The sequence below is a fragment of the Motacilla alba genome, chromosome 3 (assembly GCF_015832195.1).
Source record: "Motacilla alba alba isolate MOTALB_02 chromosome 3, Motacilla_alba_V1.0_pri, whole genome shotgun sequence".
Lineage (NCBI taxonomy): Eukaryota > Metazoa > Chordata > Aves > Passeriformes > Motacillidae > Motacilla > Motacilla alba.
The window spans coordinates 35387813-35459901 of NC_052018.1; the positions used below are offsets into that span (position 1 = coordinate 35387813).

The following is a 72089-nucleotide window of genomic DNA, read 5'->3' on the forward strand; positions in this document are numbered from 1 at the left end:
TTGCCAATCTCCAGTTTATCCACAGGTTATAAGACAAAAATTGTTCTGACTTGTTCAGGTGTGCATTTGGTTTGTAGAACTGATTCAACCAGCAATGGTAGTTTTGGATTAGAGCAGTTTAATTCCCGGTTTTCATCAGAACTGATGTTCTGAAAACATAGTGTGTTGGCTAAAACAGGGTAAGAAATAGGACAGTGTTACATGTTCTTCAGTCACCCAGTATGAGTTTGTGCATTTGTAATGAAGCAGCATCTCATGCCTTGACTGGGCATGAGTTCTAGTGCTGTGTTTGTTGGGGTAAGATGCACTGAATAGTCTTTGCATTTCAGAAGGAACACATCTGTCTTACAAGGGAAAGATGTCATAGTGCTAATTAATCCTGAAAGGAGGTATCAGAATCAGAAAGTATTTTGTTAGAAAACAAGCCATGAGTAAGACTCTGGAAAAGCACTTAACTACACACAGCTGCTATAAACTATAATAATGCCTAGAAAGAATAGCTTTATCTTTCTAATGCTCTGTTCATTTGAGGACTAAAGAAATCAAGACATATTCCTTTTTCAGTTCAGAAAACCCCAAAGCCACTTTTGTGTGAGTAAATCCTGGAGAGTCCTCATTCTTAAATTCTTCCCCAAATAAACAAATAGTTAAGTGGCACTCCAAGGAACCAACTCTGTTGGCCTGGCTGAAAGTAGAAAATCTAGTTCTGTGGTGAGTTTGGTTCAGTTTGCAGTTTGTTGCAGCTCTTCTCCCTGGAGAAATAGGAAGGATTAGAGAGGAATATGAATTGTATTGGAGTTCTAGAAGGAATATTTATCATGCTGCTTATCCTAGGATTTAATATTAGGTAAACAACTGTAAATGGAAGGAAACGAGTTGTTCTGTGAGCAGTGGAAGTGAAGAGGCTGCCTTCCTCTGGATCCACGTCCTCTGCACCTGCTCCCCCTGCCCCTGCCTTGCCAGCAGCCCAGAGCTCACCAACACACGGATGGGAAATGCCACCGCCTTTGGGACAGGAGTAAGGAGCAGGCTCTGAGGGAGCTCTGTCACACAGCACATGACGGCTCTTGGAGCTACCCAGCCTTGGTCTGACAGTGGGGCAGAAATTATGGCAGGAATTACAGCAGGGAGAGATACTACTCAGATAATGTTGTCAATACTCAGATAATGTCAAGGAGACACGGAGAAGCCTGGTACCCTTGAGGCAAGAGCTGTGCTGTGTAGTTCCAGTTTCCTTTGCCACTTTCTGCCCTGTGTGGTTTCTAAATCCTGTGGCCAATTGAGCTATCTCTTTTTTTCTGCCAGTGCCTTACCTTAATCTGTTTCCATGTCCTACCTCTAGTCATCTTTCAGACTTTGCACATTGATAGGAGTTTTAAATCCATGACCACGCTAACTTTAATGCTAATGAAGGTTGTTTTTGCAGAGGTGTTACAGGCTGTCTGAAATTTTGGAGGCTGTTTGGTATAGTGAAAAAAATCAGCTGGCTCTATGTACAAATTCACAGAACTGTTTGTAGATATTCTATCGCTTATTAACATTAAAATGCATTAGACTTTTTCAGACCAAGAAGTCTGATGTATGTTTTACTACAATTCTTACTTTCTATGTGATGCAGAACAATGTAGTATGAAGGCTCAACAGTAAATTTTTCATCCAGTAGCTGGTATGTTTGCATTACTGAGGAGTTTAGATTGCAATAATTGGAATGAAAAGTTGCTTTGTTGCTGTTGTGATGTGATGTCATGGCAGAGTGTGCTGTCATAACTTCAAAAAACACTGTGGTAGTTATTTGAGTTTGTGTCCTGAAAACAACATTGTCTCTTATGAGATAACTGAACAATCAAATCAACAAGTCTGCTTGTTGTCCAATCAGCCATAGCTGTTTCTGTCCTAGCTGGGTTTGTTAAGGCTGAGAAACATTTGAAATGTCACTGTAGTAACTCCTTGAAGGTCACAGGAGCTGAAGACCCGCTTTTCATGCTTGTTCTGTGCAGGCACCCCACCCTCCACTGAACTGCCAGCTGGCCCGTATCCATTCATGGTTGACTCAGATGATGGGAGGAAGGTGCCAGTTGTACAAGCTTATGCTTATGGAAAATATCTTGGTTACTTAAATGTTACATTTGACAAGAAAGGAAATGTAGTTGAAGCAGTTGGAAACCCCATTCTGCTGGACAGCAGCTTACCTGAAGGTATGTGGACTAGGCATTTGAGTCTGCCTGCAGCACTCTGCTACAATTCGAGTCTTGTCATGTTAAATACAATGTCTGAATAAGACATTTAAGACATTTTTCTTTCTGAGCTTGCCCATTCTCTTCTGTGTGGGGTTCAGCCTTTGCAACAGTTGAATATGCATGCATTCAGAGTGTGTTTTTATCTATTTAAAATCCCTGAAAATCCTTTTGTAAGAGTTCAGGTGATACAATACCGTACCACTTAAGAGAACCTGTTTTAGCTAGTCCTGTAACTGTGATTCAAAAGATTATGAGGACTAATTTACAGTTTTGCCAGAGGCTGGGTTCTTCAGAGCACAGTTTAGAGCAATATAGGAAAGTGGAAATGTTCCAGGAATAACTTGAAGTACCCTGCCAACTACTCTGCCAAAGTGCAAATACAATATACAAATCCATGAGTTCTTGCATGCAGTGCTAGCTGTGTTCAACATTTTAACTCCGAAACATTTAAAGAAATGGGAGGAGGAGAATCTCTCTGTCACTTTTTGTTTGTAACTCTGTCTGAGCTCTGTTAACTGGTTTTTTGCCAGCTCTGCAATTATCCTGGTTTTCTAATCTGTTTCTTCTCCAGTGTTTGCTGTATGAAGTTCTGAGGTTTTATCAGACTTTCTAGGTTCTACCTGAGTATTTGTAAAACAAATAGTTTAAAAATTATTTGTTAATAGATATTGACTGTGTTATTCTCAGTGACCCATTAATGTAGTGAGATGATGTAATGGAACTTTACATTCTCCCTCTGAAGTCAGTAAAACTTAAAATTCAGATACACTTGTGGTATAATTTTATAAACATTTTTCTTGCTGACAGGTGTGAGCAAATGGAATAAAACTAGTGGCTGATATAAAATAGTTGTAACATCTGTCTGCATATACAAGTATCTTTGTTTTTTTTTTCTGAAATAATTAAATTTTCACCTGAGAGACAGATGTGCATAAAGAATTAATTTCTATGAAGTGTTTATTCCCTGATACTGATATTTGAGCTATTTTCCCTTTTAGCACAACATTAAAGGGAGGAAATTACAAACAGAAAAAAAAAAAATTGCATCAAGGACCAATCTCACTTGTATTTTTAAAATTCTCTCACCTGTCAAGGTAGGTACTAGAAACCCCATCAGTCAGAGGTTAGTACAGGACTGGGCAAAAGCACAGAGGAGGTTACCTTGTTGTGGCACAGGACTGGCTTATTCCTTTGATTGTCCTATCCTGCCTTCTCCCCTTACAGGCTTTTTTGGAAGTGAATATAGTTGCCATGTTGCTTGAGAAGTTTTTAGGGAAAGCGTAACCTTTTAGAATCTTGAACACCTTTTTCTTTTCCTAAGGCTTGTATTCACTGAAGTGTCATTAATGTGAGATATGTATGATGCTTATTTTACACTTTTATATTACTTTACAGATGAGCACATTAAGGAAGAAGTGGAAAAATGGAGAGAAAACCTGGGGAATTATTCTGAAGAGATTGGAAAAACTAGTGTTTACCTGAATGGTACAAGCCAAGCATGCCGTTTCCAAGAATGTAACATGGGCAATTTGCTTTGTGATGCTATGGTAAGATGTTTTCACCACTACATGTGGCAACTACATCTAAGGGTTACTCCAGAGCTATCCAGATCCAAACTATCAGCACATGGGCTCTGTGCCTGCTTTTCTACAGTGCAGTATCCAGGGTGTCCCTAGAAAGACCTGGCAGAAGCGAGGCTATAAGGAATGTTGCTGTAGAGAGTAAGCAGCAGTTTATTCTTTGTGCATAGCCTCATAGAGAGAACAGCTTTTTCACAGATGGCTTTGAGGCTGCACTTTTAAGGGACGTGGCAGTCTGATCTAAGAGCCCAGCAAGGAGGAGAGCTCAGCTCCCCTTCCCCTCTCCTGCTACTGGCCCCTGCTCACAGCACTCACCCTCTGTCCTCTCATTACTCACTGGGCTTGGCTGTCACTTCAGTGCACTGGCACAGAAAAAGCTACTGACAAGAATTGTCCCCCTGAAGAGCCCAAAAGGTGCCAGCTGAAGCAAGAAGTGGGTGGGAAAGGCCATGAACCCAGCTGGGCACAGAACACCCCAGCCCAGAAGGAGCCACTGTGTTCTCACAGGCACTACGGGGCTTTAACAGTCACATAACTCCAGAAAAGTCTTTTTGCAAGAGGTCACTTCCAGTTTTTAAACTTCCTGAGTTTGGCTGTTTTACTGCCCTGCAGCAACACCATTTGATTTAAGTGTTTCAGGGAAAAACATTCACTAATGTAACTGTTTCCAGAAAATTAGCTTTCCCATAAAGGGAAAATTAAGGGACAATTAATAATCATGACTTTTGACTTAGATATGTCCCCAAAGCTATTTATCTAGTCCACAGTATTGGTTCTATTGTAGTCCTCAAAATAATTCTCTAGTTCATGAGGTGATTTTCAAGTCAGACTAATGTTTGGGAATTCTGCATACAGTTCTTCTAGAATTGGAGCATCTTGCTTTTTTTCTTCTGCTAGACTTTTTAATATCTTTATTTGCAAAAATGTGAACAAATGCTTTGGCACTTTTCAAGCTCAAAGAAAGTAACCCTGTAATCTTTCAGAAGTCTGTAGATTTTCTTGGAATACATTTTTTCTAAGGGAGTCAAATTCTATTTTAGTTCAATCTATGTCCCTAGACAATCACCTGCAGTCCTCAGCAGATACATAGATTTCTCTTCATGTTGCCTTACCAGTTCTGTACTTGCTTTCCTGTCTGCTGACATGTGCTCAGAGGTATAAAGGTAAAAAATAGACCTGCCTGTTCCACAAGCTTTAATATTTAGAGTTGTCCTGAGAAATGGAGAGATTGAGAATTGCAGAAGACTGATTAAATGTTTGTGCTGGGTCAAAACATAGGTCCATTTAGTTCAGTGATGCATCTCAACCAGTAACCCAAAATCTCAGAATAGAAAGGTTGACAGGCCTAGATGGCATTTTACAAAGGACTTTAAAGGGACTCAGAGGTGAAAAGACTGTGAAATTGGTAACAGCACTGTGTGAGCTCCTCTTTTAAGCTGCCTCAGCTCAGGGCTGGGAAGTTGCAATCCTTTGATTTTGAGTTGCAAACCTAAGCATGGGTCTGGCCTCAGGGCATGACTTTGATGACTAAGCTGGAGGCACAAAGCATTTACACAGCTGCAAGTCAGAGGTCACAAACACTTCACATAGGGGTGCAGCAGAGAAGTGACCCACCTGGAACACATGATAGGATTATTCATCCCAAAGTTTTGTCTCCAAGAATGACAGAGTGGGGATGGTAGCGGACAAGCATACTCCTGGACAAGCCTATGGAGCTGCTGTGCTCAGATCTGCCCGTGTCTCCTGCCAGCTTGTAGCTCAGGCATTCCCAAAGCAGAAGTGGTCTCTTGACATTTGCTGTCTCAACTGGAACATGTGAGGAGAGCAAGAAACAACAGGGAGAGAGAGAGAGAGGGAGAAGGGGAGGGAGACAGTGGAGATTAGCTCCTGCAGAGTGGCTCCACCGCCCTTTGCCTGCCTCCAGCCTTCCCAGCAGCTGGTGGCAGGGCATTCCACCAGCGACCTGCACATCCTGCAGAGACCTTGCTCTTGTCAGTGCCTAGCTTGCTGCTGCCCACGGCCTGCATAACTGCTGGGAGTCAAGTAGTCCTTGCTCTGGAACACTTGCTTCCCGTCCACCATCACACCACTCATGATTTTATAGCCTTCTTGAATATTTTCTTCCATGATCTCTTTACCAGGTCAGACAGTCCAAGTCTACATCATCATTCTACATTCAGAAGTTTTCTGTGTCTTTGGCCATCCTCATCACCCCTCTCTGAATCTTTTAGGGGTTTTATCATTCTTGAAATGAGAAAAGACACAAATTCCTACCCAGCCTCCACATGCCCTTCTTCATTTCATAGGCTTCTGTCATGCGCTTCCTGTACTTCTCTCTGTAAGACTGGAGTTATGACCACAATCACTCCTGTATGGAAACCAGTCCATCCTTTCTAGGTCATTTCAGCCTTTCCCCATTCTACTCAGTTATTTCTGAGGATTAACACTGGAGACTTATTATCCTGATGCAACTGAGCAAGTATCTGGTCTCCATTTTCTTCACCGTTAAGGATGTCACAAGCAGATATTATCCTGTCCTCTCATTTTGTCAGAGCCTTGCCACCGAACTGCTGAGGACACATTGCTGTGCAGACTAGACTTTCTGATTTAGTATGCCTGTTTCCTGTTCTTCCATTAGAATAAAAGGTTCTGCATCTTTCTAGTTACCCAATACCATTCCAAATATTAAAAACAAACCATACAGAGGCTGAAAAAACTTAATTCCCTGCAAAATTATTAATTTAGGCTTTCCCTAAGAGATTTTAATGAACAACAGTATTTAAGGTCCTCTTCACTTCTCAGTTCCCCAAATATGCTTGAATCATTTGTCTTTATCACAGTCACTGAAATAAAAAAGTCACTTTTCCTTTGTTCAGCTGGCCTGCCTTGGCCGTGCCATGAACACACAGACTAGGGCAGAGCCTGAGAGTTCATTACAGTAAAGGGCAAATATATTTCATGTTAAGAATTTTAAAAAGCAAAATACTTCTTTGGGTTTTTTTAGCAACTATTTTACAACAGGGCTGAAGATAATGAGAAAAAAATCAAAACCTTTCTGTCTTTTTTCAGTCTCAGATTGTACATGGTGTAAATTTCAAGAGCCTATAGTAAGTGAAGATAAAATCTGTTTAAACATTTCAACATAATCTGTTTTAAACATCCTTTGGTAGCTTTATGAGAATGTCGGGCGTCCAGATAAGAAGACATGGAACCACGTTTCAATGTGCATCCTGAACGGAGGCGGGATACGGTCACCCATCGATGAGCAGAGCTCTAATGGTAGGTAAAATTAGCAGCTGAATGATAACTTCATCAGAAAGAAGGAATCAAGTTATGTCAGCCTGAACACAGTGATGGGTATGGGCTTCTTCTGATGGGGCTTGCACAGTATTTAGATGTGATTTCAAATGGTTGTCCACCATTTGAGCACAAGTGCACTCAGGCTGACATTGACAGCCTGAGTCTAGCATTGTTTGTACGCAATGCTCTTTACAATTTCCCTCTCTCCTTGCTGTCTTGGAACAAAGGAAGGTCTCCTGCTGTACAGGGTCATCTGGTATGGTGCTGTGAGCCTTCTGTAGTCTGCTCTAGAGTAAGTAAATTCTGGGGTTTCTGAATGCTAAAGTTTTAGTTTTTATTTTCCTGATACCACATAAATGCAACGTGAAAACAAACAGCTTTATCAGTTTAGCTAAGTCTTTCTGTAGGACTATGTGAATAAATCTTAACTGGAAAAAGTGCCTGACCTAGTATGAATAGCTGTGTTTCATCTTAGATTGATGTTTTGTCATGTGTTTTAGTAGCTCTGTTCTAATAGCAATGCATGCAGTCACACCAAACTCTGATTTATTGGTCTTGGTACTTGCTGGACAATAAAAGATTGCAGGTTCTTTGGGAACTTGCAAAAAATATGTGAATCTCACCCCTACAAGTCCTCATTTTCTTAAACTGTATTTGCCATGTTTCTTGTATATAACTTGATGTTAAACAATCCTAAAATAATTCTATAAACAACAGGAAAAAGAAACACCCTCCCCCCCACACCCAACAATAACAAAAAAAAACCCAAACAAAGAAGTGAACAAAGTCTCTTTCTCCCAGGTAGCATTACCGTGGAAGATTTGCTGTCTGTTCTGCCATTTGGAGGTCGTTTTGATATGGTGACATTAAAAGGCTCCACACTAAAAGAAGCTTTTGAGCACAGTGTGAGGAGATATGGAAAAGGAAGTGGAGAGCTGCTGCAGGTTGGAGGTATATTTTCTTCTTTACTCTTCTCAGTTTTCCAAAACAGCCATCCCTCCTGTTGGCCTTTTTACATCTGGAAGCCTTTTTTTAAGAATGGAATGTCAAGCTGGCCACACATCCTCACCCTGTGCCTCTCACATGCCAGCCAGCAGCCGCTGTTTATCCCATGTGTGTTTAATTGAGCCACTGCAGCACACAGCCCATCGCTGCTCCTTCAGCAGAGACAGCGCTCCCCAGCTTCCCAAACCCATAGCAGCATCAGTTTAACACTGCAATTAACTAGGGGAAAACAGAATTTAGTATAGCTGTAACACAGAAATGGCTACAACAAACTCCAGTTTTTAGTTCCTAACTGGCAGCCTACCTGAAACACCAAACTGGATAGCTGTGCTGAATTTCAGTTTATTAAAATAATTTTGTGCAATTCTCTAATGATTGATGAGTTTTAGAGTTCGTCCAACTGGGCTATGGAATTGCTCCAGTGAATTTCTAAATATTTTATGGATGAACACTTAAAATAAAAAATCACTCATATCTTTAATTCCAGCTGTCTATATGTTTATCCAGATGTGTATTGGGCTACAGTTATATTTATTCCTGGTCTCTCTGTGATTTAGTGCAGATTTTATTGTTTAGTTAGCAGAAGAGCTAAACATCAAGGGCAGGGGTTGATGCATTCCCTCCCTCCAAGCCTCTCATCCCATATAACCCTGACAATGGGATCCCTCACATGCCACAGACACAACCCGTGTCTCACAATTTCACCAGTAAGTTCCCATGTTCTTAGGTACCTCTAAGGTAAAACAGGAACAAGCTCTGCTTGCTGCCTCTTCACAGGAAAAGAAGAAAACCAGTAGCTCTGGAAAGCATTCAGGATGGAAGATGCAGAGCAGGAAGAGTGCCAGGGCTGGAAGAACTTCAGTGTTTTGAAGGACCTTTAGTGGCTTCCTCATCTGCAGATTCTTGGCAGGGCTGCTCTGGGGCTGGCTCTCCCATGGCCTTGATCAAGGAAGGCTCACAATGAGAAATGTTGCTTCTCCTACAATGAGGAGACGCTGCAGTGTACAGCCCTGGTCTGGCTTTCCTTTTTCAGGACAGTGCCTATTATCCAGAATAGCTACCAAGTTAGGCTGGCTGGCCTTAAAAAAAGTCATTTCAGCCAACAGGCCAGGGAAATGAGAAAGCATGTGACTACAGAAATAAGGGAAGGTATTTTTATCCTGCAGTATTCCAATCCCATGACCAGTAATTTCCTTTTGTGGAGTAGTGATGAGAACAGACATCAGATAAGTAAATGAGGTGGGACAGTGCTTCAGCAATTCTTATTTCTCTTGAATGTTCTTGCACAGAAGTCGAGTAAGTGTGCGAAGAACACAGGGCATTAACTGGTGTAATTCAGAACGATACAACTCTTGGTCACAGAAAGTAATGCAAAGAACCAGCTGAAGATGAGGGAGAATTCTGCTTCTGGCCCTGTGTGTTCAACATGCCCTGCACTAAGTGGCATTCCAATGTGTATTTTTGTAGGCATCCACGTGGTCTATGATCTCTCCAGAGCCCCAGGAAGCAGAGTTGTTAGCTTAGAAGTGCTTTGCACAGCGTGCCGAGTCCCAGCCTATGTCCCACTCCAGATGGATGAAATATACAACGTGACTCTGCCTTCCTATATGTTATTTGGAGGAGATGGTTACAGTATGCTGAAAGACAAAAATCTGGGATACAGTAAAGGTAAGGGGGATACAGTCCAGGTAAGTATGGGCACTAACAGGGTAGCAGACAAACAACTCCCAAAAAATTGTAAAGATCTTTCTGCAGTACAAACCTCAGACTTTTTGCCTATACTCAGTGATTAAATTTGCTTCTACTCTGACACCTCTGGCTTGCTAGATTTGATTGTAGGCAGCAATTCCATTCTTTTTCAGTTAAAACCACAGAAGTTTCAAGGAGAAACATCTTTATCAATTCAGCAGTGCTCAGAGAGCAGTCCTGAGGTTGGGGTAAACCAGAAAAGCAGTAAAGAACACGGAGAGTACATCTTACACTGCCTTGCACGTGTGCTCATTACTGAACAATGCATCAAAAAGAAAGGTGCTATTTTCTGTAGACCTTTAATTTCCACTGTACAGAGTATTTAGAAAGACAGAATCATCACCTCCACTGTTAAACACAACATGCAGCTCAGGTGAACATAGGGTGAGGGGAAAGATGCCAACCTGCTCGAAAGGAATTAGCCTGCCCAGCCAAAACCAGGGACCCCCAGGAGCTCTGCAGACAGGAGAAGGCAGGGTGCCACAGCCACCACACCACAGAGGTGGAAGAGAGGTGTTTTATAACGCTGCCTTAAGGTCCTCTAAAGCTGCATGCAAAGTGTTAGAAAGTCTGTGTTTGTACAATTGGTATCGTCCACCCTTTAGGATGAAAGGAAACTTGAAAAAAATTTTAGATTAAAATCCATTATTTCTGAAAACACAAAAGGGGTGTAGTGCTGTATTTAAAACAAATGTCTCATAGGAGCCAATCTACATTTTTGCAAAGCTTTAATTTTTTATGTTCTGCTTGTTCATGGCAAAAGCATGCTTTCACCTCAAAACTTTTCCTTTGTTACAAGCTAATTTTTGTTTCTACGGGTGTTTGAATTTAAAGTTGATTCTCACAGGTACAACCGGTGTTTTAAATCAAGTTGAGCAAAATTTTATTTAAAACATCAGCCCTACTCGTGAGACTGAGAAAGATCCATTAGGAATAGTGAAAGGGAACAACCTGTAAGGTTCTGGAAAAGTCTTTCAGTACAACAGAAGGGTAAAACTGTAATTATTCTTAAGATGGAGGGTTACCCTCTAGTATTTTAAGAGCTTGGATCAGAAGGGGCTCATTGCATGGTTGGCAGCAGTGACTGAAAAGGGTCTCCCACTATAGAAAACCCATGTAATACCTTGTGCTTGTGTGCATACAAGCAGTGCCAAGACTAGAAACTTCTCCTAAAAAAAGTAAATTTGAAAAAGTATAAGCAACAGCTTTGCCAGCCCTATACCCCAAACAGGTGGGAGACTATCTCAATCTACCTGAACTGGAAAATAACATTGTAACAAATTCAAAACAAAACAAGCCAGATAAAACAAAAGTAATTTGTGTGTTTGTTTGTTTGTAAAATACAAGTTGCTACCAAAAATTCTGGCTACAAACCACACAGGTGATGTGTGATGATTCAGAAAATGGCAAACCATAGAAAACAATTTGATTCTTGAGCTAAAACTGGAATGCAGGCAAGTTCTTACATTTTGGTTAAGAGCTTGGCAGATGCAGAGAAGTTTTTTGTTTGTTTCTTCAGGTGAACCTGATGTTGAGGTTGTTTCCCGCTACCTCCAGAGAATGAAGAGAGTTTACCCAGCAGTTGAAGGTCGAATAAAATTTTCTTCTGGAAGTCTTATTGAAGCAAGTCTCACCCTGATCTCTGTATTGTTCACTGTAACATTCCTGCACACTTGATTTTTCGTTTGGAGGAATAAAGGAGGAGAGATGATACTGAGGAAGCTGTAAGAGACCTGTTCTCTTCTGTTACACCTTACAATGAATGAGCAGTGAGGTTGCTGCATGTCAGCAGTGAGCAGCCCCCTGCCTTGTCTGTAACCTGGTGGTGCCACTGGAGCACTGTGTGCGGAGCAAGGGGGCAGAATCCACAACTTCTCTTGGTCAGAATCAACAGGTACCTGAAGCTGAGGTCTCAAAATCAAACTTCCAGTGAATACTTACTGCTCAATGATAAAACAGTGACAGACTGAAATGGGGTATTATAAATTGTCAAATTCTTTTAGCTGCTTTAGACAGTGAGTTAAGAACCTGATTCCAGACATAAACAAGCTTCTAGAAATGGATTTATTACAGCTGTATATTCCTTTCTTTGATCTCCACTCAGGGTTAAGGTATTCAATCTAAAATCTCTACTTTGCTTCCAGTCATATTTATCATACTTACATGAAGGCCTGAAAGAGCTGGATTAAACTTTGCGCCATTAAAATCACGAGGTCTATTTAATATGCAATTTTAAAAAGTTTTTCATTTACTACCGAAAAAGAAACATCACACTTTTATTTTCCACTAATAAAGGATGCAATGAAAGCTTGACATGATTTTGACCAATTTTAACAAACTGAGTATTCTTCACTCTTAAATATGACCAGTTTAAGGACTGTATCTAGAGTGAGAACACAATCCGTGCCTGTATTTCCTATAAATATGCTCAATTTTACACCTCTTCCAAAGAACAAGGCATAGGACTGCTGCCTGTTACTCTGTATTAGCAACATTCCAAGAAAATGTCAGATACAAGCATTGACTCCTGCAGCACTTTTGGCATCCTTTGGAAATAGTCAGGTAATGGGGCTTTTTACAGCATAACCTGGCTTTATGATAACTGTGATTATACCTCTTCTATGGGAAGGCCATGTTTAAAAAAACAGTTTTAAGAGACAGGTTAATAAGTATGAAATCAGATTAAATGCTAAATTTATATTGCTGATGCTTTATCAAGAAATGATTGCTTATAAAAAGGGGTGAAAATATCATTATTTTTCTAAGATTACTGGGAATTTTGACATCAACATATTTGGGTTGTTTTATGCTGTTTTAAACTGATTTTTTGGAATAAACCTGCTATGTTTTCCTGGAAAGCTCACTATGCTCTTTTTCAACACTGAAGCTACTTGCCTCTTCCATCCATTGCACCTGTAGATTTCAATGAGAAGGTGCATTAAGATAAACATTCAGGATGCTGAAATTTAAAGATCCCATTCATTTCCACATCCATTCAAGGGCTATGCCTGAAAGGCTCTGGACCACACAGCTGTATTAGGTAAGGGGGGTAGAACAGGGAGACAAAGGACAACTGACCTTGTCACACTGCAAGTTAACGCCCTGGCATCGATGGTTTGTCACTTCTACTCCCTGAGTCGTTAATTCACAGAATGGTCTTCCCCCCATCAAACCAGTAACAGAGAGGGCACTGACAGACAGAGCTGTGCCTGCACACCGATTTTGAGAGTTGCAACAACTGCTTTGGCAGAGCCAGAAAGGAGAGAAATAACACCATTACCTTCCTTTGACAAACAGAAGGGAAAAGGTTTGCAACAGTAAAATGGATGATATATTGACAAAGAACAGCAATGCTGCAGTAAATTGGTTTGTTTGTAAAAAAAGGAGAAAATGGGTGCTTGAAAAGAAAAATTAAGGAATGCCTATTAAAACATCTCTATTGTTCTGAGTAAAATTTGTTATAAACCCACACATAAAAGTCCTTTTCAAAACATCTTTTATAAAGGCTGGGCCAACAAATAAAGACTTAAAGAGAAAAATCTTCCACATATTTTTATATGAATGAATTTTTATAAAATGCTGTGAACACACTCACATCCTCTTTTTTAAGCCTGTAAAGAGGATGTCAGAAAAAACCCACAGAGCCAGATAAGAAACTGCAGAAAAATTTCTTTTCACATCCGTTATTATTTTAAGAGTGCTTTAGATTTGAAGGTCAGGTGTTAAAAAGACTGAATTACAAATGTGATTTTCCATGCTCACAGAAAGATGAAGGCTAAAGACAGTTCTGAGATTAGCTATTTATATCCAATAGATTCAATCATACACACCTTTGTTTGAAAAAAAAAAAAGATTTGTTAAGACACTTTAAAATAACTTAATGGGAGCATTCTACAACTTTTCCCAAACAATTTTTCTACATATACTTTCAGGAAGACATCCAGTAATTGCTCTTTTAGCAAAGCATAAGTTGGCTGATTGCCCAGCTGTCTTTTTTGATGTCATCCTGTAATTTCGTTCACTGAGAGATTTTGGTGAAATTAATTAGACTTTTACTGGTAATAGCTAAAACAAATTTTAAATTAAAAGTACAAATATTTTATTTACTTGCAATTGGTATTAAATTTTAATATCTTTATTGCATAAAGGTATTTTTTGAACTTAAAATTTAAGTTATTTACAACAAAATATACAAGGCAATGTTAAAATGTCACATGTCCATTACAACAGTGCACAGCAGATCCTGCTGGGTGTCCACTCACATCCAACTTGACACAGAGCTTGCTTCCTTTGGACCCTGTTAAACAGGAAAGGGGAAAATTTACTTATTAAGTTTGAAAATGTGTATTTACATAGAAATGACTGAACTGAGCTGCAATGATTAATGGTATCTGAAAACATCCACTCGACACCAGAGTTAAGAGAATGGAAGGGTACTGGGTTTTAATATGATTTCTCAAAATAGAAGAAAACACCTTTCTCTAGAAGTTCCCATCTCCTCCATTACTAACTGCTAAATACAGTTTTCCTAACACAGCAATTTTCTGCTCTGGAAATAGTACTGGAGAGAGATTTTTTTCAACTGGATTTCTTTCCTTACTCTGCCCAGAATGCTTTTTCCCTTTCAGCTGTCCCTTTTCCTTGTATCCTGTCTGACAGACTCCCAAGGGACTGGCTGTACACTGTCTCAGAGATTTTCAGCTCTTGGGGCTGGCTGACTTACACATGCTGCCATCAAACACAGCACACAGTGAGCGATCCAGTGTATATCCGCACTGGTACGTGCAGCAGGAAATGCCTTCAAGATACCAATCTCAAGAGTGGGAAGCAGGCTGACATCCCCACTAAGGAAAATCTTCCCATTTCTCCCATCACTGTTTTCCCTGCCAAAGGAGCAATGCTCAAAACAAAACCTCTGGGACAAGCTTTACAAGCTGACCGGCCGGAAACATTTTTCCATTCTTCACTGTAACTACAAAAACGTTTTAGTGCCAAGAACTCAAAAAGGACCAGTTGATGCTGAACAGAGAGAACAGGCATTGGATTGATTCCCCCCCAGTACATACATGCATGCATAGCTAAGAAAGAACCAGTCATTACTTTTAAACTTCCCCACTGCAGTTGTTAGGAAGAAACAATTCCCTTTCCAAGTGGCTTCACAGTGCAGTGATTTTGGGAAAATGTTTTTAGGGCTCTGGATGAAAACCATCGCCATCTCTCCACCCATACCCTCTCCACCTTGCATTTCCCCTCTCAGTCCTGGTACACTGACACACTGACAACCAGGTCCCACTGCCAAACATCACAGATGCAGCACTTTGTTCTGTATTGCTCTCAGTAAATAGCTCATGTTCCCAGCTGAAGTATTTTTCTTCCCTTCCCCTACTGAAATCAGGGCCAGAGATTCCCTTGCTCTGTCCCCATCAGCTTCAGTCACAGGGGACAGGGGGAGCCCACCCCTCACCCATGCCATTTCACCAGGAGCAAAGGTGGCACTAGAGGTCCCTCCTCAGCAGGTGGTTATGAAACACTGCAGAGCAGCTGGGCAGTGTCATGGTTAAACAGGAAAAAAGGATAGATTAGGAAATAGAAAACATGATCTTGATTTACCTTGAATAGTGTTTCTCTTGGTTTGTTTTGAAGAAAAAATATTTTTCCCCCATTAAATAGAGTCAGCTATGAAAACACAGCATGGCTGGGGTTGGAAGGTGCCTCTGGAGGTCACCTGGTCTAGCCTTCAAGCAGGGCCTCCTAGAGATGCTCAGGACCATGTCCAGACAGCTTCTTAATATCTCCAAGGATGAGCATCCCACAGCACCCCTGGGCACCCTGCAACAGTGCTTGGTCACCCTCACAGTGAAGAAGTGTTTCTTGATGTTCAGAGGGAACCTCTGAACAGTTTGTGCCTGTTGCCACTGGTCTTGTTAGTGGGCACCACTGGTTCTGTCTTCTTTGTACCATCCCCTCAGTATTTACAGACATCCATATGACCCTCTGAGCTTTCTTCTCTAGGCTGAACAGTCCCTGCTCTCTAGCCTCTTGTCATAGGAAATATGCTCCAGTTCCTTCATCATCCTCATGGCTCTCCACCAGATTCATTCCAGTATGTCCATGCCTATCCTGTACTGGGAAGCCCAAACCTAGACACAGCACGCCAGGTGGGGCCTCACCACTACTGAGCAGAGGGGCAGCATCACCTCCCTTGACCTGCTGGCAACACTGCTCCTCTTGCAGCCCAGGACACCATCAGCCCTTTGTTCAACTTTGTGACTTTCCAGCTGGCTGGCCCCATCCTAGCACCTGGGGCTGTTCTTCCCCAGGAACAGGACTTTGCACTTCCCTTTCTTGAAGCTCATGAGGTTCCTGCCAGTCTATTTCTCCAGCCTGTTTAGGTCCTTTTGGAAGGCAGCATGGCCCTCTGGTGTATCAGTCACTCCTCCAGTTCTGTCATCATCAGGCTTTGCACTGTCCCATCATCCAGATCATTAATGAAGATGTTAAACAGGACTGGAGCCACAACTGACCCCTTGGATAACTCTGTCGTAAGTGGCCTGCCTCCAACTAGACTTCATTCCATTGATCACCACCCTCCGGGCCTGACCGGTGCTTTAAAAACTACTTAAATGCCACTCATTTTTTCCACAATCAACTGAAGAAAGACCAGTGTTCCAATAAATATATATATAATTAGCTGCTGAGATACAAAACCAGTTCAGCTGAGTAAAGTAGCAGGGCTAAGTCAGGTCTTTTTTTTCTGCACTCAAGTTCCCTGCCTACTTCCTTGTTTGCTTGGTCAGCTGTCTGAGCATAGGCTTGAGGAGGGCAGCTACAAGCAGCTGAAGCACAAAGTAGGTCAGACTTGCTGAGCCAGCCTCATTTCACTGAAAACAATGCAAGTGTCCTGGCTTGTTCCAATATGTTGTATTTGTTTCCGTTTGTCATGCAAAACAAATCGCTGCTGGCACTCTGCAGTTGTCAGGCACAGGGTTCATGCAATGAACATTTATTGTTAGGGGGTTTTTAAAATTTGTTTGGGGTTTTGTTTTTTACTAGCTAACTGGCAGGTATTTCCTGCTTGCCATGAAAACCAAACTAAAATTGCTACGTAAAAGTCTGTCACGGTTTGATATACACAAGAACAAATATCAGAAAGATCCCAAACCTAATGATACACATTTAAACAGCCATTTCTCTTGTGCAAATTCTTTCTCCTTTATCTGGGTAGCTGAAGATAACATTGCAGTGACCAAACTAGAGGTAAGAAATCCTCCTGTCAGATATTCTCAAGAAAAATACTGCAGCTTTGCATGCAGCACTCCCTTCCTAAATTGAAAATGCATAAAATAGAGTGGAGACAAATCAATCAAAGAGAAAGGCACAGAGATCCCAACTGCTGGTTGATCTGTCCAAGTCTCCTGAAAGGCAACTTGCTGCATGCTAAACAATCAGGGCTTGAGGTGATTTGGAAAGAGCTAATTAGCCAAAATGTAAGTAATCCAGATTTCAATTATTTCAACATACTGGAAAACACATAATTTCCCTCAAAATTAAGAATCAGTATTAATAATAACAACAGCAAAAATGCACCAGTGAGCAGACTCAGTAGCAGCTTGAAGAATTCTGCAGTACTCGACTGGAGTTAGCACATACCTTACTCAGCTCTGGAAAGAGCTCTTGAATCCCAATATCCAGCAGAACATAAGTTAACTAAAAGAAAATACAGAAAATTAAGGACACTCCAAGGCAAAACTACTGCTTTTTATTCTTAATTCTGAGTAAGAGCCCACTCCTCTGCTATATCAAACATTCATTTTAGGAAATCCTGTGCCAGAAGGCAAGTTTGTCACACGTTATGGGTTACCTGTTTGTTGAGCACTGGCTGCTGCAGTCCATCAAACAGAAGCCTGATGCCTTCGTATTTAGCCTCTTCTCCAATGCACTTGCCTATTAAATCTAGACCAAATTCCAGAAAGAAATACACAAATCATGAGGAAGTACTGCAAAGCAGCTTTATGATGCAGTTATAGAACTTGATTAATTAACAAGAAAAAAAAAAAGTTTAAATTACAGTTCAATTTTTTTTTTTTTGTCTCAAATGGTAAATGGAAAAAACCTCCACACTTTTGGGTTCATCCTTTTCTCCTCCCTTTCCTTCAGGGCTCCACACCTAAATAATTTGTACACTTTTTGTAATATTTGTAATATTGTTTTCTTCAAATGCACTGTTTAATAAACCACAAGTGGATTTTTAAATATTACTTTCAATTAAATGGGCCCCTCTTTCCTAGTTTATACAGTGCAAAGAGAACTCAGATGTACCTTCTAGCTTAATGATGTGCCTTTTTTAACACAGTTTTTATCTGGATAAAATACAAACCACAGGAGCATTCAAAAGATGAAAAATCAGGGTATTAAGTACATGTGTAAAGCTCTTTATTTCCATCACCATGTCTTTATTAATCACTATGCTACAACCTTAGTTAGCAACCCTTAAATGACAAAACTGAACTGTTGGGTTTTGACACCTGGTATTCCAGTCAACTCAAATCTCAGCAGCCCAAGTATTATTTGATTTGGAAAGACAGTGTGACTGTATTTGGGTAAAATATGTGCTTGATCAATTAAACACACTCATACAGGCAGTCATGGAATACAGAACCTGGAATGTATCTCATCATTTCTTCAAAAGTCTGCTTTGCTCGTTTCTGTTTATCCTGGAGAGAGCGAGGTTCAGTGTTCTCACAGAACACAGCATCTGCAGAGAAGACAGGTTGAAAAAAATGTATCTTTAGGCAGCTACACATCACTGACATAGAAATGTGTTCAGGATTGTGGCTTCAAAACGGAACTTCTTCTCTGTATTGTGTTGTTTAGAAGGGAATTCTAGTCTTGTCACATCATACTTTTTGCTTACATTAGCCCGATCAAATCCAGAATATCCCTCCTGTTTGAAGGACAATCACCTTTTCACAATTGTCTCCATTAATTTCAAAGTTTAAGGAATTCTCTTTAAAGATTGGATCAATTCCATTTTAGGTTAGTTAAGATCTCCTTAATCACAATCTCCCTTATGCTTTCAAAACTATAAGCAGTATTTACAGCTTGTGCTAAAACATTGTCTGGAGCAGTTAAAAACTTCACATTTACCTATGAATGAGAAAGCAAGTATTGCTATTCATCTGAAATAACAGGTGCTCAGTTTTGGTTTTAGGCTCTGAAAGTCTTACTGCACTCATTTTTTGCCTTTCACAAGCTTCATTTTTGGTTTGATAAGGACAGAGCTGTCCTGACTCCAGAGTTTTGGCCAGATGCATTGTTTGGATCAGACTCCAGTCATGTAATACTCTACAGTTGTGAGGTAACTTAAAATTTTTTTTAAGTCACTCTCCTCTTCCCTTATTTAAAGGTCAGGAACACTCAAGCCCTCCCAAGAGCCGGCCACAACAAAGGCAACCAAAAAATTAAGAATAAAAGACTGATGTAGTACACAAGTGAAGTAACTCGACAACTTCATGAAACATTTGCATTGATACTCTAAACCAATTTATTCTGTTTTTCTTGTTCTTTGCACGCCCAAGCAAATTACTATTCATAATACTTTCTGTAATCATCACTGACAGACAACATAGGTGGCTCAACATCTTTCCAAAACAAGCTTTGAAGTTAGTCCAGGGCCACTTGATTTTTAATACTCTGCTGGTGTTAGTCAGCATTTCAAAGTTTAGCACTCAGAAACTTCACTGAAGGGATTTCAAACACCAGACTAAAGCAGTATTTTTTCATCAAAGATGTAACTATTACTGACCTCTCAGCAGTGTTATCAGAGAAACCAACCGGTGCTCCTCAAATAGCTGTTCTAACTTGTTATGCAAGTAATAGTCTGTGTACAGTTCCAATGTGTTTTTGAAGAGAATTCTTCCTCCCATCAAGAGATGATGCAGCCAGTCAGGAATGCGGAAAACTACCCTACCTGCAAAGTCACAGCAACATCTATGGGTAGTAACATATATGAGGGTCTCCTACTATTCATGATAAAAGAATCATTTATTCAAAAGAAAAAAATAAAAAGATTGCAATCAAGAAAAGAATATTTCAGTTTTGTTAGTGCAGCACTGAAAATATCAGTATTCTCCACAGTGCTTATCAAATACTTCCTTTAGCTATTTCTATTAATTTAACAATTCCAATTCCCAGAGTCTACCAGCAGCCTAGGCAGACCTGAGAAAAGGGATAGGCCCTACTCTCATAAACTCATACTACTGAGATGCAGAAAGATGGAGACATAACAAAGAAACTAAGCAATGATGAATGATAAATGACATTTTAGCACCACAATAAAGTCTTCTAAGGAATGACCATGTCACTAAGTTGTATACTAGCTTCAAAGTTTTGAGTTATATATGACTGCTACAATAGGATTTCATTTCTTACCAAAGACTGTGAACTTCATATTTTTCATGAAGTATATGAATAATTAAGATGAATCACTTCTTACCAACATACATTAAGTAGTCATAGACTCCTTCAACAGTCATCATTTCCAGGAAGTAGTTCTGATTTTGTCGTCTTTCTGTATTCTCAGACCGGTTTGCATTATTCTTGAATAAATCATTAAAAAGCTAAAAACAGAAACATAAGACTGAAACCACGGCATCCAAAGGCAAAAGGATAGCCACCAGTTCTTTGGATTGGTTTCTTTTTATAGATGCAGCTTTTTTCTAGAGCTTTAAAACAACTGACCACGGGCGTTGATTTGTTTCATTGTTTCTAGTTTTGCTTTTTCAAATCCTTCACTTTCCAATAAAGAGCACATCACATGCTGCCCAGAACATACACAACAACCAAAATACCTGGGTTCACAACAAATCAGCACTGGGACATTAATTTATGAGCTTTTCTGCTCCCACTACCTTCTTCCAATCTAAACAATTGTATGATTGTATGCATCTAGATTTTTGTCATAGGCTCCGATTTCCCTGATGCATCCTGCTCTGGAAATGAGGGGCTGAAACAATACAGTTTGTCTGCCTTAAATCACAAGGGAAGCCTACAACATCAAAAGTATTCCTAAAAGTTCCTATCGGCTTACAGTTTGAAATAAATACAATGGTTTCCAGACAAAATATACAAGTTTTTTAGATAGAGAAATATCTTCTTCCCCTGACAGTTTAACTATTTATAGTAAAATCTTCATGAACTAACATTTAGGTTTCTTTCCATTTATCTCATTTCTAAATTATATTCCTTTAGCCTTCTATTCTCTTATGTCATCATCTTCCTCCCTGATCCCTTTATTTCCTTGCCTTTGGTTCTTTCTGAAAAGATACTCTAATTCTTGCAAAACTCCAAGAGGCTCTTCCCTGCACAGCAAAAAGGGTCCCAAACCACCTAGGTAGCAGTCCTTGCCTCCCCTGCCCCCAAGTCTGTGAATCCTAAGAGAGGGAAAGGAAAAATCAGGATCTAAATCCTGATGCTTTCCATGTTTAATATCTAGCAATCCCTACTAACAGTTTTAAATTAACTTACCCTCAAAACAGTTAATCTAGATATAAAATAGGATTTATACAAGATACTCTGCATTATGAAAAGAAAGTTCATGCCAGAGTTCTAAAAAAAATCCTAGAACTAGAAGCAAATGTAACATAATCATAGAATTGCCTAGGCTGAGGTGATTGCCACTCAGAGAGGTTTTTTTACCACTCCCAAAATAACGTTAGCTCCAAGGAACAGGAAGTAATTTGCTTATATATGGTTCACTTTCTGTACTGCAATTCTCCCCAAAATAAATAAAAGCCAAAACTATGCAAATCACAACATCACACAAGTCTCTAAACAGAATGCTTTGCACTCTTAGAAAAAATTACATCAGGACATCTGGCAAGAGTCAGGTTTTTGACCTGCAATCCTTCAGGCCCTCTTTTGTTAAGTGCTGAGCTGCTGGTATTACCTTCACAAGGTTCACTCAAACTAAACAACACCAACTTATTACATAAATTACATAGAAGGGCAAATATGGCCAATGCACTGGTGGATGACTGGCGTCCAGGAATGTAACAACCTAAAAATAACACATAACTATTCACACCAACTTTATGGAAGCATCCCTGGTAGGTTGCTTAAACAACTCCATATAAACTGAAGTCTACATCCTCTATAATACTGAAACCAGAACAGCAGAAAAACCCTAGCTGTAGTATTGTAACTTAAACAAGAGCCTCCTGTATTTTTTAGAGACACCTCACGACCTGACCAAGGTGATACATACTGAGCCAACTCAAATCAGCCCATTGTGCAATGCAGACATAGGTTCAGTGTCTGGAGGCCAAACTAAATCATTAACAGCAATCTGGTAGGTAACCTGTAAAAAAACCAAACATGAAGGCCAGCTTAGGCCAAAGCTTCTTGACTTTCAAGTGCTATTTCCTCTTTCACCCCAAACCAGAAGCAGCATCTTCTGAATGCTGACTGTACCTACATACACAGATGATCTGTGTTGCACCTTAAACAGTAATGGTTCCTTGATCAGAGGCACACTTTGAAAGCATTTCAGAACGCAATCTACAATGCACTGCAGCAGCCATAATACAAAGTGGCATTAGACCTCTACTTCCATGTTTTACACTCTCCAGTATCTTGGCTGGGAAGAAATTCAAGTGAAAAACACACAACTGGTTATCTAGCACAGAAGTTGAGATGATACTCACAATTCAGACAAGCACAGGATTTTGCTTTAGATGTTTCTGTGCATACTAATATTTGAGACTAACACCACAAACCTCAATGCTATCATTATTTGTATCTTTAAGATTAAACAGTAATTATGATTATAACCATGAAATATTCTTAAAAGGCTTACAACGAGGAAATTCCATGAATTAGTATTGATTAATAATGGCAGTCAAGCTCTTGAAGTAAGTGAAAGATAAAAGGCCTGTACTATGAAAAAAGACCAAAGTAAACTCTTGTACAAGAGGCTACCATGCCTTATTGGGAAAAGCAAGCAAAGGAAGCATGAATGCTCATATAAAGTGCCTCACAGAAAAAAAAAAAAAAAGTTACCCAATGGTGAGTGCATATGCAAACATACACCCATACATTCCAGCACAGGTGTCAACTGTACAAAAACAATGCCATGACTATGAGCAATATCTACAGCCAGAGGCATAAACCTCTCTCCTGTTCTTCCTGCTCATTTAAAAAAGTACAGAGGATACCAAAAGAATAAGAAGAAAGATTTTATGTAGTCTCTGAATCATATCAGTCAGTGTAACTAACCACGTCTTCCTCCAAGTAACTACTCAAAACATTTGTTATACTGCTGGTGTTCCAAAAACAGCTTTTATTGCTGTTGGCAGGCCATCACAAGCCAGCAGAAGAACGCCTTTACTGGCATATTTTGCAAAGTCTGCATCAGCTGAGAAGTCCTGACCTATTATAGCAAGTCTGACAAAAGTATGTTCAGAAGATGATCAAGCTGTTTACAGACCTTCAGAACCAAAACATGGCCAGAAATCCTGCTAGTGCCCCTAGGAGGGGGAAGCAGAGGTTTTTTTGTTCATTTGTTTTTTTTTTAACTAGGCAGGTTGGTAACTCTTATTTCTAGTGGATCTGATACAGAATGAAATGTAATTGCTCCTGGTTATATTGGAGTTGACTACCCATTTTCATAGTGCATTTTTAAATAAAAGTCTTTCCACCAATATTTAGACCACACAAACATACACACACCCCAGGAACATTCAAAAGGAAGGAGCATGCAGAAGAACTGTCAGAGCATTAGGAACATTTCCAACTGGGCCTGCCCAGACAGACCTTCAGGCATTTCTTATTCAGCCTCCTGAGGAAGAGGAAGCCTGCAGGAACCCCACTCATGGCAGCACAAGCACTGGGGAACATGCATTGTAATCTCAGCACGGTCATGCTGTGAACATGCTGAAACTAAAATAAACAGACCTGTGTCCGAAAAGACGCATGAGAGCACGGTGGCAATACAAGCAAAAGCAGGAAACTGAGCACCATTTACCAAAAAACTTAGGAACTCTTGCTCTGAGATAACATGCTCTTCTCCCAAATGGGCACTCGGGAAGCGCTAACTTTTCATCTCTTTGGCTGCCTACCAGATCCTCACAGGGACTCCATGCAGGCAGCTCACACTTTCCTGGAACAGACGTTTGGCACACACCTCCTTCACCAGAAGTGAGGTGCCTTGCTGCTGCACAGCAGTTACTGCACAGAATTACAGAATGGACTGGCTTGGAAAGGACCTCAAATATCATCTAGTCCCAACCCTCTGCCAGGGGCAGGGACACCTTCCACTAGACCACGCTGCCCAGAGCTCCATCCAGTCTGGCACTAAATACTTCCTACTTCCTACACTACTCTCAGTTCCATTTCCCCTTGTCCTGTCACTAAATGCTCTTAAATCTTTCTTACAGGCTTCCCTCGGGAACTGGAAGGCTACACATCTGCACAAAGATGCCATATCTCACAACAGAAGCGAAAATGCTGAACTGAACGGCTCAAGTCTATGCCACACATATCTGGGGAGTAGGAAAGTGTGTAACTCCAGTCTACCTGTGGTCTGGCCTTTGGACTGAACACCCTCACTGTCTGCATTCCTAGACAGCATTTTCCAGCTTGGCATCATCAGAAATAATTTTAGTTAATGAGCTCTAAGACAGCTCCCTAGTATGAAAGAAAATATATGGTCAGTTTTCCCCACTTCTGTAAAATGGGAAAGGAACAAGACTTATTGTACCTTCTTGTTATTTTCAGAAGTGGGACTCAGAATGGTAAGTTCAGGTCTGCTCGGTTTAGGCTTGGGAGATTCACAGGAGTTGATAAAATTCATGATGAATGGCTCCAAATGTTGACCTTTCTGAAAAAATATATGAGTGACTTGTGACTTGCATAATTATAGGAAAGTGAAAAGAACAAAAAAACCAGAATTTTCAAACAAAGTTTTGATTAGCCTGTAACTCACTAATCTCATAAAATTAGCTAATGAAGTTAAGATATTGGCAACCTGAAAGACTTACTCACCTCTTTCATCAGCTTTCCTGGAACAGATTTTATGATTTTACCTACAATTAGAAAGAAAGAAAGAAAGAAACATTTTCTGTTATCACTGTCTGATTTGAAAGACATTTCACTCTGCTAGATTTTATGTAGTCATTGTCTAGTAGTCATTTAAAAATACATTCATTTTTAAAAACCTGCTTGGTTTTGTTTTTTTTTTTTTTTGATTGGCACAAAACCCTATGAAAACAGTCTTGCACATAACCAGCTTGTAACCTAGTGATTACTGCTCTTCAAGAAAATATACTTAGAAATATACAGATTATTAATCTGAATACTTTTTAAAAACCCCTCAATAAAGTACTGTAGTTCTACCTCTTAACTCTTCTAGAGTTTAACCATAAATTGCTCTAACACTGTGACAATAGTACTGCTTCAACACCAGTACAGGCAAAATTCCTTGTACTTAGTTTACTCATAGAATCATAATCACTTATCACAAAAGAAATCAAGATAACTCAGATTCTCCTCTTCCTGTGGAAAAATCAGAAAGTCTGGAGAGATTCTGTGGTGAACCAGCCTCAAAAACCCCGGTGAGTAGAATTTTCTAAACTAGACAGGTTACAGCTGTGGCCTTAAAGATCAGCTCTTGAGTCCTGATAAGGCTATCAGGATATGCACAGTAACTTTGAATGCCAAAAAATGAAAGTGTCAAGGACTAGTTTTATTTTAAGCACTACAGTCACAGTCATATTTTTCTTATCTACATGTCATTAAATTTGGAATTTACACTGGAAAGTATGTACAATGATCAAATGATAATAATAAAAACTCTCATCCTCACAAAAAGCCCTACCAAAATGCCAAGACTTATTATGATGCTATTAATTCTACAATGCTATAATGTTATAATTTATGGAAGTGAAGCAGGGTCTCAGATAGGAAATGCATTACAGTAAACACCACAATTATAAGCTTTTGTAAGGATGTACAGTTGGATCTAGAAGGGAGACCTGCAACAGAACCAAAAACCTTTTTACTGGAGGCTGAGAACAGAAATCTCCCTCAACAACTCATGAAGCAGACCAGGAGAAGGGCTGCCCCAGCAGGACCACACCGTGACCGCGAGCCGCAGAAATGCGGCGGCGCAGCTTGGACACGGCTCTCTGGGACCACAGCTACAAGTGGCACAAGACATGGAGACAGAATGGCCATGAGGTTGACCTGACCAGCCCAGGCTCGCTATTCTGAGACAGCTACACTGCAGCCAAGTCACACTACAGTCGACTTTTTTGATTTATTATGAACTACTGTCATTAGACATTAGAACCTCTCAATTTCCACTTGACCTGCCTGTATCACACACAGAGATTCTATTAAGTAGCTCATGTTAGAAAAGATCTTAACACCAGCTAATACCAGAAATATCAAATACTGGAGTTTTCAGAATAAAATATAAGAGGAGTTTAATCAATTAAAATCCAATGGTAGTTTTGTAAGTGTTCACACCATCTCATCTGCAAACAATGACAGACACATGCAGATTTGACTTGTGACAATACTGTAAATTTTCTTGAACTATGCAATTTATTAAGAGAAACCTTATCTGGCTTGCTGACACAAAAATTCAAAAGCCACTTGAACAATTTTCCAAAGCTTCAAAATGTCTTTTTTCTTCAAGGAAGAAGTATCAGCATATCTTTCTTGCTGAGCTATAATTTTAGGGGCTGTGAAGGAGCAGAGCTCTTATTTTGTACATCCACAAGAGTTATCTATTCATTACTGCAGTCAATCACAGCATCAACAGAATCATACATCATACACATCATACAGAATTCAATCACAGCATCCACAGCATTCCTATTTGTCAGCATAAACAAGTAGCATATTACATACCAAGATTCACATCAGGCAACATTTTATCAAGAAACTGAGTCTCTCCTCCGTTAGGGGATAGGAAGTCAGCTAAAAGCTGGCTGTTACTTAGTTCTGGATGTTGCAGAAGTTTCTTTGAAACAAAAGAAACAAAGGAGGTATAAGTACTTTAAATCTAACCTTTAAAAATCCATTTCTGTATAGCAAAAAGATATTCAAAGAGTATTATACTGTCACAGATATGGTCATTTGCAGGAGATTTCTGTTTTCAGTCATGTGAAACTTAAACATTGCCCACTTGAATCCTTTCTGTAAAGTTATTTGGAAACAAACAAAAAAACGCCCATATATTCTTTTACTAGTTTTATACCATTAGTTTTAGAATATCCTTTGCTCCAAATGTTGGTGTGATACCTGCAGATATTCCTGAAACTCCTCTCTCTTGGATTTTAAGAACTCATAGTTCTTGGGGCCAATGATTCTCTTTGAGGGAAGCTGAGCATCAGGAAATGTACCTAGTAAAGATATCAAGGTGTTTAAATTATTCTTGTAGTGCAGTAAACACTGATTTTATTATCTTAAATTTAATCTTAGTAAAGAATGATCAGCAGGGGGAAAATGGCTTTCCAAATGACGGAGAACATACCATGAAATTCTGTAAGTTTTGATTCAAGCACATAGAATTCAAGATACCTCCGGTAGACAGACCAGTGTTCAGGTTCATGTCCAACTGGAGAAAAAAAAAAGTTAAAAGTAAACCAGGTTTTATGGCACCTGGAAGACAAATTAGCAACAGCAACCATATGCTGATTATCACAAGAAAAGCCTCAATGACAGTAGCCCCCTGTTGTAGCAACATAAACCTCAAGGTACTTTTAATGTTACAGTAAAATGCATAACTGGTAGACAGATACAGTACTAGCAAGGAAATAATCATTTATGGGATCACTACAATCTAAACAATGGAGTTCTGCATAACTTTAACATTTATGGTGGCTGACTACATCAGATCTATTTTCCAACCTTGAACCAAACAATTTACAGAACTAGTACTTGTTGAATACAGTCCTCTGCGCCACCAACTTGAATGCTGATGATTCTTAATCCTATCACTAAAGATATCACTTTATAAAGATATCACTTAAATACTTTCTGCTTATTGTGGAAGCGTTAGTCTCACTAAGACAGACAAATCCCAGCAGCCTTAAGGTGATGCTATTTCCACCCACTCCATATGGATGTACTGCTATCCAGATACTGGTAAACTAACTGCACACCACAATGGTTCCTAATAAGCAAAACATTTGCATTTCCTAAGAACTAATTTTAAGGTTATATAAAAAAATACTTGTTCATTATTCCAAAGTTCAGAGTGGGTGAAAAAAAAAAGAGAGGTGTTTATTAATATGAATTTTAAGGTAAGTATTTTTGGAAAGAGAACATTCCAATCTTTGGCATGAAGTCTAAATAGAACTGATTCATGCTGAGGAGTCAGTTCTCAACTTGCAAATGCTAATGTGATCATTTATCTCTCAAACTCATTTCCTCAGAACTTTCAAGCCATTATTTTGAAATCAAAAGAACACATACACAAAACACACTTGCAAGAGCCAATAGAATACAGCACACTAGAATATTCTGTTCACTTTCAAATGACACTTTATGGATCTGCAACATTGCATACCTGCCCTTCTATCATTTCTCTCTACATCAATGCAGAATACAGGAATTCTCTCCTTTCTATCTTTTCTTTCCAAGGAGGGATCATCAAAAAAATCAACGTATGGGATGCTGATTTTCCACGCAGCAAGGTTGCGGGGTGTATTTGGGGTGGTAACAGCCTCCTCAGGAGAATCATCTTCCATCACCATAACACCTTCTTCAATCTGTAAGGATTCAAATAGAGATCTCCAGTTCTATTTTAATTGGTACAGTTTACCTCTGCTTCAAACCAATTCCCTCCTCTTCCCCTTTTCAAATTTCCCATTTGTCCCCCAGCTGTGGTTCAGGTAGCAACATCCCATGCAGTAAATTCTACCATTGGCTCTATTCATGACTGTTTAGCATGGAAGAAAAACATTAACTCAGGGAGACATCCAAGACAAATGAGAAAGGGCTACTGGCTCCTGATCTACAGAGAGAATGCTGCATCACAGACCAACCTGACAGCAATTTCTACACTATGTTATTAATGGTTTTAAGGTCTTGTGGCAGGATGCAGACAAAGAGCCATGCACACAGTCTTGTGCATGCCTTACTACCCAGAATTCGAGAAAAAGCCATTGCTCATAAAAATACCTGACACTGCTACTTTTGGTATTTCTCTGTATGAAAACAAAAAGCTCAAAAGCACAGAAACTGGGGATGTGACCTTGGCTTGTGAATGAATACAGGGATGATAAGGCAACTTAATCAGAAGGCAGCACATGAAAACTGTGCAGTGAAGAAAGCAGAAATTTAATGAAAATGAACTATTGATTAAATGAATTATTTAATGAATAATGAAATTTCTTTGCTCAGAAATGAGCAAAGGAGAAAAAAAAATCAAAGACTTCAAGTAAAATTTAATGGCTTTACTCACAAAATCATCTTCTCCTTCATTTAAGTTATAGTTAGGCAACATAGCTCCTTCCATTGCAGAACTCTTGAAAACACCTTTTATTTTGTTCCCTATTTTGCTGATTCCAAATGATTCTCCTCTCTTTTGCGTGGTCCTAGGATTACAGAAGCCACAGTTCACAACACAAGACATATTATTGCACAGCTGCTCATTAGGCCATTGCACACCATTTGCAGATAAGAGAAACAACTCTATAAACAGGTATCCAACATGTTTACAGTTCCACTTATTTAAAATTCATTTATGGTATATCTGGTCTCTGACCAACCAGCAAATTTTCTTGATTACACTTTTTAAGAGACACAAGATTCCCATATGCTTAACCATGAGTAAACTCTTAAAATAGTATCTTAGTAATTCATGACACAGAATAAACAATTAGCTAGGTAAAACAACTTTGTTTTGACAGCAGAAATTGGGGTATTGCTACAGGCATGCACATCAAGTAGGTCGTTAACTTTGTCCTTTTCCTTGTACTTGTATTTAAATATTTATCCTTCTACCAAGTGTAGATGTTTTTTTAAAATGGAATTTTACAAGCACATATCACTCAAGATAGATCTCAGTTTTTAAGCAGTAGAGACAGATAAAAGGAACGTGCAAGAAGCAAGACTAAGCATGAGAGAAAACAGATGCAACTGAGGAATCCTGGCTTGAAGAGCCAGTCTGACAGAAAGATGAAGAGTTTTTAAAGTCTTGCCACTTATGACAAAGCGTCCAAAAGCCAACAAACCAGGTAGGGGACTAAAAAATACACAAATACTTGGGCAGCAAGCACACTCCTCACTGAGAGAACAGATTTTTTAATTATTCTTATGCCCTTACACAAGTCCTGACACTGAAGATTATTTCTTGCATAGAAATGCTGGCAATTTTGGAAAGAAAAATGTTTCAGTTGAATATAGAATCAGGCTGAGGTTCCTTATGGTGATTTAATATATACAGTTGAAAGACAAGTTAAAAATCAATACAGTGAACTTCAGAATCAAACATTCAAAACAAATTTATAGACTGTTATTAGATGTACAACTAGTACTTTGGAGGACAAAAAATCCTGTTTCTTTTTCCTTCAAAATAAGAAACTATTTACTTCTGGAAGGGATTACAAAGAGAACTGCAGCAATCAGCAGGTAAAGCGTTTTCATCATCCATGAAACCATGCAGACAACACCAGCTGCTGCCTCCAAGCATGCACATGCATGTTACTAATAACCTTCCTGTTTATAATCATACACAGACTGTGTACACGACTAAAGTTGCGTAAATAACCCACTGTTTTTTCCAATTTTTTTGCTTTTTCTATCTCATCTAATCATCAGCTCCAAAGCATACTGGCACCATCTATCTTAATTATCTTGTCTATGCAATGACAAGGTTGCTTGGCTGCTGGTAGTCTAAATCCCTATTTGAACAATTTTACTCCATTCTTGAACAACTTCTACTACATGTTACTGTGCTGAACTGAGCTGTTTCTCATAGGGGACCTCACCTGAATCTTGTTCAAGTGCTTCAACACTGGGCTAGAAAACACAGACCTCCATCAGACAAAACTAGCTTTTCTGGAAGGCTGGTATTTCAGACCTCTGGCTTAACCTTGAAGGGAATTTCATCATTCCTCTGGAAACTAGTGCAATTCTCAAGAGTTTGAGCAAAAACCTTGATTTGCACAAGGTCAGTGATTTGATAGGAGAACTCCAGTCTCAAAGCAGTTCTTCTCCACACTGAGCATGCTGCAGGTGAAAGCAGCATTCACCTGTGCCTGTAGTGAGTGGTAGGCAGCCAGAACTCAACCTGGCAGCAAGGAACCAACCCTTCCAGCCCCAACACAGAGCCCAAAGATTACACCACGTGAATAAAAAGCAATCACTGAACTAGACAAGTATAAAGTAACAAACAAGGATGGGAATCTCTTCACAGGAAGTGACAAATTCAGAACAAACACAGGTGAATGAGAGGGTACACAGACACTGTCCACAATATATGGAGAGAACACGGGACTTGTTTGGCAAAAATCCTTGATCACAAATCACATCAGATGAGCATGGAAAAGAAATGTGTTGATGTTATCAAGGATGGATGGACCGACAACAGGATAACTTGACATTTCAAAGAAATGGAGCAATAAAAAATATATACAAAAGGGATCACGATGAAAATCTAATAGATTCACTGGCTAAGCAGAAATAGAAGAAAGACCTTGAGACCAGGTAGAAGGAAGGATGGGACTAGGATAGGGGCAGGTTCAAGACACGAAGAACCAAAGATGACAGGAGGTAGCCAGTTTAGAACAGAGACAAGATTTTTTTTAAGACCTGTCAACAAACAAATACACATCCGAAACTTGATGGAAAAATAACCCACTCCCTCTAGTGCTAATCCATATAATAGCATTATTAGACCATTCCTCTATAGTTGCTTTCTCAGGAAGGCCCTCTGTGCAGAGTTTACAGGCTCCAACATTCCTGAAGAATGATGTGACAACAAGAGCTTGGAACACTTTTTTTTCCCCAAACATTCCAAAAGTAACACATACCTAAGAGTAAAAAAAAATTACAATTATTGTTTACTCTATAACAGGGAACTGCAGACTGAAGAAGTCCACTGTACACTGTGGCATTCTTCAATCATGGATGGTTGCAAAATCATTTTTCCACAGAATGCCTGCCTCATTCAGTGCACTGAACAGATCTTGGCAGGTGATGAGCCAGGGCTGTGCAGCAGAAGAATGATGCTCTGAGCCTCTCTGGGTCAAGAAGGACCAGACCAGTTGTATATATCAGACAAGGCAGATATTAACATGCATGTGAAGTCATAGTACCATTTCCTTTGGCTGACTAAATTCCGTACACACAGTAAGGAGAAATGCTGCACTTGAAAACCAATGAGCTGCATTTATAACTCAAGAACTCCTTATTGCTCAACAATCAAGCAAGTTATAGCTCAACATGCTGAACTGGCACATAAATATAAAAGCATCTAATTACCTTGATTCTTAATCTGAAAAATTAAGTTGAAAAATTTCCCCACAAGACTAATATGAGCATACTTATCCTCTGTTAAATTCTAAGGAAAAGTCCATGAGGAAAAGATTGTTTCCTGAGTTTGGATACCATGTATTTAAAGAAGCATGAATAATGAAAAAACAAATCACTGGACAGCTACTAAGGCATTAATGAGTGGTCACATACTACCTACAGCAAATTATAAAAAATAGCATATGTTGTCATCAAACCTGTAACAGTCACAAGAGAAGCTGCAGAGAGAACTAATTTGGGCAACTGTTGGGTTTGAGTGCTTAAAAATCATAAAATGGTTATATTTGCAAGTGATGTTAGACAATGATCACTCCAGATACAGCTTGCAAGATAAAACAAGCACCTAAGTGGATAACAATATGACATGGAATAAAGGAAATTTTGGAGCAGCTACCAGTCACAAGTGAAAAAAAAAAGTTTCAAGCTCTGGAAATATATTTCAAAACAAATGACAACAGACAGACTGTTAACAGCAAAGTGTTAATGTACAGCAAACAATATTAATGTGAAAACATGTGAAATTAGTAATTAAGCAATTTCTAAACATTTGTGAAAAGGACATGGGGAGCAAAACTTTTTGTGAAGAGAAATGCACCTCAGACCAGGGAAGACATTCATGTCTTTTACAAATAAATGAACAGCTAATTACTGTTATAAAGGCTGTATGATGAAGTCATGAGAGATGCAGCATAGCTAACATACGACATTTATTAAGTTTTAGATCGACTTACCGTAAGTCATCCAAACTCAGGCTACTTCTGCAACAACAGGCAAATAAATTACCTCAGAGCCCAGCAGGAAATCAAAATAAAACAAAACCAAAACAACAAAAGAACCCAAACCAAACCAAATCTGACTGACCTATCCCAACAAAATTGAATAGGCTTTACCATCACCATGGGTTAAGGAAAGAGGTAGTACAATTAGGAGTTCCTGACCTAGAATCCCAAGAAAGTGAAATGTGAACAGTATCTACTCATCTCATCATCACAAGCCTGGCCTTTGAATTTGAAACACCAGTTATTGAAACTTTCACGAGATTCAGCACAAGCAACCACAAATTAATAGAGAACCACTTTCATTCTTAGAGTTATCTGTAGTGCCATGTAGCCAGCTAACTTTTCCTATTACCTGTATTCAGAAGTCATGTAGGAATCAAGTTAATGTGACCAATACAATGAAAAGGCTGCAGCCTCACTTTATGTAATAATACATGCTCTCTTCCCTTCTGTATTAGTATAGTATATACATACATAATAAGTATAATAATTGTATTAGGCACAGTAAGAGCCACTATTAAAATTAAAATTTTTAATATTTGTGTTTCACAGATTTTAAGAACTGTCATGCATTTTTGACATTCTACATACCCTGGTACAAAGAAGCAATGCCTCAGACATCAACCCAGTAATTCCAATCGAGATGTTTAAATGAATTAACTAAAAACACTGTCACCATACAGAGGATTTTAATTCATCTGAGGTACTGAATTCTGGACCAACTAACATGAGATAAAAACATTAAAATTTTAGATTTTGTTTTACAGAAGGTCTGATTGTAAGACATCTTACACTGCCTTCGGCTGTGTAACCTGTGAAACTGGAAATATAACCTAGCAGATTAGAAATGATGATGACTATTACACTGCATAGAACTTTTCACAGACTTAATTCCATGGGTTTTTCTCCTAACCACTCTCTGAAATTGCCAGTATCTTTTCTACATGGTCCTTTAACTTAAAAAAATGATTTAATTTCACTGCTATCTAATATGAGACACTAGGATCTGTCTATGTCTATAAGTGGTTCTTGTATGTAGAAAATCAAGACAGATATACAGAAATCCAGAAATCTGGGAATTCATACTACATAACAGCTTTTCTTTCTTTGTTAGACTTTCAACACAGACTACATTTAAGTAATGCAGTAATGTATTATAAATACATAAACATGAGAGAGAGGAAATTCTTGTTGTCTCTTCCATGCCACCCAAATTAAGCTGACAGAAGTAGAATTCAAAACATCAGTCATCATAGGCCACACACAATAAATATTAGGTTAAAAACATCAGTTACAGAGGCAAAACTCATGACAACCACAGTTAGTTATCAAGTTGTCAGAATACCCTCAATGTGACTTCTTTACACTCCAGAAACCCTTGGCACTGCCCATCTATTGCCTTTGCAGTTTTCATAGCACATTATTTGTGCTGTCTGCAAAAAGCTCTGATTGTTCTGTACAGTTCAAAGAAGTGATTCTAACCAAAAATGACACAGATGTCACTTCTTCCTACCTTTCCACCCATATTTTCTAGAAACTGTAATTTTCTTGTCTTGCAATAAGGGAAATGTTTCAACACATTACCCTCATGCACATTCCACTGGGATTTCATACCTACTTCTTGATGTGATTTTTTTTAACCAGCAGTACCTAAGCAATACACACACAGTACCCATAGCAAAGCACATCAAAAATATGGGAAACAAAACTCATCTCTTTGCATGTAATTACTTTCAAGAGGAACTAATGCTAGAATAAGAAAGAGAAGGCAGGACAAAATACATGGAATAACATCTGGATTAATTCTGTGAGAAACCTTGATTTTTCCCCACCCTCTTTGAAGTGACTGTACATAATTCTGCAGAGGGAAATTCCAAAGCAACAGGCAAACTACCTGCAAGATAGGACCTCTGTTTCATGGAAATAATCACTGAGGCACCACTTCTGGAACACACAGTATCTTGTATTGTAAATCAGCATATATACTGAGAGCATTCGAATTGCTCTGAAATGTAAATCAGATACATTTTCAGTAAAGCTATGGATGCTGTTTGAGAATATGCTGCAACAGCCACCAAACAAAATCTGTTTATTTTAGAGCCAGAAACACATTTCAAAAACTCCAGGCAGCAATGGCCTGTAACTTCCTCCTTTCTGTTTGTAAAAGCCAAGCACCAAAGAGGTGACCTACATGTTTTCATATTTTAACTAGATTTAAGAAGAGTATGACAGAATACTAATAATCCCTGACATGAATAATTGGGGTAAGAAACCAGAAGGCAGATTTAAAGGTCTAGGTGAAACCCCAGAGCCATCCTCAACAGAAGCTGAAGTGTCTTTAAGGTCACCCTACATGGAGTACTATGTAGGAAAGGAATGCAGTTTGGGCTAGCTGCCTTCATCCCATGTCTCTTTGTTGAGACACAGAAGTTTGCCAGCACCATTATGAGACAGCACTACACCAAAGCTCCAGTCCTGGACCTACAAAAACCATAAAGACTACATAAAATATGTCACCCATGGAGACATAATAAAGACAACAATCATCAATTTTTGAAGAACAGGAGCAGGGAAGAAAGGTATGTGCAGGTAATACGAATCTCACAGTAGGCTGTGAAACAGGAGTTTACTGTCAGGTGTAACTCTAATGAAAGCAGAAAAGGTAAAATGAATGAGTGTTATTCCTCTAGAAGAGGACAAACATTAGCATCTTCCAGAGTAGCATGAATCTTCCTTCATATCAAGAAAGAAAGCCTATCCAAATTAAAGATTGTCTCACTGATGTTTTCCTTCTTTTGGCCAGGCCATAAGAGAAATTCAGTTTGGCTAGTCCTCGACTGTCGGAGACATCCAACATGAAGTGAAACACAAGAAATTTTGAGACCTAAACGTTTATCAACCCAGCCCAAGCCCACAGAAGCAGATCACCCATGCCCACCACAGGAGAGGCTCTTCTCCTCCATAGGCTGTAAGGAGCCTGACGGAGGTCTGGACCATAAGTAAGGAGCATGAAGGAGGTCTGGACTATAAGAATATGGCCCAAGCCCAGAAACAAGGCTTCTGATGCTGCACTTCTGCAATGGAGTTGGGGGACAGAAGGAGAAGTGGCAAACCCTCCTTGTCACAGTAAGAGGAGATTCCCACCAAATAAGCAGGTTGGTTTGGCATAGGGTACACTGTACCTATCCCTATAACACGTGAAACCCAAGAAGATACAGCTTGGCACCACTAAAATGGTATTACATGTACACAGTCAATTAAATCACCACTTTATTTTCACATAATCTTATTCTCACTGGTCTGCTTATTTTTTTTCCCTTCCCTCTTCTCAAATGTTGAGGTCTAAATCACATTCTAAATTCTTGAATGTAAAATACTTCAAGAGAAGAAGCGTCTTGTATAATACTGCTTGCGTCTTTAGTATATAATTTCTTCATTTACAAACAAAAAAGTAGAGCTAAAAATTTAGTCAAATTAATATCAGGCAACAAAAAAATTCTTAGAGCTTAATATTTTGATGTTTTAAATTAAAAATCAAAGAAAACCACTTAAAAGTTCTACCATACCTACCTGTTAAACTTCGAATTGCGGGTTGGTGACTCTGCTCCTCTTAAAAGATGTCTGAAGTACTGCAGCAGACAAATAAGGTATCAAAGGAAACACTGGATTAACTGAGGCAAAGGCTACTGTGCAACAACATTGCAAAAGTCAGGAAATGAGAACTGAAGGAAAAGCCAAACTGACCATAATCTAGCAGTTAGAATTTTAATCTGGAAAAGGACAGACCATACAATAATCAATACATGCGACTAGGACTACTTACTTAAACTTACATAATCATGAGATTAAAACCACAAAGCAGAAATAAAAATTAAATTAAGCACCAAAATCCATGTCTCCTTATTGTTAAAAAATCAAGCATTTGAAGCATTATAGCTATCATGGGAGAGATGACCATCACAACCATTTTTGAGAAATGTTATTTTTATTAATGCCAAGTAAGGCAAGTACCCACTCCTAGGACAAATCAATATATTCTGCCTCAAATGAATGCAAGAAGCTTAACAAACCACCTGACTTATACACAAAAACTTCTGAAAGGAACATGAATTCAGACTCACTCCTGTGATTTAAGTGTGTCCTACTAGAAGGCCTTAGGCAGATAAAGTCAACCCAGGGCAGGGAATTCTTAAGGTGGCATTTAGAACCCAATCACACAACAATCTTAAATACCTTGTAAATTGCATTGAGAGATCTTCTTGAAAACAAACACCAGACTTTTAGCTGCAGGAATGCATAATGCTGAAAAAACCTAAATACAACTTTTGTACTTTTAAATACCATTATATCTTTTAAAGTAAATAGAGACTGTGTTCTACATCTATCAGGCAGGTTATTTTTGCACCAAATTTGCAACCATAAAGACAGGGGGTGAAGAGGATTTTGTAATAGCTGTAATATACACAAATTGTTACATCAAAACCATGAAGTTTTCCTTTAATTCTGTGATTATATGTTGGACTAGAATGAATTTTATTCTCCTACTGACAATGGTCCAGCTCTAGAATGTCAACCAAAGTGGAAAATGAAGCCATATTTTTCACTTCCACATACATGTGACTGTTGTAAATAGCGTATCCTAAAAAAATACAATCTCACTTTTAAGACTACTCTTCCAATCTTTCATGCTTACCTCATCACTGTGACAGAACATGGGAGTAAAAACATTCTCAAGCAGAGAAAGGACGTGCTCATAAGCTTCAAAAAGACACCGCATAGTTTGAAGTTTCACAACATCCTTATATGGACCTTCAGCAACTATTAAAAATATTTTAAGTATGAATAGAGAGAGATATACATACAGACATATAAAGTTCGTGTTTTCTCCTGGTCAGAGTTTGTGATTACTTTGCAAGCTACTCTAAATGTTATAAATAAAAAATAGAAATAAATTGACAAAAAAAGGATTAAGCACAATATAGCAAGGGAATAATTTTTTAAATTGGCAAAAAAAGTTTGATGATATTCAGGAAAATTTCTTTTACTTTATTATAAAATATTGTTTAAATTCCAATGTACATTATTAATTCTGAATTCCAACTTACTTCTTTGAATTTCTTCCACAATGAAAGGGTCAAATCTAATCTTGTCGATGCTTTCATCCAAACAGTAGGTTTTATAAATTTTCTGTACTTCGTCATGAAGAGACATCTTTTCAGTATCTGATAGTTCTGGTCTCAAAATTCGGTCATTAAATTCCTCTGAGAAAAGAAAAAAGCATTTCTTGATCAACTTAGCAAACAAGTAACATCCTGAAACACTCTATAACATCAACACATTTTCCAGTAGGTAAGTAATTTGCAAAACTGCAAAATTAAAAGAAACATAAGACATCTCAAAATCCAAGGTAATAAGGCAGCTGCCTTCTTATTAACTATAATTCAGATCTGCTCATTAAGTTATTACTAAAAATACCCTGCAATTAGAAGAAATTATTCCTTATCACAGAACGGATAAATTCATGAGGTTGTTCCTGGCATATGAATGATTCTTTCTTCCTAAATCACCCAAATGCAAATTGCAGTGTTCCATTAGAATGATTTCCATATCATCAAGTAACATCAGCACACATCTGTAATCTTACCCACAGCCAGGCAGAACTGCAGCACATGGACAGCCCCTTCCTGCTTCAGGAAGTTCATAAACCGAAATAAAAGGTCCTGCTGATCTCTGATCTCCTTTAGCTCCAGTTTCAGTACCTGAGTAGGTTAAAAATGCAGTCAGCCAACTTTCAAACTTTCAGTCAGTACATAAATAATGCGAAGAGCTGTAGAACAAAATCAGCAGGTAAAGTAAAACACTTATTCAAAACAGGAAAGGAAGTAAATATTGCCTTTGCTTACAGATGGTTTTTTATTTCTTGGCTCGGCAAATTTCTGGAGGAATGGAACCAATGAAGAAGTAGGCTCAGTTGCTATCTCAGGCTGCAGAAAAAAATGACAACTGGGTAAGAAAGCTTCTTTAATGGGTGATCAAAATGCCACTGTTTTAACTTTGTCAGTACTCACTGGACTATCATCGATGAAGATCAGCAGTAAATGGTTGACAGTATCCTGCAAGAAACACAACACAACAAACAAAATTATTATTAAAGAAACTCAACAAAATAGATTAAAATAATTACAATACCATATTATACCCAAGTTTAAACATGAGTACATTAATACTTTTAAAAAAGCAAAGCCTGGCAATACACCTTTGAGAACTGACCTTCAATGGACTCAAGTTTTCACAAGTCAGGGAGTTTCGGAAGAGACCCGCACAGAAATATTCTTTACCCAGAGGAAGAAAGGCCTCCAAAGTATTTTTACTCTAAGTGCAGATCTAATGAACAAGCAAAACTTCCACCCTACAGTACCTTCTGTTTGCAGCCAGGTGATGCCTGCATAAGCACTGCCATTTTGCCTATCAAAATACATGCACATATGAGAACAAGGATGGCAGTGTTGCAGCTTGAGAAATAAATGCCCCCTGATTTGCAGAATTGAGGGAAAAAAGTTAATTTCAATACAGCTGCAAAAAAAGCTGGTTACTTAAGACTGCTGTAAAGATCCATAGTTAGAGTTCAAGTAATAGAGCCCTTTTTAAATACAGCAACAGTAACTTGTAGATGTTTACATAACACAGCATCCTCCCATTTGACAGGAGCTGCAATCCTTCACTGAAAAATACATTCTTAAGGGACCACACCAATACTGTTATTTCAGTCAGTTCAGTGAGTCAATTCATATGAACAAACAAAATGACTGGCCACAAGATTTCTTCTCCTTTTATCTAGTCAAAATGCACAGCAAGTAAGTAACTGAGCATCATTTGCTTTACCACAACATGCTTAGTAGGTAAATAGTAATTTTGAATAAATTAAGATTATTCTGGCGCTCCAAAGTCTTACAGGGTCAGCTAAGAAATCCATTGAGGGAAGGAACACTGAACCAGGAAGAATCTCTCTAATGAGAAGGGCCAGCGATCTGAAAAGAAAATAAAAGAAAGAAAATAAAAATCCAAAGCAATATTAGAATACAGAAATTTCTAAGTGAAGTTTCCAATTCTGCCATATACTAATGGAAAATATTTTAGGATTTAATAATACCACAAGCATGTTATTTTAAAGACAAGTCAAAAAAAATCATAAAAAAGGGGTAAGAAGGAAGATGACCACGAAGTTCACTCTTTCACTTTCCAAAATTATTGTACTACATACTATAGAAACACTTTAAAAAACATATTTTTACATAATTTAAATACCTGCACTCTGTTGACTTTGGGGGCAAAATATAAGGAAAAAGAAGTTCAGTAAGTTTTCTTAAGTAGTGAAGTTCATCTCTTCGGCTTCTCAAAGCAACATGCAGTTCTGGTCCGTATTCTTCTAAAGCAGCTTGCTGCAAAAATTCCGCACTTTTTACTGAAAGTAAAAAAGAGTATTACAGAGTTGCTTCAGATTTTTCTTACCGGTAAACAAAAGGCAATTGGTTTTTGTTGGAGCTAAAAAGTTAGTATTTTTAGTACACATACAACTGCCAAAGGGATAAAATGTTGAAACTTTACAAAAGAACCTTGGCTTAGACTTTGAAGCCATGCTAAGTAAAAATAAAACCTCACACTGAAATAAGAATTCCTTCACCAAACAATTGCAGTTTGCATGGTATCCAGAATGCTTTCTCATTTATCATTATACATAAATATATAAAAATAATATAAACTTTTATTTATATATTCAATTTTTATATATATATACAAACTAAATATAAAAACTCAGCATCTGGATTCTCAAAAAAAAAATGCATCGTGCAAAATCTGCCTCTGATTGCCTTTTTCCTGACCTTCCTCATGATCTCCCATTTTTTTGGCCTATGACACAATTTGAAATCAACGTAAACTTTTACTCAATCCTGTAGTATCTGTTTCCTGCTTAGAACACTTAAAAACAAATGTGAAGGAATATACATTTTAAACACAGGGTGAATCAAGCCAAAACCTGCAGGAGGATCAGCTAGAGTACTGCCTCTTAAATTACGGTGGAATTGAAAGAATACTTCTTTATCAGATTAAAACCCATAGATATTAATTAGAAGCAACAATGTTACATTTCTGCAGATCACTTCAAAGGCAAGAACTGAGCTGCTATAAATCACACCTAGCTGAACTAGCAATGTGGCACAGCCTCATGCCAACACCACCACCAGGCATAGCAAGGTACGTAATATATTCTTCAGCTACCCTCAAAGTTAAAGCTTATTGCCAGCATATGAGAGAAGCCTGCTGGCTTGGCCTTCACAGCCAAAACCCATGGTAGTATCAGCTGACAGAGGGGCTGCAAGAATATACATCACCTGGTAAATCTGCCTAGCTGGTGCCACTAAAAGCAGAGAGAAGGCATGCACCCACTAGCAAGGACAAGTGATGAATTGTGGAGGTGTCTGTGCAAATAGGAATTACTAAGAGAGGTAAGGGTAACAAGAGTAGGAGAAAAGGAAATGCCCCCTAAAAGCAATCCACTTGAAAAGGATTTAGAAAATAAGGAGAAAAGGCTAGGCTCAACTAGCAACCAAATCAGGGTCTGAAAGCTGCCTCTGAACATATATTGTGGTGGCTGCTTTAGCAATGTTTAACAGAAAGTGCTATTAAAAGTCATTTTCAGCTGCTACTTCACATATCTGCCCCTAGGAAACAAGTCTTTTTCTTTAAAACACTGAGAAAAAAAAAGGCTATATTTTCAATGCTGTACATTTAAAATACAGTTCTTTACCACTAAAGAGAAGTGTTTCCAACTCCTTGGTAGAAATCAAAGGAAACACAAAATTTGGAGTAAACAGCACTGCAAGATTATCTACTATCCTGAAACTGCTGTTGTGCCATGAAAGACATCCAATGTGATTACACCATGTCTCATTACTCATCCTAATCATTAACACTACTCACAGGGCCAATGGCATGTATTTATGGATATCAAGCAGACGTTTGGAGGGAAAGAAGAAAAGTTCACGACTCCAGTTAAAGTAAACATCAACACTTAAAAACTGAATGAAACCACATTTAGTAGATACAGCACTGTGGAACACAGCCAGTGAAAAAATAATAACAACAGCAAGTGTTTCCAAATATTTCTTTTATGTGCAGTTTAAATATAATTTTTACATTAGGCACGTGAAGATACTCTTATCTTGGATAACAAATATGCTTTTGCTCAAAGTCTCTCCATGGCTTTTCAACATATTACAACTTCACTAATGCAGATTTGAAATCATTCTATCTATAAGAGCTATGAAGTACAGTGCACAGATGTACAAATCCTTTCATCTATAACTGCTCATCTGGAACATAAAGGAAAAACTTCAAGAAGCATTTTTAAATTATCTTGATTGCTCTAAATAGATAAAACCCATATTCCTGTTCACCCCTGTACAGACAGAGAAATTTAGTACTTTTATTGTGGGGCAATAAAAATCGAAACAGAGAATACAAATATGTACCGTAACTTTTTCCCTATTTTCCTTCGCAACCACCAGAAGAAAAATGCAAAAGGATCTCATTTTTTGAAAAAGAGGCCATAAGTAATATAATCTCAAACATGCATAAAAGAATTTTCATACTTGGCCTTTGAAACTGACAAAATACTAAGTCTTGACATTACCTTTTTGCCTGGCCTTGGCTATTACTTCGATGTGTTTCATTGCTGCCTTGAGCATCTTCTTCGTTACAACCGTTGGAACATCCACCTAAAGAATAATTTCAAAATAAAACCAAAACTGTTGTATTTTTCCCGCCCCAAAATTTATTACAGACTACCATCAAACATAGTCATTTGCTTGTATGTTCGGGCATGAACCATAAAATGAACCATTAAGAAGTAGTACAAAATCTTCTAGGTGAGCTGACAGTGTCCTCATTCTTCTGCCATGGTATATAAAAACACACAGAACTAAATGCCATAAACAACACGGTTAACACATTTATTGCCAACTCATTCCCATTACGATTCTTTCATTGCAATAAATATAGCAAGGCAGTGTGACTTTCGAGTCACAGTATATGAAGCCCAGTTCTGTGGGATGATTTGACCACCAACAAAAGGATCAAGTTAATTACGCTCTGCTTTCTAACACCTGTGTGCCTTAACACTCTGCAGTCATGTCCACAAGGACTAAAACCAAAGAGAAACCTTCCTACACACAGGCAGAAAAAATGTCACCCCCCAGGTGATGGCAGAATCCAAAGATAATTTGAGTCACAGAGTCAAAAGACCATTAGTGCCGAAACCAAAACCATGTGATCATAAGCCAAACAAAAAGCACGTATGATTTAATCAAGGACTGTATTAGGGTTCTGAATTTCTATTTTCTTTGGTGGCTACAAAAATGGAAGGAGAACAACTCAGGCACAAACGACCTTGGGATGTCTTAGCCCTGCTCCAAACAGGCTCTGCTCACAGTGCTCAGGGCTGTATCCAAGCTGGTGCTGAAAACCTCCCGTGTTGAACACGGTCACCTCCTCCAGCCCCAATCATCCTGGCGGCCCTTTGGTTGAACCTGATCCACTTTCTTGTAAAGAGCCCAAAACTGGATTAGTATCCTAGATGCCATCCAATGAGCATCCAGTGAAGGCAGATCATCACTTTCCTTGATTTTCTCTGCTCCTGTCACTACAGCCCAGGATGGTGTTGGTGTTTTAAGCTGCCATTGACGGCTCATATTCTGCTCACAGCCTACTATGGGCCCAGGTCCTTTGCAGCAAATAGAGCTTCTCCCTGAAACCAGTCAGTCCCCAGTCTGTACAGTTTCAAGGAATTCTTTATCACCTGCAGCAGTTTTCACAGAAACTCATCTAGAAAGTGATTTACACTTTGCTAACTCTTTATTTTAAACAAAAGACACTTCAGAGAAGCAAAAATATACACCTGTAAATGTTCAAAATCTAAGAATTCCAAACAAGTTTCTTTCCTAGTGGAGGAATCCCTCCTTGATACATCATCTTGCCAGATAAGTAAATAAAGAATGCAATTGCAAAGAGCAATTCTCTCAGAGCTGAGATAAAAGTTGGTGGTACTTATTCAATTGTACAAGGAGAATATGACATACTCCTGCACACTCCTTTATAATATTTGAGGTGCACAGCTATAACCTGACCTGGCCAGCCCCGACAAGCCAGTACAATTGACTGGTGCTGCCTAAAAGTAAGGTCAGCTCCCGTTTACAAGCACAAAAGGACAAGCTTCTGCTTATCAATGGAAAATCCTGTCTTTTGTGACTCACATTCCAACAGTAATTTCTAGAAATTAAGAGTTTCCGATGGCATATAAGGATAGGGCAGTGTTTCTTCCTGCAGAGGTAACTCAAAGAGCACAGCCAAGGAAATGGTTATCAATGTTGCGGCAGACACTGTGAACTTTTGTCAAAAACTTCAATCAGAGGCAGGGTTATCTATACCACACTGTACAAAGGCGTGGTATAACCCTTGCCTTTCCCTTCAAAATCCGTAACAAATCCAGAAATGGCCACAGCAAGGAAAATTCAGATTTGAAGGATTTCAGCATACATATTAGAGTTGACTGGCCTGAAGTGCTTTCAGAAGTAGAATATTCTTTGACAAAAAAAATTATAAAGATATAATCTAAAAAAATGAAAAAAAGCCTGTGTTTTCTTACACAATTCTTCCTCAATTTAAACATTTTATCTCTATTAGCTAGAACTATTGCTTTCAAGCATTTAATAATAAACCCAAAACAGAGTACAGCTGCTTGGCAAAGGTATACAACTATTTTGTTTTTCAGCTGATGATGATGAATTTCTCCTTAACATATGCATTTCTGTGATGAACTTTATTTTGTAGGTCCCCTGACAGCACTTAATACTGGCACATGTCTTGAGTGTTTGTTGCACATACTGCCTACCCAAAGAACTGAAGATACTACATTTAAATCCTCGCTGTCAAAGGCAGAGATGGTAAATTAACACTCTACTTCAAGATGCTGTAACTCACTTGAAATATTCCAATCAATGCCTTATTACATGATCAATACAGGAGACATGGTCACTTTCTGAGTCAACAATGGATCCATGTACACTGCAACTAACACCAGCAAGTATTACCTCTCCAAATTAAATTTTAATTTAAATTAAATTTAAATTAAATTAAATTTAACTTAAATTTTTGGTCTAGATTTTCACTTTGAAGCTTTACTCCACTTTCACATCTCCACACAATGTCTGTGCTACATGGATTTCCTAATCTTCTCCCATGTCCATTTCAAAAAGCAACATGCCTGATTTAGAGTAAACAGAAAGTCATCTGGATTTGATATGTAAGAAGGAGAGAACCACACTGTTAATAAGTCATGACAAGGCACAACTCGTAGCTCAGAAAATACTGCTGTTAGTAAGGAGAGGGGAAACAGACACATATTTATGGTTGTGGCTCCAACAGAGAGGCCAGCACTGACTAATTCTGGAAATTGAGTTAGCAACCCTTTCTGCTTAGAACAGCCAAAAAGTTAGAAGCAGTTCCTGTAAAACAGGCTTGAAGCACTTTACCAGGAAATAGTTGTGCTGTTGAAAAGAGAACACATACAAAAAAAGCATACGCTAATAGATTAAACATATCAAATAAAAAGTATGTGCTAATAGATTAAATACAGCAAACAAAAGCTTCTAATCTTTGGCACTCAAAATGCTCCTGAAGAACTGCATTAATGTAAGAACCACATCTGTTTTAATTCTTACAGTAACCTGGTCACCCAATGACAGCCTACTCTTTATGGACAATGTAAGGGCGTTGTTTGCATTTTAAGAAGACAAGCAAGCAGAAGCTATAACACATCTCACCATTTCCTAGTAGGTCTTTTTCAGTAATTCTCAAAATGGTTTCCACTTGGATTAAGTCACCAAAAGACAGCTAAAAGATCACAAGGTTTTAATAATCCCTTGCACTGGTGTAATAAATACATCCATTTGCAAGAACTGGGGAAAGGTTTGAGTCACAAGGGACCTCCACAGATCACTTGTTCCAATCCCCTGCCATGGCAGGGATGTCTTTCACTACAACAGGTTGCTCAAACCCATATCCAACACAATGCTGAACACTTCCAGTGATGAATCTTCAGATATGGTTTACAACTAGGAAGGGGATAAGCTTCAGAAAGATGGGGTAGAGACTACAAAGAAGTAACTCTGATGGTTAGAAACAACCTACATTGTAAAGATGACTTTGGAATCACAATTTAAAAAAAAAATTAACAACTCACAAGAGATGGATATCAATTAATTCTGATGGAAAAGCAAGACTAATACCTTTAAGTGACCTTACCTTGTGAATTCTCCGAACTAAGACAGATGCAAAAAAACGTAGTGTCCCTCTCAGTTCATCCACTGAGGACTCATCATCAGTAATATTTCTGCAGTGTTTCAAAGCATGGCACATAAGAAAACAGAATAAAATAAATTTCTATTAATCCAACCACAATACATTTGGCACTATTAAAAGCATAAGAATAAGAACGTTCAACAGTGATACTTCAGCTGGAATGAACTGAAATGAAAGCTACCAGGGAGTCAGCAGTCTTCTGTCTGAGGAAAATACACAGCATTCCCACAATGTCTGTGCACACAACAGCTTAAGAAAAACATCAGGATATTGCAATGGTATACCAATTCCTGCTCTCATATACTATCTGCACGATTTTCACTAAGTAAAATCTAACCCAGTTTCTATATATGGAAACACAACCTAACTCAATGGTATAATGGAAGTTGAAATTATTTAAAGTGGCTTCTGCTTGGAAGCAAAGGAGAATTGAAATAATTTCCAAATTGCTGCATCAAAATATCATCCAAACTTTTAATCTGGCTTGCCAGTTTCCATCCACTGCAGTAAAATACGTTTCGTAAAAATAATTAAATGTGATTCAGGAAGAAAAATACCTAACTCCATGACTTTTTTGGAAAACTGAATGAAAACAGGAAATACAAAGTCTTAGATGAAGAAACTGCATCTAAACTGAGTAGAAAAAGGTCATGATACCAGCATTCCACAAAATGTAAGCAAAAACCAAAAATCTATCAGTTTTTAATATGAACTTTAGAGCATGACTAATATATTGGTAAAACTGAAGTATAACAGCTGAATAATGACAAAACAAAGGAAGTTGCATCCAGTTTTAACTAATGATTATAGGCAAGAGCCATTACAGTTTTTGGTGATAAATTAGCGTAGTAAGTAGAAATACTACTTGTGTTATAAAAGAACACTACAAGCAAGAACAGGACATTTAAAAATAAATTTTTTTAATTATGCATAAAACATTTCATATTATTCAGCATCCAACTTTTAAAGCACTTTTAGCTTGGGTTATAGAACATTCAAAGGCATGTTGATGATGAACAATCAAGCACATATATTAGAGATACCAGTGACCTGAGAATCAAAGTATGTAACTAATTGCATGAGAAAAGAGAACACCTCAAAGAAAGCAGCCTGGCACAAAAAACACAATTATCCTCCAACAGCTAATGACATGCAGATAAGAACCCTGTAGGGGAAAGTTTGGTTTAAGATCAGCAGCTGACATTTTATAAGCAATATGGTTAGAAAATACCCACATTGTCAAAGGGATTAGCATTGCCAAAGGGTTAGCAAACAGACTGTATTATGGTATTACTAGCATTTGACAGACAGAAGATACATGAACTAACTTGGACCAAGAAGTTGTTATTTTATTGACAGCTGGATAACCAGTATCTTGGCTAGCTCAACTTGGACACGACTTTATGCCACATATTCTCACAACAGATTTGCAAAGACATTCTTTTAATCACCAGCAGACGGAAGACTGGCAAAAAAACCATCATGAACCTGTAAAATGTCAAATCTCCAGTGACTCAGGGGAAAGTCCAAATAACCCTCTTGGAAGCATTTTAAAAGCTGGCTGTGTTTTCCCAGAACTTTAGGAATATTAATTGTAAACAGTTACAGAGTCTAATGTCTCAAGAGAGACACACCCAACTGCTATCACACGCAAAGCCTTACAGGATCCACTGACAAATGAAAATCATATACAAATAACAAAGTGATATTTTTCCTCTGTGTGTCAATTATTCTTACAAAACTTGGCTAACTCCTTTCAAAAACATGTAGAAAATAAGTCACAAGCTAATAAAAATGTAAAGCTATGGTCTGTAACTCAACAAAAATTCTGAATTTTTCTTGCATTACTTGCAGTTAAAAAGAACTTTCATTGAAAATAGAAGCAGCTCCACATGTGAAAACACTGTGTTTGGTCACCATCAAAGAAAAATGTTTTCACAGTAATGTACCACAAAAAATGTGGTTGGTAATTACTGAATTCTGTCCTAATCTGAGAGAACTGGAGTTGCAGTACCATCAACGACCAAAAATATTTAGTTAGCAGGAGTGACTCATTCAAACGTTAAACTCTATTTAAAATAAGGTCAGTACAAGCAACATATATCGTTTTGCTGTATGGCATAAGCAACAGACTTAGATCCATATTCTGTAGCTCTATAAACTTGGGATTACCTACAACTATGTTCTATTCTTCTCATACAGTTGAAAAAAAGGATCTTAATATAACCAGCATAAATACTTTGAAAAATAAAAAACAAAAATGCACACGGGTATAATGACTTATTTCAGTAGAGTTCACTGGATTTTATGCACTAATCCTCATTCCCCTAAAGTGGTCCAAATTTAGGACCTGCTTAAATTTTACCCTGCTAATAAAAAACCAGAAATTCTTACACAGTTTATTAATGAAACAAACATAAACCAGCTTTTATATGCTTATAGCACATTTATTCCTAAGCAAAAAATCCATGATTTTATCTTGCAACACACCCTGTAAACATTACACTCCCCTGGCTTCTGACTGAGATACATCCTGGTAACACTAATGTCCAAGACAGCATCAGTTGGCACAGCACATAAAAGAAAAAACAAGTTTTTAAAAAAATAAATAAATAACAATAAAAAAAGAAGTACCTTCTGCACAAAATCCATTCACATGAAAGGCAGAGCAGCTAGCCCAAGGAATTATGCCCAAACTTTTCTGTGCAAAGGAATGTAGCCAACTGTTTTAGCAGCCTATCTGTCAAGTATGAATTGCCTGCTAGTGCTTACCCAGCCACACTGCTAAATAAGGAGAGCTTGGATGCAAAAGCTCTGGGAAGAATTAACCTGTATGAGGTTTATTTGCTCAGAAAACAAACATGTCGTGGATGCATGAATCCTCTCTCTCAGGTGATGTGAGCTTTGCCAACAGTGCAGGTACAGCTAGAATAAGAAAAGTCAGAGCTGACATGCTCTACAAGCCAGCTCTCAAACTATGGCACACAGACACAGTTCAGGTCCCCCTGCACAACCCCTGCTGGATACACCTGAATGTCTGGAGTAAATAGGGTCAGATCTGACATTACTACTGTTAAACTGAAACCAGTAAGCCTTTCAGGTTCAAGCTGCTTCCTGTAGAATTGCTTGGACACCACAGCACTCAATGTAGATCACTGAACTCTCAGTATTTCAGGTTCACTTGAACCTGAAATCTAACAACCTTCAGGTTGTTAGATTTCATCAGCGTGGTGTGAATTTACAGAACTAGTTCAAAATCCAGAGGTGCAGCCATGCAGAACTTAAGACAGGGCAGGAACACTACACTGCTCAGCAGAGGGCAAGATGGAACAGAATGTAGGCTGGTTGGCTTCAAACAAAGTGTATTTTACACTGCATTTCCAACTGTACATTATATGTCTAGTGAATTATTATCCCCACCAGATGATGTATTCCAGACTTCCACTGCCTTGGGTGTCAGAGAGGTAAGTAATTGGTGGAAGCCAAGTTTTCTTGTCAGCCCATGATGCTCTCCACAAGCTAAGAAAAAATGGTTTTCCAATCATGCAATATAGGAGATGGTTGCCTTACATTTGTTACTTTATCAACAACCCAACAGAACACGCTCTAGTTTTCTGTATTTGAAAGTTTTAAACCTCGAGGTTTCCAACTTGCATTCACAACACATGGTGCTAAAGCTCCCTCTGCTGTTTGCATCAGCAGTGAAGTTTTACACTTCAGCATATTCAACACACAAAGTTAGACGTGAGATGTGCAGGTATTGGCCACAATCAAAACCCAAGAGGCAAAGAAGTCTGAACAGTAAATTTTGAATCCCAGAGACAGAAAAAAATCCAAATGACACAGAGCAGAAACAGAAGAAATCATATATTTTTTAGGATAAATTGAACTTTCAATTCAGTGAAAAAGTCAAATTCAGAATTAAGGCAAGATGTTGTTTTAACACATTATTTCTAACTTATAATGCTGGAATTATTTTAATATCTTCTTACAAAGTATTGCAAAGCACGAACTAATATATAAAAGTACAAGGAAGAAAATGCAAAAGAAAAAAACCAGCACAGAAAAAATAATCAGCCATAGTCTTTTATTTATTCACTATTTAATAGTTATTTACACAGTACTATTCTATTCAGCACAACATAATCACCGACAGTCTTAAAAGCTGGAAATTTATGAGATGATCTCCAAGAAGTTGGCCATAGGTATTTGAAATATCTTTTCTTTAAAACCCCGCAAAGTTGTGATTTTTTTGGTTTTTTTTTAAGCAATGTGATAGATCAGTATGCTTCTAATCTGGAAGTAGATTTCAGAGGTAGTGACAGGTTGAATTTTCACACAGATTTTCATCAATCTGTATTTAGTTCCAAGTAAGAGTTATCACAAATGAACATAAAAAAATAGACAACCTAAAAGTGTTCTTAGGATGAAATCCGAATTTCAGAACCACCTCTATTATAACTAAACTATTAAAAGATCTCTTCTACTGTGCTAAGAGACAATAAAACAATGATTCCTAGCACTCAAAAGTATGCTTTATCTTTCACTAAAGAAACAGAAATGTTTATTTTCAGATGTCAACTTCTTAAACAGGTTGACAAATATTTGTGATATTAAAAATAGTAACTTTTAGGTAAAACTCATACCTGTACCATGGATAAATAAAGTTTTCCAGCACCAACTCAAGCACCTGTACAGAACAAAGACAACCATGTTACAAAATAAACAGTTTACTACAAATCCCTGTTAGTAGAGTTAGCATCACAAACATCTTCCAAAACTCATAGGACATAATTTATACATGATAAAACACAAAAATGTGTAAGTTGTGATCCTGTTGCTAGATCAACCATTTTGCATCGTAATCAGTACTTTTGGCAAGTAACATCAAAGTGATGGTTTCATCAGATATCAGCAAGAAACATCTGCCACAAGTACTATCATGAAGCACAGTGCCACGGCCATTGTCAGGCAAATGCAACAAAAAATGTAATCTTACCTTAAACAGCCCATCCCTAAATTTTCAGATCAGTCCCTATTCTTTTCTGACGTAACATGGAGTGTCCCACAGGCACAGTTACATACTACCCTTACACCTCCATCCTTTTTCACCCAAACCTCCACCTTCAAGGTGGGACAGTCATTCCTGTATGCTCACGACTCTCAAAGAATGTAAAAGAAAAGTCAGAAATTCCTATCAAAGCCATCCATAACAAGGAAGGAGACAGAAGGATGAAGTTTTCTTAAGATTCCTCTTCCTTCAGTATAGCCCCAAGATATCACCCACACTACCTTCTCCCACTGCAACTTATCCCTCAATTTGAATCAGGGTTTTAGAGATCAGTTTATCCCCAAAGGCATCAATGCTCATGAGGGGAGTAAAAGAGAATGCATGTTGCTGTGTGAGGCTGCTCGGCCACGTTCTGCTGAAGGAAAGGTTTTTCAAAGCCACTGTGTACAAAGAAAAATGTGAAGTCTGTTAGAAAGGAAAGCTGAATGTAACAGCTGATACGCAAGTATCATTCATGGGAATAAGTGCTACTCCTCTTACAAGATCTGCTGCTGCACTCATTCACACAGTATGCACTGCAAGAATTCAAGACTTACTAAATTTATACTATCTTTAAGGCACTACATGCCTCTGTTCCTGTCATGATTATAAAAGCATACTCAATAAAAAACACACATGGCCTTTTTAATTCTTCTCAACCCTTCAGACCTGAGCAGCTCATGAATACTCTTTTTCTGTCTTCACTAGTAAGAATATCATCTACTCAGACTGGATAAGATACTTTCTCTTTTCCAGCTGTTCCACTTCAGTGATTGTCTTCCCCTCTCCCTGAAGAGACGTTTTGCAGCTCGGGATAACATTAGATGTCTGTGTTATGGACCACACAAAGTCATCAGTGTCTTTTCTCCTACCTTTATGTGCTACAGCAGTAATAGATCTCAAAACTGTAATACCATCATGTGTTAATGATGGATGGGTAAGCTAAATGTTTTATCATGTTGTCCTGTGTCATCCCCACCCCCCATCTCACACTTCCATTTATAACCAGGGTGGAAGGGTGAGGGAAATGACAACAGATGCTTCAATTCCCAGTCTAGAAGAGATTAAGAAATCCCTGAGAACCTTCTATGGAAGTTGATCTTCAGACAATAGAAAGGAGCTCATCCAGCTCCAGTCAGCAATCACAGGCCATTGGCCTTAAAAGCAGTATATTAGACTACTTAAACCAATTTCCCTGATGCCTTCCATAGCACTGCCACTACATGAGCCACCAATTTACTCCACAGAAATCTCAGTCTCACAGGTATTGTGACACTATTTTTCTTCATGCGGAGTTTCTAACAAAATAAACCTCTTTCAAGGCTCAACGTGCACTCTTCAGAAGAAGTGCCTTACAGAAAGCTTGCAAAAAATACATCTGTCTATTAAAGGAGCCCTTTTCCTTCTTCCTCCACTTTTCCTCTATGCCTCCCCATCAGGAGCAACAGCAGCAGAGCATCTTCTGTTTGGAGTGGAAAGTGCACTTGCAGAACCTTCAAGCACAGAACAGTGCATTCAAAGGGATACAATGAACTCCTCTTGAAACAGCTTTCTTCATTTATGATTACTATTTTTGAACTGAGAGCCTGTCTCTCAAGTTTTCCATAAATGTGCCACTACAAATTCAGTTCATCAGATGCTAACATAACTCACTGGCCCTCTCTTCCTCTATAATCCTACAGAGGCCTCTGAAGGCACTAGAAGAATTGTTTCCAACAGAGAGAGATCTGATCCTTACTGCTGCCTGAGCAAAACATGGTTCTGACATTCATCTTCCCATGGTTATTAAATAAGCAAGGAAAGTAAAAAAGGTACAAGACCTGATGACCTTTCCCACTCAAAATTGGAAGACAAAGTCTCCTTCAGATTCATCCCATGTTGTAGTAACTGAGCCCCAGCTGAACCATTTTACAGACCCGCTCAGAAGTAATAAGCCATTGACTGCCACTAACTGGATTTCAAGGCATGCAGTCCATACTGTTTTTCCTTCAACCCCATCAGCATTCCAGACTATGTCAGTGCAATTCTGCTGGACAGAAAACAATTGGCCACATCATGCACTGCACTTTCATGAAGCACTGGGGAAGCAGGACACGTGTGCCCACTTCTATTCTATCAACAACAAAAATATTATTCAGGCTCAATTGCTCACACTTCACACACGCCAGTGAAGTAGACGGGACACCTCAAAAAATGACAGCTAATGATAAGCCATTTCCTTGTCTGTAAAGTGTCTGTAAAGTATTATCCTCCAGTTTTAAATACAAATGATGAGTCATTTCATTTAAAGCCTGCCTATTTTTCAAGCATTTTGCAAAATGACTGGTTTTACTATGCGTGGGCAGCTTTGAATTGGAAAAAGATTACAAGCGTAAAACCAAATGCAGCAATTAGCAATATAAGCAGCAGATGAATTAAAAAAAAATAAATAAAAAGAGAAATTATTTTCTAGCATGCACTGCAACACTGCGAGCTAGACAGTCTTTGCTGCTGAGACAAGCTTTTTGGGGACTGCCACACAACTGACCCCAATTGTCAGGTGGAGGAACTGTGCAGACAAATGATGACTGAATCAGTGGCAGGTCAGAACTACCAGGCCAAATCAGAACAGAAAGGAGCAAGGATTTGATACATAAACCATAATAACAATTATAAAGCCTTAAAAGACAGCACAACCTGACAGCTGAGGCCACTTTCTGGGGGTAGAACAAGCCATTCCAATAAGAAAGCATACAGTGTTACTGCAAGAGTTCAGGACTTGCAAAGAGCCCATTCAGGCGATAACTGATTTCTTGTCATGCATTTGTCTATTTCTTGCTTCTAGAAAGCAAAAAAAAAACCACCAAAACCCTCTAGTCCCATAATTGAGTCAAGAATCTGAGAAGAATTTAAAAAGTGAGATCAAAAGACAGCAGCACCTTGATCCAATGAGACACTTTTGTCACCATGCTGATAGAGCAGCTGAGCAGCTTTCCACAGATTTAACTTGCAACCGGTCCCTCACATAGTAAAAAAATGGAATTGTAGAGAAGAAGATAAATTCATTAACAGAACAACGGGATTAAATTCTCCTTTATACAATCTGTAGCACCTTGATTATACACAACGTAAAACTGACCAACTGATATAATGTCCTAATTCAAAAAAAAAAAAGAAAACATTGAAGAAACAAGCACAATGCAAAATGGATTAGAAACTGGAAACAAAATTATACTTAGGTCACTGCTTTATTTTTGTGCAGGATGCAGCCCAAATTATAAAATATTGATGGATGCATGGTTGAGACAGTTTAGTGTTCAACTGTAACAACAAACAAAAACGTGGTGAGGAATGTCCAGGCACAGGTTTTGTTATTCTTCTAAACCACGCACAGCAGCTGAATAGACTAAAACAAGGCTGCAAAAGATTAAGAATTTGCAAAGTGAGACAAACTATCACCACATTCCAAAAAAGAAAAATTCATACTTGTGAGGAAAACTTCGATTTCTTCTGATTTGAGTGTGTATTAAATTATTCTGAAAGCACTTGAAAAACACAAGCTTGAAGGCTAAGCACCTGGTTCAAATCAGAAACATTTGGAAATGAGAATATTGCCAAAATTCTTCAAGCTGCACAAAAAGAACTAGAAAAATTAAAACATAAAAAAAAAATCCAAAATTATTCCAAGTATTTGAAGAAACTGCTTTTTAGAAACAGGCTGCACTCTGCACGCCTTTAGAATCTAGTTAACCTTAATTCAATTCACACAGTATCAGCTTCTCTCTAATGTATGACTAACCCACAAAAGAAAATAAGAGCAGTCTCTCCTTCCAACCTGAAGCAGGCTATCCAATTCCAGGCCAGCATTACATGCTGCATCCTCAGAACAGGTGGTGAAGAGGAATACGGTGTGGGCAGAACCCCTTCCTACCCTTTTAACCAGTAGAGAAGAGCTGCAGTGAGGAACCATGCCGTGAGATTTCTCATCCCAAACAGTATCTGTCCAACACAGGTGAAAAAGGTGACTCAGACTTCTTGTTTGGGTCCACTGAGGAGGGTGACCATGCCTCGATGCCCTGGGAAGGTCCAGAACCCAGGCCTGGTTCTTCCCTCCAGTTAAGCACACAAAGGATGTAAAGGAATGAGAAGCATGGGCATGGATATACATAACCCACATCTGCACTGCTAAATAAAGCAGGCCCTGGGACATGCCACTGAAGTGAAAAGTAACAGCAAAGAAAAGGCCACTACTTTGGTAAAAGCAGAACTACAGCAATCACATAGAAAATGCCAAGAAGATAACTGTGGTATGTATTCATACCACTTGCAAAGAGATACTACAAAGAACCTTTTCAGCATCAAATTCCCATTTAAGCTAAACAAGAAAATTTCTAGTTCTTCAACATTTACAACATCCTTGGTTAGACTGCCACAGCTACTTGGTACCCTAAATCCTCAAAATATTAAACACATAGAAACATTTATTTTACATTCTATTATTAAAGCAAGAGCCTATTGAAATTCTATTCAACAATCTTGTCATTTTAATACAGTTAAACTTTATTTAAAAAATAGATTAAGTAACTTTAAAAGAATAAATGTTGATTTCTGAAATCACAGAGGAAGTCACTTCATTCAGCTAGAGGAAGTCAACAAGTCAAGTCAACCTGTTCTTTTTCAAAAACGTTTCTCAACTGTCCATGCCTTCCGTAATGTTTTCGTTCTCCTCCTTCAGTGGGCCATGCCTGGGACAATGTCTCAGAGCTGAACTGAAGTGTTAGCTTATATCACAGACACACATGACTCTGACTTCATACACCATGCTGTTAATTGCAAGAACTGACACACAAAAACTGACTCACTTCTGCCATGCCAGTTGTTCATTCTCCTACCACAGAACTCAAAAGTTGGAATTCTAAATAAATGGGTATTAATCTACATATGTGCTTGTGTATTTTCCTAGCTTCAAAAAACACAAAGTTTATCTGTTTTGCTCCCAGTACATTTCATCAAGGAAATAATCAAAAGGAAATCAAGGAAATAAACAAAAAACCAAGCCCAAAGAAAAGCTGCTCTTCAAACAGCTCTTTTTTTAAAGAGATGAAAAAAAAATTTCTGATTTACAGTCTTGCTACGAAAGATACATATGCTGTTCTTCTTTGAGTAAATTCAGCAATTTCTTTTTAAAGACGTGTTTTATTACAGCTTTGTCTGATGACTTTAAACAGATTCATGGAATGGGAAGGGACTTGAAAGATCATCCAGTTCCCTGCCCCTGCCATGGGCAGGGACACCTTCCCCTTGGCCAGATTGCTCCATCCCACCTCAAACACTTCCAGGGATAAGGCAACCAAAAGTTCTCTAGACAACCTGTTCCAGCACCTCACCATGCTCACAGTAAAGAATTTCTTCTTAATATCTAATCTAAACCTACTCTATCAGTTTGAATCTATTCCCCCATGCTCTTGTAATAGCCTCTTTCCATCTTTCTTGTAGGGTCCCTACCATCAAACCATCATCTTCATTACAGAACTTTTGTAGTTGGAGCAAATCATCTTTTACCCTCAACTCCAAGAAACTAAGCAGGCTGAAATCCTTAACTTCTTAAGACTCAGACATGCTCAATTTTAACTGATCTTTCCATTATTCTTCCTAATTTACAAAGACATTTTTCTGTGTTCTAGGTGCACTGCTACACAAGCAGTCCATGTTCAAAAGCAGGCCATCTTGGCTCCCTGCTCCCAGCAAACGCTCTTTTGATTTGACTCTTACTCGAACAAGTTAAAATACCTGTGAGGTACATGTGAACCATCTAGTGAACCAGAAGCAAAAGGTTTCAAAGACACATAATAAAAACCGGCAGAATTTTAATGTTCTTAAGAAACGATGCACCAATTACCTCTGAAAGTGATGCATCAACCTTGGAAGGCACTTTCAGGTCCAGCCACGGCTGATAGTTTTCCAGAAGCAAAGTAGGTCTGTAGGAGAGCATGGAGAAGTTTATGTAACAATGTGCAATTGACAGTTTCCTGCTGTGATGTGTCAAATGGCAGCAGTACCAAGCTTAGGAGCGCCACATACGTAATTTACCTGTGCCTCTTGCATTTGACCTTGCCACATACAGCACAACTGTGACCGTGGGGAAACAGCTCCGGCAATTCCAACTGCTAAGAGATTTGGACAAGCTTACATTCTCCAAAATGATAACTCTATTAATATAGCGACACATTTGTGAATTTCCTTTTAGAGCAGGCTATCACAGAGAACTGAATAAAGACAAACTTATTCTTCCAGCAGAAAAACAAGGTAACAAAGCATGGCATGAAAAAGAAATTAATCTTAAAAGAAAAATCACTTCCGCTGAAACAAAGTGAGAGCACACAGATATCCTTTCACATCTCCACTCACCTCCCTCTACATTACTCAGTCTAGTAACAGACCAGATGGTTTCTCTGCCTTACTCATAGCCTTGAACTATGGCAACTCTAACTTATTAGCCCTATGAAATTCTACATTAAATTGTTTTAAGTTAGAAAATAGCAATTTGCTTTGGGAATATTCTTCTCTTTGAAGTGCAGTACTGCTTAGAGAATTTTGATTACAGTGAGCAAAGGAGACTCACCGCAGGCCTACGAAAAGGAGGGCATCTCTAGAAAAGAAAAAGCCCCCTTAAAGGAGCAAACAACAACAGAGTCACTCCACTGCCTGCTACTCAAATGCTCAAAATGTACAATGAGAGAAGCAGGAAACAACATCCTTGCACACTCCAACAACCGGCCTGGCAGCCATACGTGGATTTGACGGGACTTCGCAGAAACACGCCAAGAATTCAAAGTCTTAACCATCATCTATTTGCCACAAAACACCTGTCAGCAGGAGTGTATGAGCTGTACTGAGGCACAATATTTCTGAAAGCAGCTAGGCTCAGACAAGAATTGCTACTCCATATAGATTCTTATCATATTTTAAAAAAGCACAAGACTCTTCACAGGCATATTTACCTTGGGCTTATATTTTATTGTAAACAGAATATTGGGCAGGAGGGAGTCCGGTCCCAAGGAACAATAGAAGGTGACGACCCCAGCCACGAACGACCAGAAGACCATCAAAACATGAAGATACCTTACAGACACACAGGAAGGAAAAGCCGCTGCGTGAGAAGGCGCAGCGCCGCCCGCGCCCGGCTCCCCGCCCGCCCGGTTACCGGTTGAGGAGGAGGGTGGCGGTGCCCAGCCCCAGGAGGAGGCAGCAGGAGAGCGGGTACTGCCGGCAGGTCTCCCGCAGCCCCTCGGCGCCCCGCAGCCGCCGCAGCAGCCGCCGCCCGGCCGCCCGCACCCCCCCCATGGCGGCCGCTGCCGCGCCGGCCGGGCCGGAGGCGGGGCCGCTTCCGCTGCCGGCGCCCGCTGATGGCGGCGCCGCGACGAGCCCGCGTCAGAGGCCGCCGGGAGCCGCCGCTGCGGGGCGGGGCGGGGCGGGGCGGGGCGGGGACAGCGCCGGGGGAGGAGCCGCCGGCCGCGGTCGGGGCCGTGGGAGCGCCCCGGGAACGGCGTCCCCGCAGCCCCGCCGTGGCATTTGCAGCTGCGCTGTGTCACGTAGCGTGCTAAGCACTGTAAATAGAAGGGCTCTGATGACAGCAAGCTTACCTAGTTATAAATACTTGGGTTCTGGACAACAAGGGGTTCCCAGGGCCACGCGGCCAGAAAGTGCTACGTCTGATTAAATGCTCTATATTTGGATGATGACTGAACTAAATCATTCAGCGACTGGAACACTAAAACCCTATAAACACTACTCAAAGCTTCATATATTGGCTGTAAAGAAAAGGAACAGGGCAGGAAAGGTAATAAGATCCCACCTTAACATCAGTAAGTATACAAGAGCAAGGCATTGAAAAGAGAGGAATTCTAGAATGTAGTTTATTGCTAGCGAGAAGAATTTAAAGCCAACTTCACACGAATAACACCTTCAGCTGCACTGTAAGCCACAAGCTTTCAAACCACTGGAGCGCTTTCAGCCTTACGAAAGTCAAGGCTGTGTTAATAAGACACTGCTGCTTGTGGGTGTATCAGTTCAATGGCCAAAATGAAACAGCTTCTGGGAGCTCATACCCATAAAGGGGCTTCGAAGTGGCAAGTACCAAGGAGACCTGCTCAGGGAGAGGTGCCCACTTTTAGCTGTTTTGAGAAGCAGCTGTTGCCTTCTATGTCCATTTGCACGAGCCCCACACAGGGACATAGGGCACATGAAATACTGAAATACATCTGTTCAGATGAGCCACATTTACAAATCTTCACTGAGATCCCCCACAACTATGCTGTTAAGAAAATACTGGTGTTTGGAGGGTGAGTCAGCATCTAGAAATCGAAATCCAAAAACAGCTCCCAGAATCTTTGCTCGGATGCTTTGTCAGTTTATGCAACACTTCCCTTGACCTCTCGAGTAGATGAAACTCTGCTGCAGCTCAACTTCAGTATGTTGACCTTTCTCAGAGTGCTTGGCAAAAGCCCAGGGTCAGCTTGAATTTCTTTAAGAGTCTCTGCACAGTCCTATTTCATGTCAGTCCACATTTTCTAGAAGAAAAAACCAAGGTGCATATATACAGCAAATCTCCATACGGCCTATTCAGAGGAAATCAATTTTCCTAAGATGCATTTTTTTTTTGTTATCAGCTTACTTTATCCTCAGCTTTACTGCTGGTGATTTTTAGTCACTTATCTTGCAATGCTTTTAATAAGGAATAATTTCTAAAAATCTTTAATTCTTACAATATTTCATGAAGATACCACAGCATAGCATATCTGTAACACAGGAAGTGACTTGCACAGCAAACCAGCAGAAGTTTACGTCAAACTTCTGCTTCCATTTGCATTCTCTCTTTCAGGTAAGTTTTTTTCAATTTATAGCTTCATTGTTGGGAATTGTGTTTATTTACTGTAAAGTTGCCACAGTTACATCTGGCACTAATTGTACCTCATTATCTTAGAAACTGTGCAATTTCCTTCAAAGACTTTACATCTGCTGGGCAGACACAACAAACTGCTTTACCCCATCCTGCTCTGCTGGAGACAGCAGTGTTGGCATTGCCCATCACCCTCTGTCACCACAGACAGGCCCCTAGATTGTTCTGGTACACTGAAAGACTAAGCAGATGTTTGTTTTTCAGCAAAATAAAACTAGAGAAGAACAAAAAGCAACTGCTGATAACACCAAGCTTTTCAAAATTCTTTGAGAAATAAGAACTTTATCCATTCCTTGGAAATAGCAAGATTTGAATAGCAAAGGCTCTGAAGTAATATGGCCAGGACTGGGTTATTTGGGAAAGACAGACGTTATTTTAGTATTTAAAATGCAAAAGGATCTTTCACTGATCATACAAGTCATCTTGTGGAGTCAGTTCTCCCTGGTTTGGGGTTTAGGGTATGTTTTCTTTGATGGCAGGAGAAGCTTGCCTATTCTAGCATCTAAGAAGTATATTAGAGCAGATTTTCAACAACCTGAAATATAAAACTTCAATTCTTGGCTAAGTAACATCAGTTATTAGGCTGAGATTGTATTTACCAAAGTGCTTTTTTTTTTTTTTTTTTACCTTAAAAATACTTTTTTTTTAAATAAGCCAGACAGTGAACTGTAATAAACAGATTTTCACCAGTTAATTGCATTTAATTTATTCTGCAAGTCTGCTTTTGCTCTTTTCAAGGCCTTACATAGTTCTCTCTTTCAAGGATACAGTTGTCAAGGCTAATTTACAATATCTAATCCTTCATATTTACTCAACAAGGAATTAATTTTCCTTTATAATTATTCCTCACAAGTCCCTGTTCGTTTTGTGGGCCCTTTCCAAGAAGTTTAAAAAGAAGTCTTTATATTAATCTTTAACTACAACCATTTAGTAGAAAACTCTAGAGAACACTTACTTTTAATATTCAGCAAATAGCTAAGCTTAAGGAAAGAAGTGAAACTGAAGCTGGCCAGTCAGATCCCCAAAAAGGCAAGTATTAGTAGGCTCATTGTACTTGACTTTTTCAAATTAAAAACTTAAAGGGTGTCCACCAACAGTTACTGGTTTCCACCTGAGATGATCCAGGTGTATGCAACAAATGTGAGGTGAAAACTGCCCTTTAGCAGTACTTTCTGGCCTTTAAAGGCACAGTGAAACTCCAGGGAAGTGATGGCTGACCATTTGCTGCACATTTCTGGTTTGGGTAGAATAATTATTAGCACTTTGAAAAGCAAAATTAGTTTTACTGTTATAAATACAGTTATATTCATTTGTCTGTTAATGAGTTAACAAACTGTTCATAGCCCAGATTTATGGCATTTGGAAGTCATATCCAATACCCACACCGACCCATGCTTGCCAGCTGTATGGAAATGCGTGCTGCCTGTAGTTGTAGGGCCTTGTATTTGCTTCCTGGATCACATGCAGACCTTAAGTATGACCAGATTAAAGCAAACTGGATGAAAAAGTTTGGGCCCAGAAGCACCTGCTCAATACAGCAACAGGGATTTTGGGCTCCTGGATAAAATCCATCACAAGTTTTCTTCTAGACGAACGGGAGAACTCAGCTGCTGCAGTAAGGAGCAAAATGGCAGGTGGGAGGGAGAAATGGTTTGAGAAAAGATGTGCAAAACACTTTGTAAAAGATCACTAGTCTCCACACTTGCAGGGAATGACAGAGACTTACAAGTTGTGTTGTTTGTTTAGAAGCAAATTTAGAAAGCAATTGAAATTAAGGGGAAAGGCTAAGAAGTTTCAATAGTAACACACTACTCAAAATTAATCTTTTTTTAAGAGAATGTAAAATACAGTTCTGTTAGAAAACCTGAAATTACTTACTGAGCTGTGTTTAGGACTAAAAATAACCAGGCAGAATAAAGACTTGCAGGGCAAAAAAAGAAAGACAAGGAGACTGGAACAATGCTCTGCAAACCAGGGAGGTGCTGAGGATCACAGAATGTGTTAGAATTTCACTGGGACAAGGTCCACTTGGGAAGAAGAAAGGAAGCCAAAACAAAAAACAGGCAATGTTTTTGTTGACTAGAGTCAGTTTTGCCTTGAAGAACTTGTAACTCTCAAGGAGAAAGTAAAAAGATTCAGAGACAGACTGGCATATAGAGCTTTTCTATACTTATTAACATGAAAAGGAATTTTCTGAAGAAGTTCTTTCACAGGCAAGATACTGGAGAGAATTTAGGTATTAGAGATGAAAATAATTTCTTCGGTTGTAAACTACTATTTATGGGACATTAAAAAAAAGAAAATAGAGCAGTAAGTTGCAAGGTGTAGAAGTTGACTACAACACAGTAAAAAATAGAGGCCTGCAGGAATATGAGCAAAAAAGAGGAGAACTCAATGTATACAGGTGACAATGGAAAATTGTTAAAATAATATTATGATTTATGGTGACATCTGGCAAAGCTGTACTCCACAGAAATTTTTATCTTCATTCACCTGAGCAAAAAAAAAAGGTTTTCAGATATGCACTTTAAGTATTAAGTGAAGTTGGCAAATTGGCTGTATGTGCAAAGGAAAGATCTGGAAAACCTAAATTCTTTGAAAAATGTAGCCTGATCAGGGAGGAATGAGGGAATGTCAGGATGGATGTTAAGAATTTTCAGAAAATGCTTGTGAAAGAACTAAGGAGCTGTACTCTTGCAAACTGTTAAAACAATGCCAGAGCACATATGTAAGAGCTCAGTCAAAATGAAAATTAATCTGTTGACTTACTGTGAGGAAAAGAAAACCTTGCCCTGGATACAAACTGTGCAAATAACTATGTCAGGTCCTGAAGGGAATTCCTGCTTACCAGCCCTGGTCAGTGGGGAAAATTTTCAAGTAGGGAGTTCAAGGATGAACTTGAGCCAGAATCCCTTGTTTTCAGCTGAATTAAAAAGTGTCAAGATAATCCTGTTAGATGATGTGTTTCTGTTAAATCATTACAAACTGTTGCAGCACCTACACCTCAGAACTATGGTGAGACCTGAATAATTTAAAGCTAGTTAAGTTTTTCATCACAGATAAACACTGGACTCATGGAACAACTGTGTTGGATCAGCAAAAGTTCAGCTGGATGAACATCCTGTTGATGATGGCTATCAGGGGATACATACCTAGGAAAAACAGTAAAAGCATGGCAAGAATATAGTAATTAGTTCCTGGAACTCTGATTCATAATCTTGGGGATATCCTGAGAAAGAATTTATTTCCTAAGTTTGAAGTTGCTTTTGAAGAATGAGAAACTTTAACATCCATAAAAATCACGCAAGGAGTTCCACCCCTTGCACTTGTGTGAGTGAAGATACAGCTTTCCAAACATTCATGTGTTTACTAGAGATGGTGAAAAATCATTCCCTACTCAGCACAACTGCTGCTTATAATTTTACCAAAATACTTCGGTCACCTGAGAAAACTGTCTTTTCCAAAATTAAGATTTCTGCTCCAGTGACTTGTCCTTCACATAAGAGCACTTTTGTATCTTTTATCATCTTTGTTGTTCTCCCTTTCCTTTTCCAATTTTATTGTCTCCTCAGTTGTGTAGCAGTGAGTAGGGAGAGGCTGCAACAAAACTGTTAAGAAAATAGCATTCAAAATTATTTTTATTAGACCTAGTTCTAATAAATAGTTTGATTTAAATAGTTTCTTAAATAGTTTGATTTTTTTTTTACCCTGCTTCAAGAGTATTTTAACATTTCTGTCAGTGAAGATTTTTCCTCATTTGGATACAACTCTCATTTCCCATGGATTCATTTTTTCCACCTTAAAAGAAAAACAGTGCAAAAAATCCCAACCTAAAGCCTTCATGTACTCAGGAAATTCTAATCAACAGGCAGTTGTTAAAAGTGGAAAAGAGACTAACTGTAACTACAGGTTGCTGTCGTAAGGCAGCTTGTATCTAAGAAAGCTTTCTGTGGATACTTAACATGAGCATGTAAACCCAGACCTAGTGGTGAGATCTACGAGATCAGGCTTCTTGTGGTGTCTGGTGAGCTGGTATCCTGGAGCCCATTGCTTTTAACTTCTGTGGACACAGCAGCAAATTCCTAGAGTGTTTCTGTCAGGTCAGAATTCCACAGAGATATTTTTAGTTGAAGCAACCAGTTTCTCTGACAACATGAAGTATTGTAAAAGCAGCATAGGTTAAAAGTTAAACAACATAAATTGTCACCTTGCAAAAGTTATTTTGCTTATGTGCTTATGTCTTTCATCAGGCACTTCATAGCAACTGTTACAGAACCAGTTGTACAACCAGAATATTATTTTGTTTACCATTTGTTGGCTGAGGATGCATGGAATCAATCTGGTATTTTCTTCCTTTTAAATGACATATGGGAAAAACTGAAGTATTTACAGAATGGTAAAAGAGAACAGCACATAAAGTTACATTTCCCTAGCAAGAATATTGAATATATGACCAAAAAAAAAGCAAAAAAAAAAAAAATCTGATTCTGTGCAAACAGGCAGAATACACAAGGTGATACTACAAGAGCACCTGGACAGAGGGGTGTTCCTCCTCATATGTATGGATGAGTCCTAAGGCTTTTTGAAAACAGCTTTTTGGAGCATATGGGCAGCTTGCCCATGTCTTACATATTTTGTGGTATACCTGGAGCATATAGATCCATGGTAGAGCTCCACTGCAAGAGGAATATGATTGTTTTAATGATGATAGTTTGAGAAGTGGATCTCAGTAACATGCCCTCTGCAAGGCCAGGCTTCCTTACACTCATAATTGATCCATCCTTACAGCTGATCAATGCTATCTATCAAAGAGGTACCTAAGTTCCTGGAGGTATCCCAAGCTTTTTTTGCCACCCAAATTGCTGGTGTATCTGATAGAAAAAAAGGCACGTATTACATAGCACTTCCCTTCTAGCACTGGCATTAATAGTGCTTCTCCAGAAGCAGATGGTCCCTCTGTGGGTCCACCAGCAAACGAGGAAAAGGCACAAACTGAAATCAAGAAGCAAGGACTATTTGAAAAACTTTGGTGAGTACTGCAAAACTCCACTGAAGTTCTGCTTTGCTTTTTATTTTCTCTTTTATTTAAGTTAACTGGCATTCTAGCTAGGAAAGGATTGGAGGTAATAAGGTCTGATACCACGTAGGGAATTATTATTACCGCTCAGTATTTTTCTGAGACTCAATAAATTGATTTGTGACTGAATTACTTGCTACTATATAAGCTACCTAGCTTACCTTTCTACAAAAGAATCACAAAAAAATACTGCTTAAAACACCAGGTATATAAGCTACCTAGCTTACCTTTCTACAAAAGAATCACAAAAAAATACTGCTTAAAACACCAGGCAGTAAGTTTTTCCTCTTTCATAGACACATATTTTAAAGTATATATTAATAAAGGAACATTTTAATATGAAAATCATTTACCATTCTTTCTATCAAACTTTAAGGAATAACATTTTCTTTCCCTTAAGATACTGAATCTTCCAGTCCAATCTCAAATCTGGATGTTCTCAGTAGGTAGAGTTTGTAGTATTTTCACCACCACCCCCACCTCAGAAATTGCAAGTGAAGACTGAGGTCTTTGGTATTTCACCAGATGCTTAAACGTAGCTCCTAATGCAACACAAAGAACTTGGATGCTGTAGATAGACCTCAGGTTGGTGTCACTGCAGTTCAGATGCAAGAGAGAAGGTTTTTTCCCTGAAGAAAGTAGATTTTGCTTCAGAAGATAATCAAACCAGAAAGGATTATCTAATATTATCCAGGTTTCCTAGCAGACCATATAATGAGGATGAGTAGAAAATTCTCCACTTACCACCATTCAGCTTAGATGCAATAAATTGTACATTAAGTACTAAGCTGTAACCGTAGAGTGGTGTTTTGTCCACATCCAGTGGGTTTCTGGGATAGATTATGATCAGGAAACTTGGGAGTATCAGCCAGTCTCAAATTCTGGAAAGCCCATGTATCTGGTGTGTTCCTGGACCACTGCCCAGCTGTGTGCTCCCCTCTTCATTTTCCCCTTCAGCTGTTAGGGCTGGAGAAGTCAAGCTACCTACGCAGTAATGACTAACTCTCCTTCCCCAAAGCCCAAAGGCAAAAAAAACAGAGAAAGGACCAAACTGATAGACCAAACTGATAAAATGTATTTTAAGAATGTATAAAGGACCAAAGGGAAAAATCCTGTATTATCTGGAGGGGCAGCTTTGATAGTGAGAGGACATGAATTTAGTACATTTAGTCCAAGGTGTCTTAGTTCAAAGGTGCTCACCTGAGTTTCACCAAGAACTCAGACCAGGCACCTATCTCTGCAAGTTCCTAATTTCACATTACTTCTACCTTCAGGCACATTCCCTTTTCCATTCTTCAGAGATGCTGCTCACCATGCTCACACCTGCAGAGAAAGTGACTATTCCTGACTAAAAGCTTTCTATGAAAACAATCCTGCATATTCTCAGCACTAATGAAAAACATACAAAGATTTATCCTTTTAACTCAGGAAGTAGAGACCGTGCTGGCAAACAACTTCCAAGTGTATTCTACCTTACCACATTCCTTCTTCAGCCTCCTCCTACCTTCTGATGTGATACAGGCCTTAGCTTTAGAAAAAAATTCCTTTTGTTCATTAAGGAAGTGTCATTCCTTGAACTAAGACCTGTAGCCTAGACTTAAGGAAACAGAACATCTTCAAACAAAGTTCAGCAACCTTTATACTGGTTCTTAAGTCTTCATCTCTTGGGGTCCCAGAGATATGCTTCCAAGCACATACTGTTAATTTAAAGCACTTTAATTTCTGAGCAGCAACCACCTTCAGTGTGGAATACACCTATTTGGGTTCCTTGCACTACCAGGTCTTTAATGAATTAATTATAAGCCACTTCTCCCTCGCAGGACGCTGAGCTTGTATCACACTTTTCAAGAACAAAAGCGACTCTGTACAAGGCACTGGTGTACTTGGGAGCTCTTTGGGCCCATCCTGAACTTGGAACACTGCAGAAACTGCTGAATTGGCATTGATTCACCCCAGCTTTACAAGGGAAACACCTATTCTCACTTTGTGCCCTGCATTGAGACATTCAAATCAAGACTTTAAATGCAAACTTTGCTAGCAACTTGGCATTTCCTCAAGCATCACTCAATGATGAGCCATCATAGGACCTTATTAAAAAGTTTTTTTCAACTACCCTACTTTTACCTACCCTCTAAGGGATTATTAAGAGCAGTGAATGGCAAATGTGTTATACCATTAAAAGAAGATGGAAGAACTCCTTACCTTCATGGGGAAAGGTCTGCCTTTGGAATATGTGTATCAGATATTCAAGGCTGGCTCTTAGTTCCCTCTAGACAAGGCCGTTAGTTCACCACTTCCAAACAGCAATTTTAAAAATACCAGCTCTAGGACATCACTCACTTCTCTGAACAGGATATTTGAAATAGCAGCATTTGGCATAGTAAGAGTGATTTTTTTTCCACAGATTTTCTATTTTGCTGTGTTTAAAAACCTCCTCTCTTACAGAGATACAATTTTCTTTTGAAATATGTGTCAAGTGGCCCTGATGATTATAACAGCCAGGACTGAATATTCTTACCTTCTGACATACAATCCAAGGGCCCTGTCTGCTTTTTACCTGGTGTTTCCATCTGGCCAAGATCCATCACCTGACATTCCCCTCATCATGCTGTGGCTGCTATATGGTGCCTGGCTAAAGAGTGTATGTACCTTTCACAGGAAAAGGACAGACAGGTTAGAGACAGGAAAGATTCTACAAAGCTGTAACATAGCTAAATGAAGTTGTTGTATGTTGTGGTTTGCCAGGTTATTTCTGTATTTTTTCTTTTATCCTAGATTAGAAACTTGCCAGTAGTGTAGTTCAGGCAGATTTGATGGCTGTCTTTTGTCCACAGGGAGAGGACTTCTTTTTCAAACTGTTTCATTTCTTTCCCTTTTCTCAGGAAGCAAATAATATGCTTTGTTAAAAGCTTTACAAAATGGGGAGTATTTGTGATGTGATCAGTCCTAGGCCAATCTTAAATACAAAGCAAACCCCTTGGTATTCCTCTGAGGAGGAACTCCCTGGTTGTCAACATTGCTTGAGAAAGAACAGAGGTATTTACAGAAGACCCGGCAAGTTTTTCTTTTCACAGAGACATCCCTTTTTTGCCCTTGCAGACATCCAAATCAAGACATGTCTGTTCTTTCTTAATGTGAACATTAACCACAATTTTATTTCATTTGCGAAGCACGAGATCTCTCTACATTACTTTTGTGGCAGAAATTCCAAATTACAACATTAATCTCGCCTACCCCATATCTAAGAATTCCAACACCTCTTCCTAAACATCTTTCAGGGTCAGAGGATACGGGTATAGCGGGGGGGGTGTTTGTGTTTTGGTTCCTGTGGGTTGGTTGTGTCTCCCCCACCCACCCACACCCAGCAGTATATTCATTTTTGCTAACTACAGGTATTCTAAGATTGGCCCTCCTGTTAAACAGGTTCAGTCTTTCTCAAGAGTCAAAAACTTATCTTGATTCTAAAATGCATGTCTTAATTATGGGCTCTAACTACAGCCAGCCAGCCAACCATTTGAACTTAAAACCAGAATTGCTAAGTTATTCTATCTTTACCTGCATTAAGAATTTGAATCATACCTGTTTTAATCTTCATGTATTAAAGAAAAGATTGCTTCACAAGGATTCAGAAACTTGTAATACACACTATGCATGACTGTCTCTTGTTCTTCCAGAGACTACAAAAACTGGAGTTGACCATCATCTACATGCAGTTCTACTAGTAATTATTGTAGCTGTTCTTTACTAGCTCCACAGTACAACTACAGAAGCATTTTAGCACACTTCAATACCACATAATCTGCTTTACCACAGGCCATCACTGAAGGTTGTTTGTGCACACCTTGTTGAGATGTGACCACTACTTGTTATAACATCTCAATGCCATCTGTACCTGCATGGCGGGTACGCCTTCGTGCGCCTCAAACTGCATTACACATTTGCCAAAAAGCTTAGTTAGCAATGTTTTTTCACCATTCATCGGTATACTCCACTCATCACTCAATGAAAGCAGTACTATTTAGAAATACTACACTTGAGGCAATAAACTGTGAATGTTTATATGCTACCATTAAGAAAATAAAATTCTTTACTTGCTACCAGAAACCTGTACTGATTTTAACAGTTAACCTAAGAAAAGACCAACTAGCTCAAATTAACTTCTAGGGTCTAAAACTTACTGATCAGTTCAGGACATATGAATATTAAGATAATTTTCCTGGATAGAAATATGGCCAGCTGAACAAACCAAACTTCAGGTTAGTGTAATATTAAGCAAAAATGCAAACTGCCATTTATTACACTGTTCCCACCAATAGGTCACTTCCATGCAAACCCAAGCTGAAAACATCATACTAAATCCCATGGATTTAAGACCTTACAGATCCCTTCTTAAATGGAAGATCGATTCCACTGGAGTTATCCCCATAATGAGTTGGGTTTTTTTCCTGAGAGGTTGTGTTCATATTACAAGAAAATAGTTGAGCAAGGCACTGCTAATGCTTGAAGCCACCTAAGCCTTGTTATACCATCAGGTATAACATGAGAGAAGTTATGAACCTGTCCCTTTGGGTCCAGGCCTAGTCTTCTGTAAGCATGAAACCCACATCATGTTTCTTCATCTGCAAATTCTGACAGATTTTAACAACATATATGCCAGTTTTCTTCAAAGCAGCTTTTAAGCATCTCACTAATTCAAAAATAAGTGTAAATGATCACACTTCTGTAACTGTAGATAACACAGGACAGTTTCACTAGACTAGTTTAAGGCAGTTACACACTGGCCACTTCCTGGCTAAAGACACATTAAGTGATTGTCACTGAATATTTGTCTTCTGCTAGAAGTATCAACTTAAGCACACACACAAAACTCAAAATTCTTTTGAAAATTGTGGATTGGAAACCGGTTGGCTTATCAAAACAACTATTTGTACTAGAAGAAAAAACACTTAATCACAATATCCAAAGGAAGTCTTTGACCACAATCTGAAACAGGAACAGTCCTTTAATAGCCACTTCGTCTTTCCAGATGCAGGGACTATGTCTTTTTACCTGTCATCTCAAGTACTGTAATGTTAAATCACCCCTGAATTGTAATACACATCTGCATAATGAAAATATTACCTATATTTTATTTTATGCTAACTCTCAACAGTGTTTTGTAACACAACTTCATTTTAAAGTATGCTGACATTGCTTCTTAAGAAAAACTGTGGTTTACTGATGGGGCATCTATAAATTTATCTTTGTCAAATTCCCAAGGAGGATGCTTTTTAATCCCAAATTCATTACACTTAGTAATAGTACTTAGTAGTTATTTTTAAATAACTATTATGAGTGACAGAATTAGGTACATTCCTCATCCCACTGAAAAAAAAAAAATCTGAAAACTGTTACTTTAGATGGCAGAACAATACTGAAAGCATGACACTTGGAACCAGAAACTCAGGATCTGATCCATTCCATTCCTGGCTTTCAAGAGATGACTTATGTTCATGTAAAAACCTTTAAACTACTATGATTACTAACCCATTACTGTAAAAATAGATACTGAATTATCCATGAAGCAGGTAAGTAATTTTTAGATCTGAAATATTTAACACTAAACAGTGTCAGATTACACTCAACATTCACATGGCATTGAAGTGGACACACTAAAATTAAGAGTTAAAATGCACAACCTGGCTTAATCACTGCAGATAAGGAATCAATTAAACAGTCCACTGAAGCTGGATTTTAGGTACTGGAAGTCATTTAAGTACTAGAAAGTCTATTTTTACTTACCATTATCTTCTGTGCAGTCAAATGACTATTCTACTGGCTTTGCAGCAGAACTAAGAGTGCATTTCATAACTTCCTTAGTGCAAAGAAAACAAGGAGTAAGATTCCATGTCTTTTCTACACGTTAGTGACCAAAGCAAGTACACTGTCACAATAAACGTGCATAGGGAACTGTCACCAATAATCAGCCAAAGGAATCACTCTCAGACTATGGGGAATTAGATTTTTTGACACTCCAAGTTGTACTAAACTAAATGACTGTTTGAATACAAGTGTCAGCTTTAGAGAGGACACCAAACTTCATGAACAGTTACCTGAACTGAAATGTATTTTGTGATTCAAACTTTAAATATTCAATCTGCATTTAAGTACCTATTACCTACATGTTAGGACTGTGTTCTCTAGACTTCACAGATGCTTTTATTCTTCTACTTTTTAAAAAAAATTAAAAGCTTCTACCAGGTACCTGTAAGTCTGACCATCTAAAGAAGCTTTTGTGAAGACAGCTTTAAATAAATCACATAACCCAATTTATCCAGATGAGCTCAGCTGTGCAGCATCTGCTCAGGAGTTGGCCATTTAAAAATATGTACTTAGTGGAAAAACTAGCAAGCAGTTATATATTGGCAAGA

At 38.7% G+C, this 72089-nt stretch overlaps 2 protein-coding genes and 1 long non-coding RNA gene across 7 annotated transcripts in view; 1 reads left to right on the forward strand and 2 right to left on the reverse strand.

The window, feature by feature from the left end:
- Positions 1–9583, reverse strand: part of LOC119698667 — a 12055-nt gene extending 2472 nt beyond the window's left edge. The window contains exons 1-3 of the long non-coding RNA XR_005256204.1: positions 8854–9583; positions 5432–5623; positions 1–752 (exon numbers count right to left, since the gene is read on the reverse strand). The exon at positions 1–752 is cut by the window's left edge and continues 2472 nt beyond it. This is a non-coding gene — a long non-coding RNA (uncharacterized LOC119698667). The remainder of the gene's footprint in view (positions 753–5431; positions 5624–8853) is intronic.
- NT5E (5'-nucleotidase ecto) overlaps positions 1–12729 on the forward strand; it is a 27055-nt gene extending 14326 nt beyond the window's left edge. Inside the window, exons 4-9 of the mRNA XM_038130922.1 lie at positions 1998–2195; positions 3633–3784; positions 6988–7096; positions 7919–8068; positions 9590–9790; positions 11391–12729. Coding sequence (XP_037986850.1) covers positions 1998–2195; positions 3633–3784; positions 6988–7096; positions 7919–8068; positions 9590–9790; positions 11391–11548 — 968 coding nt within the window. The 3' untranslated portion in view covers positions 11549–12729. The remainder of the gene's footprint in view (positions 1–1997; positions 2196–3632; positions 3785–6987; positions 7097–7918; positions 8069–9589; positions 9791–11390) is intronic.
- A 692-nt stretch (positions 12730–13421) lies between these two features.
- Positions 13422–59051, reverse strand: SNX14 (sorting nexin 14). Of its 5 annotated transcripts, none has more exons than XM_038130916.1 (29): positions 58848–59050; positions 58645–58765; positions 57734–57810; positions 57543–57621; positions 51261–51304; positions 46558–46645; positions 42890–42974; positions 40504–40660; positions 40151–40226; positions 39267–39311; positions 39102–39182; positions 38843–38957; positions 38304–38459; positions 37892–38016; positions 36769–36827; positions 33151–33177; positions 29346–29478; positions 28449–28650; positions 27411–27494; positions 27179–27279; positions 26786–26897; positions 24914–24954; positions 24630–24749; positions 20367–20490; positions 19677–19841; positions 18531–18626; positions 17733–17824; positions 17522–17578; positions 13422–14168 (listed from the first exon to the last, which is right to left on the reverse strand). In XM_038130916.1, exons 1-29 carry the CDS (start codon positions 58985–58987, stop codon positions 14130–14132), a joined length of 2841 nt encoding a protein of 946 aa, XP_037986844.1. In that variant the 5' UTR covers positions 58988–59050; the 3' UTR covers positions 13422–14129. The 5 variants fall into 5 exon arrangements, with proteins under 5 accessions (XP_037986844.1, XP_037986847.1, XP_037986846.1 ...); XM_038130918.1 differs by having other exon boundaries at positions 13985–14168; positions 57734–57807; XM_038130919.1 differs by lacking the exon at positions 33151–33177 and having other exon boundaries at positions 13974–14168; positions 58848–59023.
- Positions 59052–72089: the final 13038 nt, after the last annotated feature.

Bases quoted from the DNA above. Each gene is read 5' to 3' on its own strand.
- SNX14 (XM_038130916.1), bottom strand. From the start codon at position 58,987: ATGGGGGGGGTGCGGGCGGCCGGGCGGCGGCTGCTGCGGCGGCTGCGG. The intron at 40,661-42,889 runs GTAATGTCAAGA...TTTTACTTTCAG, and splicing joins AGCCAAGGCCAGGCAAAAAG to TAAAAAGTGCGGAATTTTTG. The intron at 17,825-18,530 runs GTTCTGTATTCC...AATTTGGTCTAG, and splicing joins AATGATGAGATACATTCCAG to ATTTAATAGGCAAGTGCATT.